At 38.1% G+C, this 65699-nt stretch overlaps 2 protein-coding genes across 2 annotated transcripts; both read right to left on the minus strand.

Annotated features, from left to right (window-relative positions):
* Window positions 1-982: 982 nt before the first annotated feature.
* LOC145691529 (uncharacterized) lies at window positions 983-33109 on the minus strand. The gene is made up of 3 exons (XM_081766940.1): window positions 32999-33109; window positions 6066-6107; window positions 983-1971 (listed from the first exon to the last, which is right to left on the minus strand). Exons 2-3 carry the CDS (start codon window positions 6105-6107, stop codon window positions 1432-1434), a joined length of 582 nt encoding a protein of 193 aa, XP_081623066.1. The 5' UTR covers window positions 32999-33109; the 3' UTR covers window positions 983-1431.
* An 8575-nt stretch (window positions 33110-41684) lies between these two features.
* LOC145691530 (uncharacterized) lies at window positions 41685-47748 on the minus strand. Its single transcript, XM_081766941.1, has 2 exons — window positions 47669-47748; window positions 41685-42785 (listed from the first exon to the last, which is right to left on the minus strand). The coding sequence occupies exons 1-2, from the start codon at window positions 47723-47725 to the stop codon at window positions 42474-42476; spliced, it is 369 nt and encodes a 122-aa protein (XP_081623067.1). The 5' UTR covers window positions 47726-47748; the 3' UTR covers window positions 41685-42473.
* Window positions 47749-65699: the final 17951 nt, after the last annotated feature.

A 65699-nucleotide genomic window follows, 5' to 3' on the forward strand; every position in this document is an offset into this window, starting at 1 on the left:
CATATCGCAGGCACGTAGCCAGGATTTCGTGAAGGGGAAGGGGTCCGTGACATGAAATACTGTGGTCACCACACGAGGGGCTCGACCATTCTAAACTATTTTACTGGAACATATATTGGCTCTTTTAGCCAGGATTTCGTAACGGGAGGGGGGGAGTGACATGAAATTCTGAAGGCCCAGGAGCTCGGATTATTCTAAATTACTTTATTATCAACATATATTGGTTTGTTAGGACAATAAAATGAGGATATGTTGGTAAGTATTTTAATAAACTATGAAGAAATCTCGAGTGAAAGAATAAAAAAACGTATTGAAAAAGATTTTACAATATTTAAGTTGTTCCTCTGTTCATTCAAATATAACAATTTTCCTTTCATTATGACCTCAACTATTATGAAAAGTACATACTCAATAATGTCTTGTAAAATATTTTACAATATCTGTGTTCCTTTTTCTCTCTCTCTTTTATTTATTTATTTATTTTTTTATTATTCCGTCAACTACTGTCTGTTCCAAATGACAGGTTAATAAAGGAGCAGTACTTTCTTTTTTTTAAATAACATGTTTAATACTGCAAGTATGTGATGACGAAAAATTATGATAAAAGATGTCCACGCTGTTATACAACGGCACTATAGTTTCGGACTCTTGAAATCTCCTTGACTAGCAGCAGAAATTCTGAGAATTGCGTAACTTTTCAAGAAATTTCAAATTCCCTGACTCTTCCAGGATATCTTGCCACGATGTATTTCAAATAATACAAATATCCTCATAAGAAAGAGTAACCAAAAGCTTCCTGTATTTTTTTTTTTTTTTATTTTTAACGCTGATTTTCCTTTTTCTCATTTCATTTTGTTTCATCCTTCCTTAATATTTTCATTTCTGGTCTCGAAGGGGGGTCCAGACCCCCCTTGGCTACGTGCCTGCATATCGGTACATAAATAATAATAATAAACACAATGTAATTTATATATATTAAGTACTAAATATACTTAGTGGTATAGCATGTATTTGAGTATTATTTTTCTTTTCGAAAAACGAGTTTAAAATATTAAAATCACTGTAATAAAATATAATAGGCTATTACTAGATGGCGCCAAAAAATCACTTTGCCCGGGTGAAAATTTTGCCTTGGTTCGCCCCTGACATTAGATAATTTTTCATGTAGATTTCATACAATAGGAATATTCATATACAGTACATTATTCAGTACAATAGCTTGCAAAATCAGATTATTTGGGGTAGCATGCATTACTGGGTAGATTAGATGCAATGTTCCTACAGCTATAACTAACCTTTCATGCTTAATCTTTAGTTTAAAGAATTCTTTGATGGAAATATAATCATGTTTAATCGGTTTCGAACAAAAATCAATACAAAAATGATGTTTTAATATCTTATAGCAATGATAACGATTTTTAATAATAATATTTACGGCATTGTATTGTTCTCGGGTGGTACATAACATTGAAAAATGGCCTCATCGTCTTCTCGCTGCAATTCGTTATCTTCATCCTCTTCACTGTCTTCTTCACGTCCTTCTCGACAAGAAAGCCATGGAAGCCACGACAACCATGAATACCCACAAAGGACAGACTGATCATTGTTGTTTTGAGAATTCTCCATGTCACCTTGACGAGACGCCACTGAATTATCATCAAATAACATCTCTGCGACTCTCTGCATAGCGGCTTTCTTCGCAAGTCTCTGTCCTTCCTTTGATTCCAGTAGATCTTGAAGCCGTGACATGTTCTTTGACTTCAGAGCAGAGTTTAGAAGTTCCCCTGAGAACCCGTTGCCATGGTAAGCTTTGAGAACTTGGTCCATTCTTACAGGCAGTTCTTCTTCGCTATAGTCATAAGAAGAGAGTCCCCGGAGAACTCTATGGAAGAATATTATCTCGTAGGATACATCTCCATCTAACAGATCTTTCAATTGTAATCGATGAACAGTGCAGGATATAAACGGGACCTGAAATTTTAGTAGTTATATTGTTAGTACATTTATTCATGTATTCCTTCTTGCCCAACAAACTAATATCCCTAATAAGCTGAACAATAGATTAAAGATTTCAGACAAAAGTAGATTTCAAATTTCATGTTTATGTATTAAGAGAATGAGGGTTTACTTTTTTAATGAAGTACACTGACTGCCCACTGAATTGCGACCATCCCGACTGGTAGTATTGCAGAGAAAGAACACACTCGAGGCCAGTGGCGTAGGGAAGGGGGGGGGCCGGAGGGGCCGGGCCCCCCCAAAGAGGTCCGACAATGTACTTTGGTGCTGTGATGTTTGTAATTTTTTGTATATTTTTATGTTTATATATTTTTTTGTTTGTAATTTTTCTATATGTACCTATAACAGCACTTGGCCCTCCCCCCAAACACACATCCTGGCTACGCTACTGCTCGAGGCTACATGTTCGCAGAGAGCACACTGTTTAATCGGAGGTGGACAGGATTTATCCACATTCCACTAGGGTACGATTGAGGGTACCCGAGCACTAGGTGCGTCAATAACCCAGACAGCGATATTCGTCGGATGCGCCCGTTCCTTTGAAGTAAAAGTGTACAAGGAGTGGGACGAAAGCGAGGTAACGGACTCCAAGAGACAGAACTGTAGAGGTATATGATGAGGTGAGCGTTGCGTCAAACAGCTCCTTACAGCCAAATGAACCATCAATGTCCGGGAATTACGTAATCAATACAATGGTAGATGCACAACGCCCGTATTCCACGTAAGTATACGACGTACACTGGCACGGATGAAGTTCCACAGCAGACGACCCACTCCTTACGACTCGTCGCGCTTGGGCATAGGGACACGCTAATTGGACCGTGAATGATTGGAAAAGGGTGTGCTATTGTGCTGCCCAAATGTCTTCAGCGTCAGCCGTGGCAAAAATGTGAACTAAAGCTCACACCCTCACACACCTACGCGTTGAACCAATAAGGGTTCAGCTGTTGCTAAGCGAGGGAAAGCGAGTCGAATTCCTCCAGCCGATAGCAGCGCTTGCAACGAAAGACTAGGGATCAAGTCAATGTGGCATATCTATAGTTCGATAAATCACGGTTTGTGCTACTCCTATCGAACGGACGTATGCATATGTGGCTCCAACAGCAGGAAGCTATGGATACCTCGTGCATGATGCGTATTGTACAGACAGCTGGGGGTGCTGTACGGTTTGGGGATACTTCTGTTGACATGGACTGGGACCGTTGGTATCCATGAACCACAATTAGGGGTGCGCACGAGACGAGTCGAGACAGGATTTTCCTGACAAAATTCGAGTCGAGACATCGCTTTTACAGCACATTTTTGAGACGAGACAGCCACAAATCTTGTCTCGTGCGCATCCCTAACCACTATGAGACATCCATTGTGTACCTGCAGGTGTTACAGAATCACGTATACCCTACAATGTAACACTTCTATCCACACGAAGACAGCATTTTCCAGGACGACAATGCACGGTGCCACCAAGCCAGGGCTGTACGTGCTTGGCTTAAGGAATATAGTATTCCACGGAACTTCAACCTATGAATTGACCCCGTAACTCACCGGGTCTTAATCCTATAGAACGTTTATGGGATGTTGTGGAACGAGCTCTTTGCACCAGATTCCTGCACCGACATCTCTGGGCTTATTGTGGAATGCCATCAGGGATATATGATTGAGATCCCCATAGAAATATATCAGCAACTACTAGAATCCACGCCACGCCGTGTCCAAGCCGTTCTCTGAGCAAAAGATAGACCAACAAAATATTAGGTAGGTGGTCACAATTCAGTGAACACTCAGTGTAAAAGAAATAACAATACATTGAAACCTCTCAATAATGGATATTGGTGGAATATTATTATTTGTCCGTAAATGAGAATGGTTATACAAATTTAGATCACTCAAAGCTCATCTACGGATAGTTCCCCTTAATTCGCATACTTACTTTATTAAAAGTAAAAGTAAGCCAATAAGAACAAAGATTGTTGTTGCTAAAAACTGAAAATATAGATATAACTAATCAATTTGAACAGTTGGAAGTTAATCTGTGATCAAAATTTGCTTATAATTGCTGAGGGTGAAGGAGTTAATTGGGGCGCTCACTGCACAAAGGATTCAAGTTTATTTTTTATTTTTTGGTCATTTTGAACAACATTCATATTTAACAGAGTGACTTGAACTCCTAATGGGGTTCATTTTAATGCGCCAGATCACTCGACTATACCATACCAACAATAGCAGACCAGAGAGGAGGGCATTGCTGACAAGGAGACAATAGAGAATGATCTGTGTCCATTGAATACCATTAAGGAAGTGCTAGTGGTGGGGAAATTGTAAATGAAGAAGGAAAATAAACTGTTCAGTGCTTGACAAGAAATTATATTCCAATGGACGTAAAAGAAGGCATGGTAGAAAGAAAAAGAGGAAGAGGGAATATTCCAATCCATAACGGACAACTGCTACATTAAAATGAACAGGTTAGCTTAAACTTTTCAATTAGGAGTTAGTGAGTTGCCAATAAATACTTAGTGATGCGCCTAAACAAAATTCACTTCAAGGTGAACGTACGCTGGAATAAATATTGTACTTCTGAACTGACATTTACCTTTAAAATTGCTCTAAGTTACTTTAAGAAAATCTAAACTTCCTGCAGTATGTAGGACGCTGGTCTTCCAAACGTTGTTATTAAAAGCAAATAAAATAATCATGCATCAGAGCAAGAATAATACGAGGGCTATCCACAAAGTAATGACCCTTTAATTGTAATAACGTTACAACCAAATATTAAGTGAAACAATTTAAACCTCTACTGAGATACACGTTAGTTTAATTCTCTACGTAATTGCTTCCTACATTTATCATATATGTCCACGAATTTTACAATCCCTATTATAGTCGGCTGCCACCTGTGCAACAAGACAGGCGTACAATCAGTCATTATGAAAACTTTGTCCCCCTTGGAATTCTTCGAGCTTAGCAAACAGATGAAAGTTGCAGGGGTAAGGTTCAGACTGTAGTGGAATGAGCAAGCACCTACTATTCAAATTGATATAGCAGGTCCCAGGTCGCAGCAGTTGTGTGCGGGCAGGCGTTATCGTGTGAATCAGGTCGAACAGATTTCCAAACCAAATTTTTAGATGGCAAGTATTCGTAGTGTTTCAATACTAATCTATGGCTTATGGGATGGAATCTAGCAAGAGAAGAAGCAGATGATTCCAAAAGACGGTCGCCATGTGTTTTGCCTTCAAAGCATCTGTTCAGTTTGCCAGGTCTTTAGTTGATAAATCATTTGCTATTTGAGCGATTGGCATGGGATACCACCAAAGCGCAAGTCGTTGAGTGTTATACGTCTGTCTTGAGTAAGTTCGTCGTTCGCTTCCTTCTTCAGGTCATCTGTAGTAAGTAAATGAGTGATTAAACGTTCCACTCCACTTTCTCACATTTCTTTGTTTACTATTATACAGGGGCGAATCCAGAAGAGAAGAGGAAACTTTCTTATTTTATATATAAAAATAAAACACATCCCAGAGTTTGGAGCTTTTAAAAGTAGCTTTAAGTAGCAGTATTACATCCCCCCCCCCAAGAAGTCCATCCTGGATCCGCCCCTGCTACTATATCACCATACGCGTTCTGCAGGTTTCACCTTCTGAGTGTTGAAGAATCGAACACAATCAAATGGTTCATTTTTGTATCACGTAGCAAATGCGTAATAGCAAGTGATACTACCACTACTTACAGAACACTGAGCAAATAGTTGTTGAGACCAGTGGCGTAGGGAAGGGGGGCCATAGGGGCCGCCCCCCAAAGAGGTCTGACAATGTACTTTGGTACTTTGATATTTGTAATTTTTTAATATATTTTTTATGTTTATATATTTTTTGTTTGTAATTTTTCTATATGTACCTATAACAGCACTTGCCCCCCCCCCCCGCAAACCAACATCCTGACTACGCTACTGGTTGAGACCAGTCGAACTTGATCTGCGTAAACAATTATTACTTTATGGATAGCCTCGTATAAAAGCAAGATATAATTACATGTAGTAATTGATATATTAGACTTACTTCCAAAATGAACACAACCACAAGGAACCAGGATGAAGTCATCTGCAGATAAAAATTAGAAAAAAAATATCTTAAAACTTTGAGTTTATAATTCGAAATATTTGCATATTATATAATTTTACACTTTAGATACATTGAGAGTTACATATGGATTGAGCAAAAGAGTGACTGACTTCGTGACTGAAAATATTTTTCAGAATAACTTCTGTCCATTGGCATGAGTTGATTGTCTTTTTTCTTTCAAATTTTAGAATTTAAAAAATCTATCTAGAAAACTAATAAGAAGAGATATACAGCTGAAGGATTTGGTGCAGTATTGTGCTGTTCCACATTTGTGAGAAAAGAAGTTAAAGGAATACTTTTTTTTAGAAAGATAGTTCAAGATTTGTTCCGTCTGCATTAAATATAGAAACATTTTACTCATACTACTCAGGGAAGTAAGTGAGGGGGAACGTCATTCCCCCACTTCGAGAAACTATATATGGCGTCCCGCATTTCTTAAAAACCTTACAATGGGCAAAGATAGGCACGAGGATGGCGTGACGTCATGTGTTCCCCTACCTTTTCAGATCACTTTTATCCCTCCTCCTCCTCGTACTATTATAATTTATATAATAATAATATTATAGTGTGTTTTAGAATATAAATTCATTACTGTATCAAGATTTATGAAAAGTGACTTAGCACTATATGAGCTGGTAGGCATACTGGTAGGAAGTTAAGATGACACAAATCATACCAGCTATAATAAATTAAATTCTAGTACGTATATTGAAGTAATACCCACGTGCACACTCGTTCATTTCTCATTTTTATTTCTTGCTCGTTTGACTCCAACTACTACTAAATTTATTTATTTATTATTTTTTCGTTTATGAAAACTTAATTTTCGACACGGTCACTAATGTTATGATCTTGTTAGAGGCACTTCTGCAAGAACATGTTATCACAGTGCAATACGAGGTGGTTATCAGAAAGTATTAATTAATGTTAATGAACTAATAGGGACAGAATATTGAGTTTTGTGTCTTTACTCAAGACTCCTTTATATAGTGTCCGTACAGAGTTAACCGCTTTTGATCTGTTAAAGCCCACCATTGTACAACCCTGCAGATTGCATGGAAAACTGTTCTTACACCTCCACTATGACGTCATATGTAGTGACAAAATGGTGACCTCGAAATTGACTCTTCACATGTGAAACCAGGAAGTAACGTTTGGTGCCAGATCAGGAGAATAGGGCGAGTGGGGCAATATCTCAAAGCTATATCTAGCAGCTTCCACTAACGCTGTTTGGATGCATAAGTGGATGCATTGTCTGCTGCAAGGAGACGGATCCCTTTGGTAAACATACCGCGTGTTTTTGCTTAACAGCATATATATATATATATATATATATATATGTGTGTGTGTGTGTGTGTGTAATTATCAGTATGGACTAGGGGCGGATTTCTGGAGGAACGATGGAGAGGCGGTGAAATATTCTGTTTTCTCCCTCACTGGTGCGTGCCTCTGATGTTGATGGGGGAGAGGCGAACGATTCTTTGCCTTCTGGATTCGGCAATGGTATGGATTTTGGCATACTAATCCTGAAATTACGTACAATAGTATTTGCAGAAATTTAAAGCAGTTGTTCTATTTACTGACTCGCGTCGTGATACGAAATAATAAATATTTCAATATTTTTTTGTGTATGATGGTTCCAGTATGAGCAAGGCTACCATACTTCACTGAAACTTTCCAACTCTAGGCCTATATAATGTTTTATAATAAGATAAGATAATATGTATTTGGGTTTCGTAATACCAATATTGAAATCTCTATCCACTTCAAGTGGGTGTACTGGGCAGTAAAGAAAACTTCACCACGAGACACAAAACAGATACTGCCGTGATCGCAAGACAGAAGACGACTCCACACAACTGAGGAATATACTATTATCACATTGCTTAAATGCCACCAGACTTACCGGATCTTTTTTCTTGCTCAACCATAGTCAGCAGTAGTAGGCTTATTCACAAAGCATCCCACAGCACTTGCTGTGAACATCTTGTTGTTTTGATATCTACTTTTATTTGAATTTCTTTGTTAGCAGCAGTGACGTATTTACGATTTTGTTTCCGGGAGAGGGCTTTTCTAACTTTACTCCTGGAAATGTGAAGATTCTGCAAGATATTTCATTAACTTTAAAATAGTAAATAAAATATGGGGGCCTAAGCCCAGAAACTCCTCTTAAATACGCCTCTGATCACTAGCCAGGGTAAAAGTGAGGGAAACGCTGGGGACGACGTCTCCCCACTTTCAAATAAACATGTATGGCATCCCTTCACTTCCTAAAAAATTACAATGGACAAAGATAGGCACAAGGATTGCCGTGACGTCATGCATCCCCCTACCTTTTCAGATAAACTTTTACCTCTGGCACCAGCACAGGCTAGTTATATTTTTCTTTTTAAATAATGATTTTGGATAAATATCCATATGCGATTATTTAAATTACACATATTAGCAACGAACACGTGTCTGTAACAAAAAAAAAAAAAAAACAAAAAAAACGTTAGTTTTGTAACAAAAAATAATAATGGCTGTGTAAAATAAAATAGGAATATTTTCGCGTCGACTTCAGTTGAAAACAAGTTGGAACAAGGACCAGAGGCAGAGAGAAAGGACAACCATAACTAAATCGGGAGTCTAGAAAATTTATCTATGAGCAACAGTGATTCAGTAGTAGGGTCTACAGAACAAAATTCCGAGGTGGAGAGCAGGGACGGCACTAAGGGTGGGCGGGGGTGGGCGACCGCCCACCCGATGAAAAGCCTTGCCCACCCCAACATAAGTAGAATAATGAAGGTGACACCCTCTACTTCAAAAGCAATAGGTACTGTGAAGACCTAGTGCGTACGTTATTTAAATTTTGATATGCAAATGTCATATCAAAATCTTTGCATATCAAAATGGAAATTATATGTAAATATGTAACCACATATATTTTATATCAATTCATTTAAATATTTAATCATGCATAATTAGATGTTAAAAGCCAACAAGATGTATATGCTTCGTAAAGAATTCATATCTTTTTCATAGGAAGAGATGGAAGAACTTCGAGTACAAAGTTTTTTTTTTTCTGGAAGAGCATTTCAAAATTTTCAAACTGAAGTTCAGCAAACTCATAGCCTTCAGCGGAACACACACGAACAGCAACTAAGATGGTACAACTGTTTCCAGCTTACTATGAGTTTCCAGACTAGATTTTGGACTATTCAGAAATAATAGTATGCTGGACTACAGCTATATGTCAAGGACTAGTGGATGAGAGATGGGTTGGCTACTCTCCAATATAGCGCCGTTCAGTCGTGTACATGGCTATTGTATACTAGTCACACAGCAGTGTTGTTTTTTGGGAACAATAAGGTGCGAGAAACTCTCTTGATGACGTATTTTGTCACCTTACCCGCCCTGCCCGCCACGGCTCTAGGCCGGTAAAAACGAAGCTATCGCCAGCTTCAACGCGGAGTAATATGTTTTTAAAATTGTGATTTGGTTTTCGAAAATTTGTTTTTATTCAAATTTAAAAGGTTCTTGGATGCACCCGTTTATAAATTATGATTATTTAACACGGTATGTCACATGTCCGACAGTATCACGTACTCTTTCAGTACGTTTTAACAGTACTATTTACAGGCAGTTGTTTGAACTCGTTGAGCGGTGTTCGTCTGCAAAGATGGAAGGGGCTTCCTGCCCACCAATGTATCCGGAAGACATATTATATTAATTAACCACCCCTAAGGTAATGACAGTCATGTATTATAATGTAGGTATATAGTAAATTGTATAATGTTATTAATCTAAGGTCTGATTTTGCAGCATATTTGTTCAATAAGCAGGGATGAGTGAAATTCAGTAAAAGTTTGTATTGAGATTACACCCCGCTGCAGACTGTGTTTGGGTATAGATGTCACTACCTGTCACGTGAGTTCTTGATGGAAGGGGGAACATGTATTTTTTCTAATATGTTTTGTTTTTCTAATTGTTTAAATAGTCTTCCGGTACATGACATGTGTTGTGTTATATATCAAAATATTCAGAGAAGATCAAGGAATCGTGTAAAGTATGTGAAACTCACCAGAGATTGTATATAAATGTAATATTAGGGCATAACAGTGGTGACCTATTTAGGAATTTCGGTTGTCACCAACAGAGAGAAAGAACGTTGACCATAAGAAAACCGGTAGACTGAAGGTGAGTCTAGGTTTTTCAAGTTCCAGCGAGCCTAATGACTAGGATCGCAGGAGAGGTCATGAGACACTTCGTTAGGAACATCGAGTGACTTCACGTCGCTCAGTGAGACACTTAGTTCTTAGTTTGAACACAGGACACATCGTTCAGTGACACTTCGAGTCTGTTCATAGGACACTTCACGTCGCTCAGTGAGACTTTACTTCGTTTGAGTTCTAAGTGCATAGAACACTTCATTTAGTGACATTAAATTACCATGTCTTTGCTAGTGTAATTAGCAACTACTATGACATGTATCACATAGTGCTTAGATAGCAAAAAGGGGAAATATCTTCTCTATATGACCCCATCGGGAGTGTTTTTTTTTTTTTTAAGTAACTTGCTATAGTTACATATGCGTATATATAGTTAGGGGTGTTTCGTTGTACACCAAGACCAACTATTATCTAAGAACATGTACGTATTATAAAGAGATTATTAACGAGTGTTGGTGGACTCACCGTGTGGCTCACATTTACAATGAGCACACTTCCAACCAGTTTGTTTTGTGTCTAATACACAAATATGTCAGACGATATGTCATCAGCAGAAACATTTATTTTTTTTTAACCTGTGCATAGCAAATTAGTGCACCACAAACATATTGTTTTTAACCTGTGAAAGTTAAATAGTGGGACTTTTTGCACCACAGAGCACCAAATACAGTAAGGCGTGACGAGCCTATGTCACCTTTACTGTAATAGTGATGACAGTAACTCTCAACTTGTAACAGAGAGATATCAATGCAGAGATCGACGAAGACAACGTGATCTTCAAGACTGATCATAAAAAACCGTAATATGTGGGATAAAATTACGTCACGCATATACGGAAGAATGCGTGCAGAGTGGAGGATCCAGACAACAGTGAAGACTGGACTCATGCAGGACATATCTGTGAAAACTACAAATTAAATCACGCGTGGACTAGAACTATTGGTATAAGTAATACATATTGGCCACTAAAACGAGTATCTGTTTTTTTTTTCTTTCTTTTCGTATACAAGTGTTGTTTGTGAAATCGAGTGTAAATAGTTCAAATTCAATTCCGCCGAGGATATATTAAATAGTTATGAAAATCTACTTATACGTCTGTTACATACTACAATTCCCGTACAAATCCTGAAGGTTTACTTGCTGCCTGGTGAGTACAAAAATATCTAAAATGTTTTGTGACTTCTGTTCTTTTCAGGTGGACTTCGTTCGGCGACTTCATTTAGCTTACTGCTAATAGTACTCCTTGTTAATGTATTCTGTTGGTAATCCTTAGACTCAAGCTCAATGTTACATGAGTCGCTACTATTTCTGTAGCCCATGAGTCGCTTCGAGAGCGTACAATCAGGGTAGGGAAACATGAACTATGAGACCTATGTAGATCTCAAAATCGGGATTTTCTGTTTAATTTTAAAAGTAGCATAGATCTACATAGGGGCAATTTTGATTATTCTATCAAAATTAAATTTTTGTTTTTTTAAAGAGTCTCAACATTTTTTTTAACTCAGTCTCTACCGCAACCAAACAGTTCATAGTTCATGGAACCCACGAGGACAGACAGTCTTCTCAGGTGTGACGTAAGACTGCTGTCAAATGTAGAGAGAGAGACACACCTCACTATCACTGGTACGCCTTCCTCTTCTCTCTACAGAGCCTCACGCAAATTTACATGCTGGACACTTCATGTCGTATGCAAATGTCAGCACACCTGTGCTTGGAAGGTAAATTCTTCATGTGTCACCGAGCCGGGGGCTCATCACACCTTATTCAATTGGCTCCCAAGCGTGGGGCTTGATGGACGTCTCCGTCCGTATACAATTGGCGCCCGAGCTTTAGGGGCTAAGCATACGCTAGCAGCGTAAGCCGAAAAAGGGTACCTACCTTGATACACCAACAGAAGTACAAGGGTAGAGAAGTAACTTTTCATTTTTATTTATTTATTATCTCTTATGCCGCGTGATAGGTTGAAACATAGTCCCCATGGTATCCAAGAACCTTGTTACAGTGTTAGTCCAGGAAATCTAGAGCAATTATACCCTTAACCTGGGCAAAATTGCAATAGAAGCTTTTAAAACAGTTTTTTATTCAGGAATCATTACTGAATAACATATTAAAAATCCGACAAAATCGGACCACGGGAACACTCCCAAAAACGGTTTTCAAAATGGCGGACCATGATTTAAAAACCTTGCGTCTATCTTGCAATTTTCTTCTGTATCTCGGTTTCCTGTAATCCGATTTTGACGATTGTTTTTTTAAATCAAAGGTCATTTTACGTACTATATTTTTTATTAGGAGCACTGATGTCCTATCTCGCACAGTTTCTTGTGAAAAACGACATTTAATTTTAAAATTCATAATTTCTTACATTTACACCTTAAATAATTGTCTGTACCTCGGGTATCTGCAATCGGATTTACATGATACATTTTTTAAATAAGAGCTACATATAAATGCTAAAGTTTTTAATAACGACACTTTTCTCCTATCTTACACCGTTTCGTGTAAAAAACTATTAATTTACAATCAACGTATTTTTTATTTATCTATTTAATCATTTGATAAAGCTCAATAAATTAAAATATTATTATTGGTTCTTCCATGTCAACTTTTTGGTGTATTTTAGTATCGCATGAGCTAACTGAGACTTGTCAGCTTTCCTCATCACACTCTGAGATTCAAATAACGTAGGAGGATAAGAACAAAGTTCATAACACATCACATCTTCAAGATTCATATCCCCACCAGCAGCAACAGTCAACATGCTCTGAAAGAGAAGTGCTGCATCTATTTGTATATCATCATTAATTCGACTCACAACAGCAGCATCAGATCCTAGAGTTTTCGCTTTGTCGGATCTTTTCCCAGAATATTTGAATACATCATTGCCCATCATTTTTTGAACGATGTCCGTACCAATGGAATGCAGTTCATCAACATTTACTCCAGGATCAGCTATTACACCTGCGACAATGTTAGAAAGATCTGGGCCAGAATTGAATGGGGATATTGATTCTAGTCGGTCAACAACTTTTTAAATATCGTTACTATCCCTAGTTTGTCTACTTTCCCTCATTTCTTTGTGTTGTTCACTGCTTTCCAACAAACTTTTAGTGTATTCCTAAATTGCTAAGTTATAAGTTGAAGACACAGGCATAGAAAGTAGCTATGTTTCTCTTTGAATCTCTGTAAATCCACTTCCTCGTGTCAGACCTCCTCTACTTTTCAGAGAACGCATTAATACTTGCTCTATCACTAGATCTGAACCTAATCCGGCCCATACCCTATCACTTCTTCTTATCACAAACTTGCCTTCCTGGAACATTTTGTGAACAACTGGATTTTCAGATTCCAAACTGAACATTTTCTGCAAATATAAATATAATGACTTGAGGTAATTGTGATGTCCAGCTGCTGCAACTATTGGGAGAATCTCCATCATAGATTGCAAATGTAAATCCCATGAGCCAGTCCTATCTGCTGTTATTAAGTTACGTGCAACGTTGATCTTTTGCATATACTTTAGCCAAAGTTTACTTGTTCTTGAGAAAGACTGAAGGTGAGTTTTCTTCTCCTCCAAAGCAGTACTGATTTGAGATAATGCCATAGACAGCTCCACGTCCTCAACATGTTGTTTGCCATTTATGACGTTATCAAGTAAGATACAAGCTTCTTTAACTAGATGATGAGGGGATCCATCTTCATTGCGAGGGAAAACATCTGAAACCAATAAGGTACAAAGAGCTACATCTACTATCATATGCCCTCGCATTGCTCGAGAAACAGCTTTTCCAGACATCATATGCAGCACAGCATTTGATCCATCGATTTCTTGAAGTACTTCAGATAATCCTGAACCATTCATCAAAGTGCCACTTGAACTCAAAAGGTTGATCAAAGTATGAAATGTTCCCATCATTAAAACAATATCTTGGAGATCATGGATAATTTGGGAAGCTTTCCAAAATAAAGGCTGATCAAAAGTAATGATACAAGGGATACGTTGTTTATGTGCTAACTTGTTCAAGTACTGCAATGTTGAGAGTATACATGTCATGTCACTAGCTGCCATATCAATGATAGGAAGAAATGTGATTGATGCCACACCAGGATGTGAAACATTTGTTCCAGAATGAATTGTTTGCATTTCTCCTGACCAACTTGGACCTGATCTTTCGGCTGCACATATTTGCCACAGAAGATTTAACCTACTTATAGAGGCAATGGCCAATATTGGAAGTTTGCTGAATGAAATCTCCCTGAGCATGCTTCTTGAATGTCTGTATTTCACAATATCAACTGCTGCAACATTCTTAATGTCACTTTCAGCAATCTTACAGCGTTGAATAATTGGATGGGTCTTGTTCTTTGAGATTGTAGCTGCAATCATACCCATTCCATGAAAGGTGTTCTTTACATCCAAAGTACAAACATTGTGGTCAACATTATCAGCTGCTAGAAGAACTGCAGTGTTGTTGGCAGTATTTAACGAGATATGGCTACCTGATACTGCAGCATTTCTTTCAAATCTAATTACTTCGGAATATGATGAACAATAACCAAGACTGTGAAGCAAATCAACAAGGTACCTTGATCTAAAGTTGTGATGCAGCCAATCTGCAATGGACACAGTAATATTCTAGGACATATACCTTGCATAATGCTCTGACCAATTGAGCCAATTTTTATAGAGGGATCCTTTCCCACAAATAGTTTTGACAACAGTAATTTCAAACTCTTAGGTACGTATTGCAAAGTACTTTCTTCAGTAAGGTCACTTGGAGATGGGTATACATCCACATTAGAAACGTTGAGGGATTTCACCTCACTTCTGATTATTTTGGCTGCTGCTTCTATTAAGTATATCTTCTGTAATTCAATATCACATTCTTTTGACTTTTGGTGATAATTTTAAAGAATTTTAGTGGCTGTATCAAGTAAAGTGACTACATCTGCCTTTCCACTTCCACCAGAAATAATAATTTTCTCTCCATAATACTCCAAAAGTTTCCTCTTCATATGTCTCCGATCATAGGCACAGGTTCGACTCCCTTCAAGATATTCTTCCATTTTTGAAATTAAATCTCCCATCAGCAGTTGTTCTTCATCATTATTTTCCAAGTACGAACAAGTCTGAAGGAATGCAAGGTACTGTTCTTCATTACTTGGCCGACCTTTCTTTATGTACTTATTGGAGGAAGAGTATTCACGGGGAATGTTCCTACCAGTTCGAAAATTGACACTACAAGTGTTATGATAGACGCAGTCCACAAATGTATCGCAAAACAAGCAATGAGTGGCACTACGAATTGGGTCTTCATTTAAACGTACACTTTTCTTGGTTTTGTTTCATCACTAGTCTGCCGTTTCTTGACACCAATATCCTTTGAATCTGTAAATCGTTTCCGACATGAAACATGGACACCAACAACATCAGTTCTGCGCCTGTGGCTTGCTTCATTTATGCCATCTGCTCCTTTCTGTTTAATTTTAACTATCTCTTGCTAACTGTCCAATTTTTCCTTACATATCACACAATATTCAAACATCTCCATTTTTAAATTAAACAGAAAAAAAGCAAATTATAAATAGTTGCTTTTTAAAATATTAAAGCCGTAAAAACAAAAATTAATAATAAAAACAAATTAAGAAAACAGGCAACTAACACACAAATTAGACATTATTTAGAAATACAGGGTGGCCCAAACGGAGGTATACACCCCTGCATTGATCAAGTATAACATTCTAGCTTATGGGTTTATTTGCTTCGGCTGTTCCGGGCTTAAGGTATAAGTAAAAATACATTAAGAACAAATAATAAAGAAGCTAGGTGATAACAATAAGAAATGGTATGAAATACAGGAGATAAGTACGGAACTGTGTACCTACTTTTGGGCCACCCTGTATATTAGAACATTTGGAATAAATTTATACTATTTTTGGGAGGGTTATAATTTTTTCCACTTATGATTTAGGAAACCTTATGTAGTTATATAATGTCTCCGATGGATGAGTGGTTACGCTCGTCACCTTGTGGTGAAGAGGTCCCGGGTTCGATTCCCGGTGGCGTCATTTGGTTCAGATCCCACGTTAAACTGTAGGAACCATCTTCAAACGTCATCATCAACAAACAGTGAAAATCGGATGAGATGAACCCGAGATACAGAAGAAAATTGCAAGATAGACGCAAGATTCTTTAACCATGGTCCGCCATTTTGAAAACCGTTTTTGGGGGTGTTCCCGTGATCCGATTTTGTCGGATTTTGAATGTTATTCAGTAATGATTCCTGAATCAAAAACTGTTTAAAAAGCTTCTATTGCAATTTTGCTCAGGTCCAACTGTAAATTGCCTGGACTATGTGTTATATTTGTTCTTGAAGAGTATGTATTATGAGTGAAAATTTTGTGTCATGTGTATTTGCATAAAATTAGGGGGGAAAGATTTTGTGTGTAATAACTATTAGGCAAATTAGAGTTTGTTTTGTTTTGATTAAATGCCGGTAACGAGAGCTCAGACGCGGAAGATGGAAGAGGAATTTAGATCTGACGTGTACGCTCAGCGTATTGAGCTGGATGTAGATATAGCTAGAAATAATGTGACCGTCAATAGCGTAGAGAATGTCAATGAACTAGAGAAAATGCATAGTGAAACAGGCGTAGGAAGAACCACTGAAGATGTAGTAGGTTCAGGAACCGGTGACAGTCACGTACGTTACGGTGACGTCACAGAGAGAGAAAACAGTGACCCAGCTGATGGACAGTGTGGCCAACCTGTCCCGGAACACACAGCTGAGGCAACACCCAGGGAAAGTGAGGTAGTACCTACCGGAAGTCAAGTCGTAGAGACCGGAAGTGGGCAGTCCGGAGCTCAATTCGTCACGACCGCTGACTTATCGAGGCTGCTGAACGGGTTATTAGATTCTATTTCTGCTAAGATTGAGCAATCTAGTGCGTTAGTTGCTGAACAACATAGAGCTAGTAACCAGTCTGCATGTGAAAAACTGGAGAAATCGTTTACGGCGAAAATAGACTCTTTTGTAATAGAGAATAATAAAAAATTTGAGCAATTGAACGAGTCAATTGCGTCAGTGACTAGGAGACTTGACACCTCCAACTTGGAGCTGCAGACACAGCTTGTGTGTACAAGTCAAAGGATACAGGCTTCATTAGAGCAAGTTAGCGACAGGGTACAGTCTAATGAAGTCTCAATTGCATCCTGTAGTAGTGAGATCCGAAAAGTTGAACAGTCAGTGAAAGATGCTCAAAGTTCACTGGCAGTTCAAATCAGCGATGTCGAGAATAGATCGAAGGACCTCAGTGATAGGTTAGGCGACCTCTCCACCAAACAAACAGACATCGATCATGCAGTTGAGAGCATGCACTTGCGAATGGAGAGAGTCGATCGAAGTATAGATAACATTGTAGGCAGTCAGGCCGAAATCAGAGCTGAACTTCAGACAGTGCAAAGTGAATTTGCACTGAGATCTGAATCCTCAGCACAGCTGGGAGACAAAATCAAGGATCTCCGAGATGAAATGTCTCGTGAGATACAGAAAGAAAAGCAAAGTTCACGACTAGAGATAGAGACACTACTAACTGCACGAGACGGGTTGTCGTCTCGTTCTAGCGAGAACGAGACACAACAAACAGAGGAGAGAGTAGTTGTCGACAGTGGTCCCAGCACGAGCTATTTGATTGCCCCGCCTGAACTGTTGTCGAGTAATAGTAGGGAACCTGTGCCATTAACATCGCGTGTGGGAGGACACGGAAGCGTTCACACAGTTCAAAGTAGTGGCGAAGCTGCCCAACTTGCCACTGCAATGAACTCGTTCTTGCACAGAGACCTGAAACTACCGACATACAATGGGAATGAGGACGAATCAGCTACCCATAATTATCTAGTAGATTTAGATAATTATTTCGAGCTAACTGGAGTAGCGCCAGAGCATAGACTGAGCTTCTTAACACGCTCGTTAAGAGGAATCAGTCTACAATGGTACAAAGTGATGCAACATAAGATCACCGACTATGCTAGTTTCATAGAGGAATTTAAGAAAAACTACTTAAGCTCCGATCGTTTAGCGTCCTTGCGTGCAACCCTGCTAATGAGTCATTATGACCCTAGAATTTTCAGACAGCCTAGTGAGTACCTTCTCACTCAGCTGCAGAGAAATGCTGTTTTGGACCCTCCCTTGTCCGAGCAAAATCTTTTAAAGTTACTACCGAGACAGCTTCCTCAGTGGATCTGTAGGTGTTTGATTAGTGCTAAACCACAAAGCATCTCAGAGCTTCTCGCGTTAGTGAATGAAGTACAGTTAACGCACAGGGAGAACGGTAATAACCAGCAGCGTAGAAACATAAACATGATTGAAGTGACAGAAAACAATCAATCAGCAGGGGGGAACTTCAAACGTAACACGAGACGTAACAGGGCACAGCAGGGGCCGTATACTAGAAATAGTAGGGGCAGGCTAGAACGATCTAATGAGAATAGTGAGCCTAGTAGTAATCCTCGAAATGAATCCCGACAGAATCGGTTCAGGGGGAATGGAACTAGTTCGTACCGAGGTACAAGAGGTAGCAACAGAGGTAATAGAAATAGGCCTAACCACCAGATGAGAAACAGTAGAGATGAACAGATACAAGTTCTTGAAGTGTACGATACACGAGACGAGACTCGGGCAAGTACTTCGAGACAAGTACAGTCCGACAACAATGGGCGTGGTCTGAATGTTTCTCGTAACTGAGGACATTCGGCACACATTTGGAATCCCATTAGCGTGGAATCTCAGGATAGCAATTACACCCCAATGAGGTCGGATAATGTAACTGAATGTGTGCTGGAAATTTCGAGTAGTGATATAGATGAAAATGAGACATTGGTCAAGGAAGTAAATACAAATGCTAGTGAGAATTGTAATCAGTGCCAGGAAATTATTGAGAAAAATCATTTTAAGGAAAATTTAGTAAATTTTGATACAAATAGTGAGAAATTAGAATTAAAATTGAGAAATGGTAACGTAATACTGTTGAATCGAACAGAATATGATCAAGCAAATGCTATTTTTGATAATTTATTAGACACTAGTGATGACCTAGTTGTTAGAAATAATGTGATAACTTTACCTGAAATTGAAGTTATCGTATTCGCTCAGCCGGTACTTGGTTTGTTGGACTCAGGTTCGAGTATCAACGCGATCAGTAGTGAATTGTGGCAAACAGTACAGAATAGTAACCCCAGACCTGCGTTCCTTAGAACGAATAATTTGAAAGTAACATCAGCATTCGGAGGTAATGTGGCTAAGATTCTTGGTCAAATTTTATTGCAAGTAACAATCAATGGAGAAGAGTTTGAAACTGTGTCATTAGTAGTGCAAGGGTTGAATAGAAAGTTGATTCTTGGTTCTCAGTTCTTTGCTGAGACTGACGCTGTGTTAGACTATGGGAGAGGGGTGTTCAGTTTGAAGAAGCCAGTAGAAGTAGATGTAAGTTTCAAAGACGTCGAAATATCAAATGAAGATCTAGTGCTAAGAAATATTGAGGAGATTTTTAGTTTTGATGATCTCGAAGGCGGAGATCCAAGTAACGGTTATTCACTTGTAAGAGGTAGACAAGTTGGCAATCATGAGATGGGTACGGAGATAGGGAAGAATAGGCTAATTGAGAGCAACCCACCCGTAAAGTCGCAGGTTAGAGGATACCCGACGCCCACAGAATTGGCCAGAACCGTATTTTCACCAGAAGAGTGGAAAAATTTTCAAACACGCGCGAGTGAGCGTGATATTAAAGAGCACGTAGATGGCTACACTGATCTCACTGATTCTCAGAGAGCAGAACTCACCTCCCTCCTCATAAGACATAAACAGCTGTTTGATGAGAGACCCGGTTGCATTAGAGGTTATGAACATGAGATACATCTAACCGACACAAAACCGATTCGTTCGAAAATGTTCCCGTTTGCACATTGTTATCAGAATCAGGTCAGGAATGAGATTAATCGTTTTCTAGCATGGGGAATAGTGAAAAAGGCTGCCACGCCTTATAGCAATTCACTAGTAGTAGTACCGAAGAAGAATGGGAAGTTACGCCTTTGTATCGACGGGCGCCCTCTTTCGCGGGTCACTTTGGCAGAAACAGACCAACCAATCCCCGCCATTGACGTTTTACAAGAGTTGAGCGACAAAAATATTTTTTCTGTTTTCGATGCAGTCGATTTTTTCTTTCAAGTACGTGTAAAAGAGGAATTTCAGAAGTATCTAGGATTTGTGCACGAAGGCATTTCATATTGCTTCGTCAGACTACCATTTGGAACAAAGACGTCTCTGTCTTCCTGTATAAGGGCACTTGATTTAGTACTAGGAGATGATGTAAAGAGCTTTTGTCAAACATACGTCGATGACCTAGCGGTAGGCTCATACAATTTTACACAGCATTTAGACCATCTAGACCAAGTTTTCACTAGGCTGGAAACTGGCGGAATAACGCTCAGATTAAAGAAATGTGTTTTTGCACGCACACATGTCAAACTTTTAGGTTTTGAGTTGTCTTCTGAAGGAATCAGAAAAGACAGGGAAAAGATGGAGAAAGTAGTAAATTTTAGACCTCCAAAGACGGTGAAAGAAGTTAGACAGTTGATAGGTTTCCTCCAACATTATCGTCCCTTCAGTAATCGTTATTCTGAGGTACTAATTCCACTTTTTGATCTTCTGAAGAAGAATACGAAATTTAAATGGGAAAAAGTGCATGATGATGCCTTGGTAAAAATAAAAGAGATTTTTCAAGAAGAAATCGTTTTAAAGAAACCACTTCCTGATAAAGAATTCATTTTAGAGGTGGATGCCAGTGATAGGAGTTGTAATAGTATCCTATATCAGATAGACGACAATGAAGAAGACAGGATCATTGGGATGTCTTCAAAAGTCTTCAATAGTGCGCAGAGGGCGTACTCGATTACTGAAAAGGAACTTTTGAGCTTAGTAGAGGGTGTCGCTAAATTCAAATATTATTTGATAGGAAGGAAATTTAGAGTTCGCAGCGATCACTTATCATTGAAGTTCATTTTACATTGTCGATTGACGAATCAACGTATCACACGTTGGGCCTTAGGGCTCGCGAATTTAGATTTTTCATTCGAATTTGTTCGATCAAGAGACAATAAAGCGGATTATCATTCACGCTACCCAGCGCAGTCTAGTAACGTGACAAATTTTGACAGTAAGCCTGTGTTACGCGAGACATTAATGTCATTGTTAGAGGAAGTTCCGTGTGAACTTCGGAAGTTAATTGCAGTGTTGCCAGAACTGCAATCGTCAGATGCCTTTTACGGTCCTCTGAAGAAGGCGACACAGAGTGCCGAAACGTCGAAGAAAATAAAAAGTCAGCATCACGAATATATATTGTTTAGTGGAAGATTATGTAAAAGAGATAAGGATGGTGTAAAGATTTGTATACCAGAAGTTTTGGTTCGACCACTTCTGCAGTACCACCACGATGAAAGTGGGCACCTATCCGCTTCGAAGCTGATACCACAGCTCGTCGAAACATACACTTGGCCAAAAATGAGAGAGCAGATAAGGAAATACTGCGGGTCATGTGTCATTTGTCAGAAGGCTACTGCCCCACACACCTACATGTGTGGGCCACTAAACTCTATTATTCCTGAGAAGCCTGGTGTGTTCATCGCCGCAGATTTCTGTGGACCACTAGTGCGAGGTATAGGTGGTGTCCAATACATACTTGTATTTGTTGACATTTTCTCCAAATTAATTGGTCTTTTCGCATGTCGTAGCGCAACCACACACACAGCCTTACAGAAATTGAAACAGTTTCTCAAACTGTGTCCGCGAGCTGAAATTCTATTGACGGACCACGGTTCTCAATTCTGTAGTAATCAGTGGAAGAGAGAGATTCAGGCGTTAGGACTGAAGCATTACATGTCTACTGCCTATTACCCGCAAGCGGAACCTGCAGAGACAGTAGTGAAGAGTACAACCAGGATGTTGAGAAAGTATTGCCATAACAATCAACGTTATTGGCCAAGACATTTAAGTAAAGTAGAAAGATGCTTGAATAGTGCTAAACATCTTAGTACAGGGTTTTCAGCTTATGAGCTACATCTGGGAGTTTCGTCCACTGCTGACGTTGCCAGAATATTTGAAATACCCGAAGTTGAACGGCCAGTAGATAAGGATTACTTCGTGGAAGTAGCACACAAGAACTTGAAGAAGAATGCAGCAGCCAGGAAGAAATATTTCGATGCTCATCATACTTTAGTACAATATGATGTAGGACAGTTAGTGCTAGCACGTGTATTCCCGAAATCTGATGCTTTGGCCGGAATTTCGAAGAAAATATTACTGATGTATTCTGGACCCTGGTTGATCCTCTCTAAAACTGACAAGAATGTGTATACTCTCGCTGACCCACAGACTAAAGTGGCAGTGATGAAAAGAAACGCTTACTTGCTTAAGCGGTATAGAGAAAGAGAACCTGAAAGTCAGAGAAAAATACCAGCAACTGAAGAAGAGATTGCTGAAACACCGAAGAAGAACTGAGCTCTTCGTGTTATATTCATGTAAATATTTTGTTTTACGTGTAACATTAATAGTTGAAACCTTTGTGTATGTATTATGCCATTAGATTATTATGGGAACAAGTTTTCTTTCATGTTTTTATTATGTATTAATCAGTATTGTTGTGTTAAGGTATTTTCTATTACGTCCGCACTTATTGTATATACTTGTGTGTAATGATGTATTTCGATAAGCTTTGATAGCTAAAGTATCTTTACTCTCAAAACATATCGAAAGGGGGGAATTTGTGAAGACCTAGTGCATACGTTATTTAAATTTTGATATGCAAATGTCATATCAAAATCTTTGCATATCAAAATGGAAATTATATGTAAATATGTAACCACATATATTTTATATCAATTCATTTAAATATTTAATCATGCATAATTAGATGTTAAAAGCCAACAAGATGTATATGCTTCGTAAAGAATTCATATCTTTTTCATAGGAAGAGATGGAAGAACTTCGAGTACAAAGTTTTTTTTTTTCTGGAAGAGCATTTCAAAATTTTCAAACTGAAGTTCAGCAAACTCATAGCCTCCAGCGGAACACACACGAACAGCAACTAAGATGGTACAACTGTTTCCAGCTTACTATGAGTTTCCAGACTAGATTTTGGACTATTCAGAAATAATAGTATGCTGGACTACAGCTATATGTCAAGGACTAGTGGATGAGAGATGGGTTGGCTACTCTCCAATATAGCGCCGTTCAGTCGTGTACATGGCTATTGTATACTAGTCACACAGCAGTGTTGTTTTTTGGGAACAATAAGGTGCGAGAAACTCTCTTGATGACGTATTTTGTCACCTTACCCGCCCTGCCCGCCACGGCTCTAGGCCGGTAAAAACGAAGCTATCGCCAGCTTCAACGCGGAGTAATATGTTTTTAAAATTGTGATTTGGTTTTCGAAAATTTGTTTTTATTCAAATTTAAAAGGTTCTTGGATGCACCCGTTTATAAATTATGATTATTTAACACGGTATGTCACATGTCCGACAGTATCACGTACTCTTTCAGTACGTTTTAACAGTACTATTTACAGGCAGTTGTTTGAACTCGTTGAGCGGTGTTCGTCTGCAAAGATGGAAGGGGCTTCCTGCCCACCAATGTATCCGGAAGACATATTATATTAATTAACCACCCCTAAGGTAATGACAGTCATGTATTATAATGTAGGTATATAGTAAATTGTATAATGTTATTAATCTAAGGTCTGATTTTGCAGCATATTTGTTCAATAAGCAGGGATGAGTGAAATTCAGTAAAAGTTTGTATTGAGATTACACCCCGCTGCAGACTGTGTTTGGGTATAGATGTCACTACCTGTCACGTGAGTTCTTGATGGAAGGGGGAACATGTATTTTTTCTAATATGTTTTGTTTTTCTAATTGTTTAAATAGTCTTCCGGTACATGACATGTGTTGTGTTATATATCAAAATATTCAGAGAAGATCAAGGAATCGTGTAAAGTATGTGAAACTCACCAGAGATTGTATATAAATGTAATATTAGGGCATAACAGTGGTGACCTATTTAGGAATTTCGGTTGTCACCAACAGAGAGAAAGAACGTTGACCATAAGAAAACCGGTAGACTGAAGGTGAGTCTAGGTTTTTCAAGTTCCAGCGAGCCTAATGACTAGGATCGCAGGAGAGGTCATGAGACACTTCGTTAGGAACATCGAGTGACTTCACGTCGCTCAGTGAGACACTTAGTTCTTAGTTTGAACACAGGACACATCGTTCAGTGACACTTCGAGTCTGTTCATAGGACACTTCACGTCGCTCAGTGAGACTTTACTTCGTTTGAGTTCTAAGTGCATAGAACACTTCATTTAGTGACATTAAATTACCATGTCTTTGCTAGTGTAATTAGCAACTACTATGACATGTATCACATAGTGCTTAGATAGCAAAAAGGGGAAATATCTTCTCTATATGACCCCATCGGGAGTGTTTTTTTTTTTAAGTAACTTGCTATAGTTACATATGCGTATATATAGTTAGGGGTGTTTCGTTGTACACCAAGACCAACTATTATCTAAGAACATGTACGTATTATAAAGAGATTATTAACGAGTGTTGGTGGACTCACCGTGTGGCTCACATTTACAATGAGCACACTTCCAACCAGTTTGTTTTGTGTCTAATACACAAATATGTCAGACGATATGTCATCAGCAGAAACATTTATTTTTTTTTTAACCTGTGCATAGCAAATTAGTGCACCACAAACATATTGTTTTTAACCTGTGAAAGTTAAATAGTGGGACTTTTTGCACCACAGAGCACCAAATACAGTAAGGCGTGACGAGCCTATGTCACCTTTACTGTAATAGTGATGACAGTAACTCTCAACTTGTAACAGAGAGATATCAATGCAGAGATCGACGAAGACAACGTGATCTTCAAGACTGATCATAAAAAACCGTAATATGTGGGATAAAATTACGTCACGCATATACGGAAGAATGCGTGCAGAGTGGAGGATCCAGACAACAGTGAAGACTGGACTCATGCAGGACATATCTGTGAAAACTACAAATTAAATCACGCGTGGACTAGAACTATTGGTATAAGTAATACATATTGGCCACTAAAACGAGTATCTGTTTTTTTTTCTTTCTTTTCGTATACAAGTGTTGTTTGTGAAATCGAGTGTAAATAGTTCAAATTCAATTCCGCCGAGGATATATTAAATAGTTATGAAAATCTACTTATACGTCTGTTACATACTACAATTCCCGTACAAATCCTGAAGGTTTACTTGCTGCCTGGTGAGTACAAAAATATCTAAAATGTTTTGTGACTTCTGTTCTTTTCAGGTGGACTTCGTTCGGCGACTTCATTTAGCTTACTGCTAATAGTACTCCTTGTTAATGTATTCTGTTGGTAATCCTTAGACTCAAGCTCAATGTTACATGAGTCGCTACTATTTCTGTAGCCCATGAGTCGCTTCGAGAGCGTACAATCAGGGTAGGGAAACATGAACTATGAGACCTATGTAGATCTCAAAATCGGGATTTTCTGTTTAATTTTAAAAGTAGCATAGATCTACATAGGGGCAATTTTGATTATTCTATCAAAATTAAATTTTTGTTTTTTTAAAGAGTCTCAACATTTTTTTTTTAACTCAGTCTCTACCGCAACCAAACAGTTCATAGTTCATGGAACCCACGAGGACAGACAGTCTTCTCAGGTGTGACGTAAGACTGCTGTCAAATGTAGAGAGAGAGACACACCTCACTATCACTGGTACGCCTTCCTCTTCTCTCTACAGAGCCTCACGCAAATTTACATGCTGGACACTTCATGTCGTATGCAAATGTCAGCACACCTGTGCTTGGAAGGTAAATTCTTCATGTGTCACCGAGCCGGGGGCTCATCACACCTTATTCAATTGGCTCCCAAGCGTGGGGCTTGATGGACGTCTCCGTCCTTATACAGTACTACTATTGATTGTAATGTAATAGGTTCTAGGACCCTGTTTAACTCTACAATGAACAATTATTTTATTTACAAACATAATTCCAGATACAGCTGAACGCCAATTTACACTGGAATAAGCAGTCTTCACCCTTAAAGTGAACATTTCCTCTCACTTGAGAAAATTGAACCTTTTGCACGTCATTATGGATGTGATGTCGATAGTGTAGAGGTGGAAATGAAACTTCTCCCGAAAGTTTTGAAACGTTATGAGGAGGAAAATCAATGCAAAATTACCTCAGTTTCTCAGTTTACTGAAGTGATGGATCGTTTCAAAATTGCTTTTCATTATATTCACAAATTAGGCCTAATTGCTGTCACCATTCCTGTATCTAGTTCACCATGTGAACGTTCTTTCTCATGTCTTAGACGGGTAAAAACATATCTAAGAAATCGAATGGCAAACTGTAGCCTAAGCGATCTTCAGGCCCGTATCCACGGGGGGGCTAGGGGGGCCGGGCCCCCCCTAAACTTTGGCTGGCCCCAATAAAAGTTTCACGGTAGGCCTGCAAATGAACTATAATATAGTGATGAAGTAATAATATGATTGGGTCGGGCCCCCCCTAACTTCGACCGGGCCCCCCCTAAATTTTTGGACTGGCTACGGGCCTGGCGATCTTTGTTTCCTTTCAGTAGAAAGAAAACTTTTAATGAATATTGCTGTAGAGAATGTGGTAAAATTATTCGATGTTGGACATAACAATCAACGCAATGTACTCCATTAAAGTGCAGGTATAAAAGTTTATTGTAAGCTTGTTCGAACCATGTGATCAGCCCTTCATAGTTTAAAATACATTATTGTTTCTGTGGATCATGATGAAGTTTTGTTAATTTCTATTTACTTCTTTATCCAATTTATAATTGTTTTATTTATTTATTTATTTGAACTTGAGTTTCAATTTCAAAGATTTCTGTGTAAGGTATGATCAAACAATATATGCTGCTATAAATTTCCCTATTCTTTTAGTAACATAGATCTTTGCTGTTGCATATAGAGATAACGTCAAAACATCCAATGTGCACAAATTAAGGACATACGAGAGAAAATATAAATGATTTATATTTTTTTGTCTCTTGCTTTTTTGTAATAAATGCTTCAAAGATAAAAATGTTTGCAATAGCCTATTTTATTCTTGTTTTACTTTACTTACTTACTTATTGTGTATTTTATGATATTAACGAAAGGTAGAGTATTATCTGCTAGTCTGCGTTGTTTGAACCTTCTTTTATTTCTATGCATTCATGTGCATTCTTGGAGGGAGAGAAAGTAAAGCTGTCTTGAACTTCATCGACTACACAGTACACAACGTTATTATTGTTAAAAAAAAAAAAATGGAAGTAGAGGTAGTGTGTCTGCTACGCGGAATTCGGTAGGTCGAGCATATAGCCACGAACTCCCGCAGCCCATCCTAAGTCCTGCATTTCTTCAGTCCCACCAGATGAATGCCGGAATTGTACCTTCTATAAGGCCAATACAGCTGTTTTCCACATCCTTGTCCCTCCCCTATTTCGGTCTGACACGGGAGGGTCCCACAAGTTGTCGCTAAAATCTGATTGCTACATAGCACATCTGATTGAGCATCATGGGAAATGAACATGAGCAAAATTTAAGGTGCTATGGACCAGAAAGACAGGAGCTACGGGGATTGAAAATTTGAATATCCAAAGAATTATATCATGGAATTATGTACGTTTAAAGTAAATATCTTGAAAACCGTTAAAGCAATCAAAACAAAAGTTGCACAATATAATGAGAACAAAATGCCCTATCGAAAACCATAAACAGTGCTTCCATAGTTGAAGCAATATTGCCAACTCAGCATAAAATATTTCATTATAAATAGTACGATACAAAAATTTGCACAGATTTAAAATGCACTATTATCACTAAACATAACAGTGAAGTGTAGTGGTACAGTGTTGCACACTATTGAAGCTACATATACTGAAAATGTGCAATGGAGAAGTCTGATATTTGGCAACAGATGGTAATAAAGGAATCTGGGTCTCATACTATGAATTTAGTTCAAATGCATAACACAGGAAGTATAGCATAGCAAAATGTCAGCAATGTCACAAAATATTGATGCATTTGAAAAACGAAATTGAGTGATGCCATTTTTTCGTCCTGTGTCAGCTTCGAAGCTATATAGGATGCAAAGTGGGATCCGAATCACTATGAAAGAGAAAGATAACAATGAAATGTAAGGTAAAAAGTACAACAAAAACATGTCTGAGGCGGGATTGGAAACCGCGATGCCTAAAATGTCGGTTATCTACCCTTCTAGACCACACTGCTATCCGGTCCGACTAAAAACGAAATGAAGTAGTTATAAAAATAATTATATTTCCAATGTGAATATGGTAATATTACAATGTACGAACATAATCATATGGTATGTGGGAGAGGAAGTAAAAGAATATGTCACTTAACACGAAAGACACAAACCAAGAAAGTACTCTTCCAAATATTGATAAGATAACCTGGAGAACCAGTTTACAGAATTAGAAAACACGTGTTTTTTTTTTCCTCGCGTGTATCATTTTGTTTTCGCTGCTTATTCATCGGGGCTACAGAAGTATATTGCAAAACTAACTTTTTCTAATGCATTCCTTTATTACTCTTTGTTCCCACATATCAGACTTCTCCATTGTACATTTTCAGCACATATAGCTACAATAGTGTGCAACACTATAGCACTACACTTCACTGTTATGTTAAGTGATAATAGTGCATTTTAAATCTGTGCAAATTTGTGTATCGTACTATTTATAATAAAATATTTTATGCTGAGTTGGCAACACTGCTTCAACTATGGAAGCACTGTTTATGGTTTTCGATAGGGCATTTTGTTCTCATTATATTGTGCAACTTTTGTTTTGATTGCTTTAACGGTTTTCAAGATATTTACTTTAAACGTACATAATTCCATGATATAATTCTTTGGATATTCAAATTTTCAATCCCCGTTGCTCCTGTCTTTCTGGTCCATAGCACCTTACATTTTGCTCATGTTCATTTCCCATGATGCTCAATCAGATGTGCTATGTAGCAATCAGATTTTAGCGACAACTTGTGGGATCCTCCCGTGTGAGCCTTAGCTAACTAAAGAGTTTTAAAATTGAAACTTAATTATTGTCCAAAGAAATGTCTAGATTGCCCAGTTCTTATTTTCATTGTCCGCCCACCCAGCAACTAGGTCCGCCTTTTCCCGCCCACCCCATCAAACTTTTCTGGCGCCGTCCCTGGTGGAGAGCAACTAATTCTATGTGACTCGTGATAAACAAACAATACGAGTGTAAATTTTGTCGCAATACTTTGATTTCCTCCTATAATTATCTTATTATTAAAACTGGGTAATGCTCAGTCAGTGACACCAGCCATATGATTCGAACTCGGTACCTTCTGATTACGGAACAAGAATGCTAACTACTAACCTACGCCCGATCGGTAGACCTAATAATAATAATAATAATAATAATAATAATATAATCATCATCATCTATCTTATAATATAAATAAAATATAGAGTTTGTGTGTGTCTTGCGTGTGGCCTGAGGACCAAACGAGTGGACCGAGAGTTACCGCAGTTTGGTCACGGGTACCTTGGTCCAGGCCCCAGACTAAGGCGAAGCGTTTTTTTCTTTTTTAATTCCAACCACGGGCGCCGTTTTCCGGGACATGTAAAAGTAATAGAAAATGACCGATATTTTTCCCCTTTCTTTTGTAGTTCAGTTTGTTTACATAGATATTTTATCTGACCCATGCGAAGAATGGGTATCTCAGCTAGTAATAATAATAATAATAATGAAGACCTGGCAGACGAAATCAAAAACATATGGGAATATTAGAAAATCACAGTCAGACAATCATATCTCAACCGAGGCCAGATTTAAGCCGATTGGACACACTTGCTTCCAGTCGGGTCCCGCGCCTAAGAGCCCCCGCGGTACAGTGAAATCTATTGTAGGCTTGTCAAATACACTCAAGAACATATAACAATGTACGAGTTTCTTGGCAATTCCGGTTACTGTAAAGCGAAAAAATCACTTTAGCCCTAATTCGTTAATCTATCTTTAGATCACCAAGTTATTACAATAAACATATCAACTAGTAACTACTAACCATTTTATTTATCCTTCGAAATCACCTAAATCGTATCCTGTTATCGTTGATTTATTCTTCTGTCTATACAAACATATTACATCTACAGCCATCCATTTCGTGTATATCATGTCAATAATGAAGTTTACCATGTTAACCGATTAATTACTTGTTTTCTCTTTTAACTATATAAGGTAAACGCACCGGATTTCGACATGTTAAGGACCTTTTTCAAAATCAATTGCTTATTGTGGCCATAATATTGGTCGGTGTTGGCCCATTTTTTTCCTTGAAATGTACAGTCTCTACTAATACTAAAAGTCACTTCAAGGCTCAAATGCTAATGTTAAAATTTTTTATGAAACTGGAACTCGCCAATGGAATCCGAATTCGACACACTTCACCTGGTTTCGACAGTTGCGGTACCTGAATTCGACACCTTCAATTATATCCATGTAAAACATTATGTTGGCATTATTAGTAGTAGTAATCTCTTCACAGCTTCAAATATTGTTTTATTATTGTGCAGAAATTATCAGACGGGCAAAAGAACACAACTTAAATTTTCTGAACTGAGTAGTTACTTCGATTATCCTCAATTCGACATGCTGGAACCTGATTTCGACATTTCATGTCCAACTGAGGTTACAACTATCGGAGAATTATGCAACAAATAGCTTTATGAAAGACTTTGAATATACTTGTACGTTTAGATATTCAGTTAAAATTATATTTGCACTACTGAGCATGAATTCGACAACCTTGTCGAAATCCGGTTCACGTTACAAATAAAGGCTCGTGTTTTCGACAACCCCCCGTTCATGTTACATCACAACCTTTGTCCTCACAGAAGAACACAAAACGCACTGATTGAAACTCCTTTACAACATTAAAGTACCACTATTTGCTTGGATCAAACCTAACTTTAATAAAAATCTTAGGAAAAATAACTTGCAGTCTTATGTTTTCCTTAAGATTATGTGTTTTTTCTCTAAGAGTGTATCACACACACAACAATGTCCTTCTTTTCTCCATGCGTATGACTCATCTACTGTAACCGCGCTTTTGACACGAGAAAAGACACTCCCATAATGTTGCCATTTCTATTCACGATCGCAGGGATGACATCTTACGCTTATTTCACAACATTTAAGCACAGGTATGTCGAATTCGGGTGCCTGTCGAATTCAGGCGGGTTTACCTTATATGTTTGGTTATTGCGCCTCTGATCATGTATTGACAAAATAGGTACAGATTGACAATATCATTAACAATATACCGTTGTAACTGTAGCATCTGGAGAAAGGAGTTTTTCCAAGTTGAAACTGATCAGAACTTAGTTGAGATAATCAATTCAGCGAGAACGTTTGAACAATTAGCAAGAGTTTCAACTTAGATAAAATTCTAAAAGACTGCAGAGGGGAAAAAAAGCTACAAAAATAACTTTCTCATAATAAAGAGAAATAATGATAGTATATATTTATAGTTTATGAGTGTTAAGTGATTTTTAGAAGTTCTAAATTTAGAATCTAGAAAAATTTAGTTTATTTCTAACAGTGCATTTACAGTTTCATATTTTTCTGAACAAAAATATATATTACAGGGCTCAGTGGTAGAGCGTTCACCTCCGGTGCTTGGGGTCCCTAGTTCGATCCCAGCTCGCGCCGTGTGGACTTTGTGGTGAACAAACACAGTGCTCGTGGATTTTCTCGGGGTTCTTCCGTTTCTTCCCACTTTCTTCATTCCACCATTTCACTTATCTCTCATCATCACCGTCTTCTTTAGCCTAACCGACATAACCGTGGAACGTAAAACTTAAAGATTTCATTTCATTCTATATATATATATGATTTTGGGTTTAACGCCAGTTTTAGCAGCGAGGCTATGTGAGACGTGGGCCTATACTCCCTACAGGTTAATGTGCAATCCGAACCACATGAGTTCCCGCCGGAAATCTAACCCGGGTTCTTCCACACCAAAAGTACGTGCGCTAACTGCTTAGCCACGAGGGAATTCGGGGACCCAGATTCATTTCCCAGCGGGGGCTCATGTAGTTCGAAAATATTTCACAGTCACTAAAACAAGTGATAGAGGGGCTATGTAATTTTCAGAAATGAGGCAATTTTATATTAAAATATAGATCACGTGTGGTTGGTGTACTAGCTCCCATGCATTTTTCAAGTGCACATTTTTCCATTCTATCACAGAGTTAATGTGTGGTGGAAGAGAAGTGCAAGTTCGCTGGGGGACCTGGGTGCCCCGCAATATTGTTCCCAATTGAGCCTCACGTTTCCAAAGTCCAGCCCTGTCTCAACTATAACTATTGTATCTAGAAACATGACATAATTGAAATAGATAATTCTCAAACATTTTCTAATAAAGCAAAAAATATTAAAAATAATTATGCTGGACATTTATCATATGGATATATATGGGCTGGAAACGATAGGCACATCAGTAAATTAAAAGCTGTTACTAATAAAGTTATTCCTACCTTGTGAAAAGCCCATAGTATTTTACATTTCTTCGTTGTTAGGGTCTGCTGCCTAGACGGACCAACACAACAAGCATTGTCACTCCTGTGAACTGAGTAGCTTTATCAATTGGGTAAACAGCAAACCAACAGACTTCTTGTTTTTTTTTTAAAGTTTGTTCTGCTAACGAAGTGAAAGTAGTCAACTCATAAGATATGATATGATGTAATTATATGAAAATGAAGTAAAAAGAGGTAGATAAGAATGTAAACTTTTCCAATATAAATTTTCTGAAATAGAATGTTTCAAGTTAAAACAAACAACAAATAAGAGTATTTTAATCTTGGTTCAAATTTATCAATATTCAACGTTTTCCATAATCATTAGTTGAACCTGCGATCTCTACACAGCACATCAGGCCCGTAGCCAGCCCAAAAATTTAGGGGGGGCAGGTAGAAGTTAGGGGGGGCCGGTAGAAGTTAGGGGGGCCCGACCCAATCATATTATACTTCATCACCATATTATAGTTCATTTGCAAGCCTACCGTGAAATTCTATGGGGGCCAGCCAAAATTTAGGGGAGGCCCGTCCCCCTCTTGCCCCCCCCCCGTGGATACGGGCCTGCAGCACATCATTCACATATGAGCATGAATCTCCTTGTCATTCCTCACAACATCTGTACAGTACATGTCCCTTTAATGACACAAGTCAAAAACGTCTTGATAAAAATTAAAAACCGGCAAGGGGTATCATAAAGGGGGGATTTTTCGATTATTTTTTTTCAATATCTCGCACCGTTTGAAAGATTAGAGCGTACTTCTGGTTCGACTTTCTAATCCATGTGTGATCAGTGTTTTCTTTCTTCTTGCATGCAGTATGTAATAAGCAAATACATTATACACACAATTAATTATAAGGTCAGCGATATATGGTGTTCATTGGGCAAAACACTCCAAACAATAAAGATTCATCTGAGACTGGAGAAATGGTTATCCTTCATTTTTCATTAGCATTTGACCATCAAACAAACGCCTGAGAGATGTACAACCCCTGTATACAATTATGTGATGTTGGAATGTATAACTCGTAGAATATGATGTTTTTGTAAAATTTCAACACTTCCAGTATACCCCTAAAAATGTAATTAAAAAATAACGGTCATGTTTTTTAAATATTCGATTAGAACTGGACAATCTACAGAAAATTTGCAATCGATCAGTAAAAGCGGGATCTTTCTAGAGCCTATGGTTCCCGAAAACTCACTGTCGAAATGATTGGCCACAAATATATAAACGTCCACAAACATAAACTTTTCTAGCATTTTAATGTATAGACTAGCTGAACCTGCACTGTATACTCAGCGCATCCTTCTGTTATGACCATAAATATACTTCCCACTGTGCATGTCTCCTTACACATACAAGTAAAGGATAGGAGAAAGTGAATTGCTATGTATAGATGTTGGATTGAGTTTGTAGCCAATTTGTACAGGTAATTCGATATCAAATGGAAATATTTTTTTCTAATAAATCCATATCCGTCCGAGTACGCCTCATTGCGTCACTTGAGGCCTTTGAAGTTGCCACCATGCAATGAAGTTTTGCCATTCAGATTTAAGTGAAGCGCCTGCAATGTCCGTCCACCCGCCATACGTAACTTCTCTACTGGTTGCCTAACACCGTAGTTTCGGCCTGCAACAATGTTAATCTTATGGGCTCAAAACGGCCCCTAAAATGTTGAATAGAACAATAACGACGCGGTTTTTGAAAATGTGAATGAGCACTGGACAATCTACACAAAATTTGGAATTGACCAGTCAAAATAACACGTTTCTAGCACTTGTGGTTTTCGAGATCTCATTGTCGAAATGGTTGCGGCCAAACATATAAACGTAGCATTTTAATATATAGGTATAACTCTGTAACACTAAAGACTATTCTCGGAAGTAGAGGTTGTGAGCAGAGGCGCCAACCCTGGGGTGCCCGGAACCCCAGAATTTTGTAGGAGTATTCAATATCCACACAAAAAGAAACAGAGAGAAAATGAAAAAAATAAAGGATGAAAAGAAGAAAGAATAAAAGCTAAAACTCAATCATGCATGTTCACAAGCTAAAAGCGAAAAATAAATTGATCCACAAAACTGTGGCTAAACATTTTCATCAAACGATCAACTGCTCGATGAAATAGTGTATGAGTAAGATGAGAATTTGAAATTCCGCAGACTTTAATTTTTGGATTAGAGACAAACCTTTTTGATTTCAATTTCTTTCAGTCTAACATTTTCATTGTACAACAATTTACGTTAAAATTTTGCCCTATTTACCTAGTTTCGTTCGCTTTCTTTCCTTCTGAAATCTGTAAATCAAAAGTTTAGCGTATGATGAGAACCAAGAAACGAGTTAGAACCTAGAACCTTTCTGATTACCCTGCCATACTCCCAGGATTTAGATTTCTGGGCTTTCGGTGTCTATCACCATGTTAACCCATCACCAGGGATGTAATTGGGGGTATACGAGAGTATACGGCGTATACCCAACTAAAATTTTTGTAGTCCAGCGTATACTCACCTTAAATTTACGAAAGAATGGGAGTATATTGAGGTGCGTATACGCCAAGTAGCCTTACGTATACGCTATAATTTTGAAAACGATCGAGCGTATACCTACCAAAAATTCTAGTATTACACCACTGCCCATCACATATGATTGATGACGTCTCTCGACGGCCACACTTCCGGGAAAAGGGAAGGAAGAAAGGATTGGGAAAGGAAGGAAGCGACCTAAGATCTGTATGGTAGGTACCATCGCGGCATTTGACTGTTACCGTACTCTTATTCAAGAATATTTTCCACTAGTAAAAAAAAAAATCTTCGATTTTATTCTAAAATACCTAAGACCACATTTTCAGGAATGTTAATTTCCAAAATTTCCAAAGAAGAATCCTTACTAAGCCCCGGATATTCCATACTCCAAACTCTGCGGTTTTCGACTGTGAATTAAAGCAACCTCACTGATTTTCAAAATATAGTGCTCCTGCTTACAAGATCAAGTACTTTAGCTTTGTAAAATCAGTGGTAGCAGATATCATTGATTAATGACTGCTAACACTTCTCAATAGCTGCTTCCTCCCAACCTAAGGCCTTACTAATTCTCAGAGTCCATGTTTCGAGCTGAAAAGTGTTATGACGCCACCCACTGGCAGTTGGAAGTGGATCAGTGGCGGATCTAGAATGTGAAATCTGGGGGGGGGGGGCAGCCACAACTCAGGCTATGACAGGTATATCATGAGTTTATTATGAACTTTCAAAAATATATATAAATTGTAATGTAGCTTAAAATATTTTTGTTACTCAAAAAACTGGGGGCCTAGGCCCCGGGTTAGATCCGCCAGCCATAATGATGACATTAAAGATAATTTAAGACTGTCTCAGAAACACTCATCCGTTTTCACAAAGCTCTATCTTTTACATGAATGAAGATGGAATTTCGTGGTAAATTTCAAAATACACAACGAAATTGAAGTTTCCCAGTGTCACCAGAAATTACCAGTTCACGTGATGTCAAAGCTCGCTTGCTCATTCATTACTCAGTTCCCTCAAATAGAAATAGAGACAACAAAGCAAGTGTTCTCCGTTTCAATAAATGAGATTATTATAACTGGGCAGGGAGGTCTTCGTCGACGCTATGGCACCGCATCTGTTACAGCTCAGAGGGTTGTACGATGGCACCAGCAGTTTCTAAATAGTTGTTTATGTATGGAAAGTTTGGGAACATTAGTGAAAGATAAATGAAAACTTTGTATTCCTAAGCGTATTTTAAAATTTATCCCTATGCATGTAAAAGATATATCCTTCCGATAGCAAATGATTCTTTTTGAAACAACTTGATATATGTCAAAACATTTTGGGTGATATTCAGAGAGAATTCGTTAATGAAGTGTTAGTCACGCGATTACTTTGTATCATATTAGCACTGTACTACGGAGGGTGTACTTTCTGGTAGTCAGAGTCAGCTTCGAGCTCAGTTAATGTACAAGTTGATTTGGGTATGATTAACTAATAAAACTCCAATACATCGGTGAGAAAAATAAATGTGGCAACTACGGAAATGTAAACGTGCGCATTCATAGTCTGTAAAAATGAGTTGATTTGTTGAGTTGATTTTAGTTTAGCGTCCCTTTCAGCAGCGAGGCTATATGAGACGTGGACCTATTGATTAACGTGGAATCCGAACCACATGAGCTCCCGCCGGGAATCGAACCCGAGTCTCCCACGCCAAAGGCGCGTACGCTAACCGCTTAGCCACTAGGGAGCTCTCTGTAAAAATGAAAATATACTCGTATATGAAATAGGAAATTCGAAATGTTTTCTTTGTGGTTTGGCATCACAACAACGTATAAATAAATATAAAATCGGATAATAATTAACTTATTGATTTCTGAAGGATGCATTTATGGCATGAATAAGTAGAAGTCAATTAATATTAGCGACAATGGAAGGATTATGTTGTAATTATAAGGGAAGATAATTTATCGATCAGTTGTATGTATCCCTTAGAAATTGGAAATTTTCTACTCATCTCTCACTGTTCACTTTAAGAAACAGTTCTGCTATTGTACAGGACAAGGATCTTATAAAATAGAGAATCTGTCCTTACAACAAAATCTTGAAGCCATACGTCACAGTTTCGCCACCCCTACTCTGCCCACTCCGCCCAATAGGATCACAATGTTTTGAGCCAACAATCATGGCGGAAACGAAAGTAGCCAATTAGACGATGGAGGAAACGAGAGTAGCCAATCAGACGTGCCGATGCTCGGTTGTTTTTTGGCTTCATCGATTTAGTAGGATGACGATACATATGGGCAGATCCTCTATTTATAACATCCTTGGTACAGGACTCGGCTAAAGAGTGCTTCATAGCCAGTTCACCCGATGAGGTGAAAGGAAAGAAAGAAAGAAAGGTAATTAATTGCTTTTGTATTTTCATAATGTAAATTGACTGTGGCTAAATTGTGACTAAACCAGGGTACAGTCTGCTCTAAATTAATTAGTCATATGTGGTTAACTTAGTCAACTATTACGGGCTAATCAGAGATTCTGAATACACTTCTGATAACCATACGTTAGTCAAATCCTTAGAATGGCGCTAAACATACGTCAAAACGACTCGGCATAAACCCCTTTGAATTTACCATCATTTTACGCACTTTTCTAGTGACACACTTACCTTTTGGTGAAATGAAGTTAAAGAAACAAAAATCATATCAAATAAATATGTAAAACATTAATATGCATCATTATGACAGATCGTCAATTTAAAACTTTCCTTTCCGAAGTTCAAGTATGGAGATGGAGAGTAGCAAAAAAACGAAGACTTCTAAATTTAAATAAGCAACTGAAGAAAATGGGTAATAGGTAAATAAATAGAAAGAAGACGAAAATGTAAGAATGAACAAAGAAAAGATTTTTCATTGACGGTAAGGAAATTGAAAAAGCAAACACGTTTCTCCTGCTGTATTTCAGAAAATATTTGTATAAATGTTCTGGAAAAGATTCGTGCCGGGTTCTAGTGGTCTTAAGAATGTTGGTTTGTGCAAACGAGAGTCCAATATCATTTGAAGATTCTTTAAGTGTTAGATAGATCCTTGATAAAGAGATAGAAAGAAAGATTATAATAATTATTCAAGAAAAAGAACATTAGAACATTAGAAGAAGGTAAACATTAGAAATAAATGAAAATAACAGAACACTGATTTTTTTTTGTCACAACCGTAGACTACGTTATTAAATGTACTTAATACATCCTTAATAAGCTGTAATATTTATCAATTAGAATTATTTGCTACAGATGTAGGCCTAGTTCCCACTGCACAAATACTGCATTTTGAGTTCGAGTGTATATATGACTAGTAGAGTAAATACAGTAAGTGCGCCGTCATAGCCATGGCAGTTGCAGGATGTGATGTATGACTTACACCAGGGCGCGAAATTTGCAGTCGCCAGGTAGCCATTGGTAACCAAATATTTTAGTTTGGCAATACAGCATTTGGCCATTACTTTCTTGCCAAATGCCAAATGGATATTGTCCGTTCACTGTAGCTTGGCGCTGTGTTTTGACACAAAACCTGGCCAGCGAATCTTAGCAGTCCTTCTCCTACTTTCCCCTTATAGCAGTTGTAACAGTGGAACTAACTCATCAATTTTAGCACTAGTAGGGTTTGGTATTTGCAAGTTGCGTAACTTTCGAAAGAGTTTACTTCTTCTCTAATCAGGACCGTAACTTGCGTGGGACAGGGGAGGGGCAACTTCCCCCCAGGGAGGTTCCCCGCTGTTCGAAGGGGCCCATTTGGAGACGAAATTTTCTTAATCCATATACAATATGAACATGAAATTATAAATGAAGCATTAAACAGTTTCACTACATTACATAAAGCAGCGCACAAAAGGTAAATAAAACAAAAGTGAGCCGTGTGCCCACTTCAGTAAGAAACGTCTATTATTAGGGGCCCTAGAAATAACATTTATTCGTATGGCTTTGAGATTTGTCAATGTTGTCCCCTTAATTAATTTGTCATGTATGGAATATGCCCAAGGGCGTAAGTAGCGGTCCCGCAGACCTTGCCGTGAAGGAGGGCCGACAGGCTCCGGGGGGCATAAATAGTAAGAAAAAGTTAGAAAGAGGGGGGGGGCAAGAAGAGAAAAACAACTTTTTCTAGGAGGCCCAATACACATATTAATGCTTGCCCCCCAGAAAAAAATATAAGTTACGGCGCTGTCTCTAATGTGAATTTATTGCTACACTTCGTCTAATAGTTAACTATATCAGGTTGGTCTCTTTAAACCGGTTGGGCCGTGGAGAGAAACAATATTACAGGAGGATAGTATTCATATTTTAAGAAGGTGGGGAAAGGAGAGCAAGGATGAGAAAGATGAGAAGAAAGAAAGAAAGAGAATGAAAGAAACACTTCTACATTTACTTCATAATGAATTTAAACACACATAAACGAAAAAAAGATGTCGGAACCCACCACCATAATATTTGTGGAAGTGTTGACAACATAATATTCTGAAGTAATATATTTCCCGCCAATTCTGGGGCCTCGGTGTTTGGCTTAATTCTGGCCTTGCAGCAGTGGCGGATCCAGGGGGGCGATCATGGCGATTGCCCCCAGGAAAGGAACCTTTCTCATTTTATATACTTAAATAAAACCCAATCCCAGAGTTTGGAGCTCTTAAAAATAGCTCTAAGTAGCAGTATTAAAACCCACCGCCCTCAAGAAGTCCGTCCTGGATCCGCCCCTGCCTTACAGAAGCTACTATCTAGTCATTCACCTCGTGGGACTGAGGAAAACCTTAATAAGGAATACCGGCCAGAGCCGCGTTCATGCCCACGCTCGATCTACCTATTTTAATACCTTTTTTCGTGTTGCACAGTGTCTGTTAAGGGCACCCAAACAGGGCAAATGTGTACAGCTTTAAAATGTTTAAATGTTAAAATTCGCTTTATATTGTACTTTGAACACTTAATTCAATGTGTATTATATTCTTCTTACAGCAGCATGGTTTATTTCCTAATACTTTAAGTCTATGATTGTTAGTATTTATAATTATTGCATCATACTAATCCTTCTCAAAGCTCGTTCAATTAGTATGAAATTCTACACTTAGCAGTTTGCAACATTGCAAACCTTCACCAACAGGCAATATGTGGGGAGAATATTTCCACCTATACTCGCATCGAAATTCCCAGCCCTTGTTTACAATCAGTACAATATGTTTCTGTCGCCTTATCATGAAAACAACGCTGTCCAGCGAACCTAACCGTCTTCGCTACCTCTGTTTATTGTTTACAACACAAACTGCCATCTTCCAATATTGCCAGGCGTACAAGGTTTTCGCACACTTTCGAACAAGAACACTTGTACAAAATTGAGTGTGCATTATATGTAAGATTGTATTACATAATAACTAACTCAATTTTTCATAACGTTAATATCTCAGTCATCTCAAAAGCAGCAATTTATGTAGTAATAGCACTTGGTCCATGACTGTGCAGAAGTAGGTACATTCGGTTCGGAGATTCATGTGCCTGGCAACCATGAATTAACCATGTAGGGGTGAGAAGCAAGGTTTTGACGCTCGCACTACAATTGTTGTTTGTAAACAATCTTCCATCCTAGAGTGAACAGACAATACCAAACACTGTGATCTAGTTACTGGATTCAGACCTGAAATTTTATACCATGTCTTACACAGTGAGCTGATTGATAATGGAGTAATATTATGTGACGTCACATGGAGCTCATTGTTGCCAGTCCTACATCGCCATTTTTTTCCTACACAACACGTATTAAGAAAACTAATATAGCAAAACCAATAGCATGTAAGATTCACTGGCAGGAGCGGATCCAGGACGGACTTCTGGTGGGGAGTTGTAATACTGCTACTTAGAGCTACTTTAAAGAGCTCCAAATTCTGGGATGGGTTTTATTTATATTTCGCCTCTCTGGATCCGCCCCTGCATACTGGTATGTTATTTTAAAGTTCTCCAACATATGAACGAAAGAAAATAAAGCGAAGGAATCAATGTAATTAATAATAAATTCGCAAATATCGATTCGCAAGTAATCACGAAGATAACCAATAGATAACTATTTGAAACCACCTTAAAGATAGTAACCACCACATACCTGTCAAATAATTTACTTTATTCTACATTCATAATGCTATACACTTTTCTTAGAATAGTGTAATATCTTAAAGACTGCATCAACACTTCTGAAAATTGAAAACATTACAACTATGGTATTCAATTACATATATTATGACATTTTGATAATCAATGTAGCAAGCAAAACGTTAACTTTTAGAAAAATTGGAACATTAATTAGATTCATATTATTCCATTCTAGTCACACATTGCCATTAACTACATTCCTTTATTCGCAATACCAATTGTTCAATAGTTAGAGTGTGCAGCCACAACAAAATGGAGAGGATGCAAGTAACAGCTAGTACAGTGGTGCCCACCCCCCTCATGTCCATGACGCACCCCCCCTCAATTGTCTATCCGTAAGTGGTCTTCCATGAAAAAAAAATCTTTTCGATTAATTTTTACACACCCTCAAACATATTTATATATATTTATAACCCCCCTAAATATTTCAATGACGCAGTTTGCGTAATAGCCCCCCCTTGTGGGTACCCCTGGCTAGTTGAAATAAACTAAATGACGTCATCAGTATTCCTAGGTGAAAACGAAGAGTTAGATCGAGAGAGTGTTTATGGAAGCTCCTCCATTTTCGGTAAGTGATGCGCTGGTGTGGCCAGAACAATAAGAAGATTATAATAATGAAATTTATGTTTTGTATGTTTTGGCATTCAGTCAAGTTGCAATAAATTAACGTGCACTGTCACTAACTACACTGTGTGCGTTGAATTGATATCACAGATACTGATTCCTTGAAAAAGAATAAATAAAACTTGGCATTACATTTATCTCCGATTAAAAATAAATCCTGGCACATAGTCCAACCCCATTTCCTCTAAGACATCCGACTCCTCCACCATCTGTCTCGCTTGCTTTATGGCCATCCTGACCAAAAAATTGACGTCCATCTCAGTTTCCGCTTTCTCCAAGAAGGAGTCGATCTGCTGGCGAATTGTGTCTCCTTTCAAATCCTTCAGCTTCACGCCTTGGATGTTGTCTCCAATCACTGACGTTAAGTATTGGCCAGCCATTTTGCGAACGTTCTTCATCGCTCTGTCCATCAAATCGCCCATCATGTCGTCTCCTTTTACCAGTTGCTGAAATAATAATAAATTTGTGAAATTGATATATATTCTCATGTTACTAAAACTTATCTCATTACTATAGGTATTGCGATTGTTGCGACTTTGAGAAATATTTCACTATCCAATAGCAACAGATAATGTTTCTCGGTAGCCTAACCCAGTCCATCCAATTTTTCTCTCTTTACAGTCAGTGTCAAATATAGAAATAAAAATAGAAAAGGTGACTAGTTTTCAATAATTGGATATTATTATTAGTGATCATATGAAGAATGAACGTGAAATAAAAGCAAGGATAGGAAGAGCGAAAGAAACCTTTGGGAAGAAAGAAGTCTGTTTTGTGGGATCTTAAATAAAGAGTTGACAAAAAGACTCATTAAATGCTTCGTGTGGAATATTGTACAGTATGGGACAGAAACACGGACATTATACAACAATGATGAAACACGACTGGAAACTTTCGAAGGGGGCGCGGTGGCTCAGTGGTAGAGCTTTCATCTCCAGTGCTTGGGGTCCCTGGTTCGATCCCAACTCGCGACGTGTGGACTTTGTGGTGGACAAACACCGTGCTCGTGGGTTTTCTCGGGGTTCTCCCGTTTCCTCTCACTTTCTTCATTCCAACATTTCATTCATTGCCCATCATCACCGTCTCCTTTTGCCTAACCGCCATAATCGTGAGACGTAAAACTTAGAGATTTCATTTTTCGTTTTTTTGAAGTTTTCGAAATGAGGGTGCAGAGAAGAATTGAGAAAATTTGCTGGTTCGAGTGGAAATGAATGAGAGGATGTTAGAAGTGGTGAGGAAGTGAAAAAAAACATTTTTAGATATTATTGAGAAGAGGACGAGAAACTTGTTAGGACATTGCATAAAATGAACTGTGTCATGAGGGACGTACTAGAGAGTATGGTGGCAGGAAAGAGAGGGAGAGGGCGAAGAAGGCTACAATTGATGGAGGATATGAAAATAGAAAGATCATTCGTGAAGACGAAGAAGTTAGTGGAAGACCGTGGAGCATGGAAGCTTCTCAGCTGCTGCAAGTGGCCTGCCAATGGTGACAGAATACTTATAACGAAGATGATGATAATATATTTTTTAACTCTTTAAATGGAGTTTTAGCGTGATTTTTTGAGCACGTAAGCTATATGTCCTATTGGGTGACACTTAAACTGAACCAGTACCTTTTTCTACTTTTAATCTGAAACAAGTTGTGCCCTTAGGAATCTAACCTGGGACCAAACGCACGAAAAGCATGAACGTTGCCAGACAGCAATTTAAACTTGCTGCAAGTTGCCACAAACTTGCTGTTGCAAGGTCAATTAGCTTGCCGCAAGCAATACTATGCAAGCCAATTAGCTTGCTGCAAGCTTGTGGCAAGCTAGTTAGTTACATCTGGGCAAGGCTTGCGGCAAGCTTGTATTCACAAGTTAAACACAAGTCAAATTATCTCTTATACACAAAAGCTTATTTCTGCTTAGCGCAAGTTGTAGTGCGGGCAACCCACGCTTCACTTGCGAGACGCTCGCGCGTTCGATTTTCAGTTGTTCTAAAAAACCACGTGACGCTGACCTCTTAACTTTCGGCGACAAGGTAGTGTTCGCGTTGTTAGCGTCTTGTTAGCATTCAGCTTGAATAAAGGACAAACTTAATTATTTTTTTAATTGTGCCGTCTAGTACTCTAGTACTCTAGTCCCACGTATCTATAATGTCGCTCTTTATTTCCTCATATTTCGGTAACTATGAGGCATAACGAATTGTAGTATTTATGTATAAAGCATAAATGTGAACATAGATGGCAGCAGATTTGAGCCTCGAAATAAAATCAAATAAAAGCGACAGGCAAGCTTGCGGCAAACAAACATGCTGTCTGGGTTAACTGCTCGTGTGTGATGAAGTACTTTCTTTAATTGTGTTGCAGAATGGACTTGAGTATGCAAGGTTTGAGCATTTTCTCATCTGTTGCTGTGTTCACTTCATAAGTATACTGTTATTATAAATAATTTGATGTTATTATGTCAATAATAATAATAATAATAATAATAATAATAATAATAATAATAATAATAATATGTTTTTATTTGTTTATTTATAACATTATTGCCAATCACCCATTTGAGCGAATTATTTTAATCATTATGTTTAGAAAATTTGGCAACAGTTTTATGAAAGTTCCTCTAGTTGTCAGTTTCTTCACAGAAGCAACTTCACTACTTGTAACCAGTGTTGCCAACGAGGCGAGAGACAATACATAGCTCTTCCAACAGAAACAAATATACTTTTCGAGACGAGAAATCACTTTTAAGGTGACTGCAGGTATATACGCCAGTGCAGCCAAATACGCCAAGTGTTCAGTACTGGGACGTTTCCGACGAAATCCGCTAGAATGGGCCTCAAATATGTGCCATGGTCTTGGACAAGTTGTCCGATTTGACGAATACTCTTGGAGACGACTCTGAGAGCACCACGCCGTGCAGTGTTGTTTGCTTCGGGAAGGCTCCGTGGAAGGACGTTATTATTTTTATAGAGGTAAGAATCCGTTATTATATATATAAAAAAAAAAATCCTGACCAGCGAACGAGTGCGGGTGGCCGGTTTTGGAACTAAAATGCAAGCAGCAGTGTTTCTAACCGGGTTACTTGTAATCAATCTATCACAGTTCTTTTTGTCCTGTTCGTACTAAACCACTTCACGCATATGCTCAAGTCAGAGGCAGATCCAGGGGGGGCGATCGGGGCGATTGCCCCCCCAGAATAGGATCTTTTTTTATTTTAAAAACAAAACCTAAGAATTTTCACCTTTGTATTATAAACGTAAAATAAAACCTAAAATAGGTAGGCCTTACTTTTTTTTTTTTTGTTTTACGTTGCAGAAGTCAAATAATAAATTGCAAGAAATTACTTACATTGGCGCTCTTGCTAAAAAAAAAAAAAAAAAAAAAAATCCACCTTCGACATTGCAGGTGGCCATTTCTCTTCTAGAAATTGCAGACAATAGCTACTTCTCCTTTTCTAAAGTTGTTTTACTTTTTTTTTTTTTTTTTTTTTTGCAATACCTCTTACCTTGATTTGACTCCGAACGACCACCCCCCCAAACATTCAGCCTGTATTCGCCCTTGGCTCAAGTTAAGACAGTTTCAAAAGTTATTGAAGTTATTTGCAGAACATCTTAAGTAACAAGCAAAAAACATCAACAACAAAAAATATAACTATATTAACTTGCGAACAAACTAACGGGAGCAGCTCCTGTTTTATAATGACATCGAATAAAACGTAATCAATTTTTATATAATCTTTTTAATACACGGTAGAAGCTCACTGAATTGTCAATTGTGCTATGCTGTTTTTAAATTAGTAGTTTCCATTCATATATCACTATTCACAATACATCTGCATTATTGCAGGAATGGTTCACTACAATCACATAACTTACGGCGTTCTTTATTAAGCGGAAAGAGATTAGGCTATGCATAACATTTAAACTGCAACTTTTAAAAACCGTTGGACACACTGCAGAGTGGAACTCTCCGCTCCCCTGTCTCACCGCGGTTGCCAAGAAACTGATGTAAACACAACAGCAGCGCCATCCTCCCAAAACCGCACTGCTATCCTGGTCACGTAATAGTACCGTGCTAACTCAGAACATTGCCGATTGTTTATAGCAATGTACCCTTATTTCGTGTCCGTCTAGGAACACTTTGTTTTGTAAGTGTAATGTCAGTATTTGTGATACCATGGCTACTAAATCAACAGCAAGCATCGTGCAGCGAAATACGCCAGGACTGACTGGAGAAGACAAAGATGTTTTGATTTGTCCCACTTGTTCCATGTAATATCCGTGTTTTTTAAGTCACGGTACAGTAACACTGTTTGTTTATCTTCTTATGGACTAAAACTTTTCAGTTTGGAACTTTATTTCAACTTCGGAGATTTATCGTTTTTACATTTTATCTCTTTATCTTCCTCTCGCACTTTGGTTACTCTATTTTTTGCTTCAGCCATGTTGTGTAGGAATATTTGAGTTCGTATAATACAGACGATGTAAGCAGTTGCAAGATGTATTACATGTTTCTAGTAGTATCCTAGACTTGGAGTAATTACCTGCACGTGTTGGTAAATACGCCACTTTGTAATATTTTTTTCTTTTGCCTTGGGTACGAAATACATTTTTTTTTCTATACGCGGAAAAGGCTACTCTGCAACACAAATGTGTTGTTCTTTGTGTTTCATGAAAATTAAGGCCGTAAAATATCCAAAACCCTTAACATGGCGTATTTACCTGGACCTACCTTACATTTCGAATCTCGACCAAAAAAAAAAAAAAAAAAAACACTACATTCTGTTTTAGAAAAATCAATTTCTAGTGTGCATAAACCATTTTAGACAGCATTTACTTTACCATTGCATTTAATATTGTGGTAATAGGACTTTACATTAATGACCTATGTATAAAGCTTTTTATTTATTTATTTATTTATTTATTTATTATTTGTTATAGTTTCAATGTCATTTTAAGGGCAAATTTGGTATTTATAGAAACAATTTTTGAAATAAAATTTTCTTATATTCTTGCCTATGTTCCTAATCTGAATAAAACAATTTCGTTTTCCTTTTTAAAAGTTGGATTTTCTGTACAAATACATATTTTTGTTTTGTGGAAGTTCAAGAACCATCATCAAATTTAACACGTGTGATTTGAATTCATCTCTACATTTTGCCCCTTACCCCCGCACATGTATAAGTGTTTTTTTATGTTTATATGTCAACATAGAAAATTGTCTAGTAAAATCTGGTCCTTTGCAATGAACTTTCGTAATTCAACTATATCATGCGTTGTCCATGGGGATCATACGTCAACTGGATATATAATCTTGAGGTATTTCTGAGATAAACATTGTACTTACTGTGTTGAAGAGGACAAGAAGCCATAAACAAACTTCGACTGATACGATTCTGGCCATGTTGGTTGAATGATCTATAAAAACTGAAAGAAATAAATTTATACATTAATTTTTAAATCATTTTATAATCTTAAATTTAACATTTACGTTAAAACAAAATCAAAATAGTATACATAGGATTACTTATTTTTAAAAATCCTTATTGTAAAGTCTAAGTAACTAGACGAAGAGAGAAACCGAACATAGTATATATTTTAGAAGGAAAATCCGTAGTTTCCGGCAACAGATGACTCCTGTCGCTAGTGCTGTCAAACGGGTCGGGTCGGGTCGGGTCAATCGGGTTATCGGATCGGGTTGTCGGGTCGGATCAGTCGGGTCAGTTCACTTTGGTCAACTGAGTTTAGGTTGAGCTCAAACTTGGCTGGAGTCGAAAGCTGCTGTTTTTCACTAGCTGCCTAATTAAAAATAGCAATTTTCAATTGATTTTATAGACCATAAATCTATTTTAAACATTTGCAGCTAGTGTTTTTATGGTAAATGCTTATTTTTGTACTTGTGTGTGCTTTAATTTGTAAATGTGGAAGATTGATTTTACCAATCGACTGTAACATTAATATCTACGCCAATATGGAGTCTGGATTTAGAACAAAACTAGTAGTTGTTTAAGCAAGGCCAAAAGAAAGATTGGATATGGACGACCAAGCCCAAGCAGGGCCGCGGTGGCTCAGTGGTAGAGAATTCAGCTCTGGTGCGTGGTGCCCATGGTTCGATTCCAGTTTGTGCTAAGTGGGCTTTGTGGTGAAGAAACGCCGTGTAGTGGGTTTTCTCGGAGTTCTCCTGTTTCCTCCCACTTTCTTCATTCCACCATTTCATTCATTTCTCATGGTCACCATCTCCCTTAGCCTCGGTGCGGAATCGAGGGACCTTAAATTGAATATTTCATTTCAGTTCACCAAGCCCAAGAACACCGATACAAGAACAAGATAAAGATTGGATATGCAAGACGAACTGCATAGTAATCTTGCTCTTAACCTTGTTTTCGTGATCACCAAGTAGCGATGAGCATATTTTCTTGCTTTCCTTATAGTACGGAAAGACCATAATGAAAATCACGTATAGCATGAAAGACCACCATAAATTTATAGAAAAGCATCACTTGCCATTCTCCGCCGAGGGTACTTTTAGCAAGACGACGCCCCTTCCCATTACAGTCAGATGGTTCGGGATTATCTGAACGACACGTTCGATATACGTCGGATTGGTAGAGGTGGTCCTTTCTCATGGCCAGCACGTTCCTACGACCTGACGCCATGTGATTTTTGGTTGTGGGGCACCGTGAAGGATTGTGTGTATGCCGGCAAACCTAGCAACTTGGACGACCTGAAGCACCGCATCACTCAGGTCATCGTTGCTATCTCTGCCCAAATGGCCCAGAGGTCCATACAATCAACAATGGACTGACTCCATAAGTGAATTGAGTGGGATGGGTGCCAAATTGAAACCCTGGAACCAAATCTGTGCCTTGTAATTTGACGTGAGTAAACCTTCATTTAATATTAACATCTTTTTGCCTCATCCTATAACTTAATTACACTCTTTACGAATGGGCTACATTTTACAGAGAAGAGGGATAACTTGTGGTTAGGAATAACGGATTTTATATGTACTGTTTTCCTGAAATAAAAAATTACACACAAAAAATGCTTTCAATTATAATTCTATAACTGTACATTTTATCAAATACTGAATTATTATCCACATATCTGATTAGTTTACTGTAGCACGTAATTGAGTTTAACAGTGGATGAGAGAAAGCTTTGAATGTCCCATTTTTTTTTTTCTTTCTTTCTCGAAACGAGTGGAGTAGCAACTGATAGCAACACAACCTGTTTGGCACGTGGAGTTCGTTCAAGAAGTCTTTAACTTCATGTTCATAATCTCCAGCCAGACATAGAAAACTTATATTGTATTTTGTTACTCAAAATCAAATATCAATAGTTTTTTATTCCTTCTTCCTGTAATATTATAGTATTTTTTATAGATGTCAGTTTAATTTTACAAAGATTTTCTGTTTCCTTCAGTATTAAGGATCTATAAATCAGGTGCGGATCCAGAACGGACTTTTGGGGGGTTGTAATACTGCTACTTAGAGCTACTTTTAAGAGCTCCAAACTTTGGGATGGGTTTCATTTATATATAAAAACTTAAAAAAAAAAAACTTCCTGTTCTGGGGGGGGGCAATTGCTCCCCTGGATCCGCCACTGCTATAAATAGATATACGTAGATATCCATCCTGAAGTAGGGGAAAATTAACCTACTGTATATACGATAGCACAATCTAGTGATCTCAAAGCACAAGATGTACGAGGGTGGATTGGAAAGTTGGTGGCCTGACCAGAAAGGGAACAATTATTTTATGCTTGTATACATTAGCTGCGTAGCTCTAATTGGTCCCTATGTAAAATTGGTGGCCCCGTTGGTGATTCCTGTGTAAAATTTTACTTCTCCATTGTTTCAGGTGAGGAGATTATAAGGCGCTAAGTCGGTGGAAGTGACAGAAATGTGTGACATGGAAAAAAATCGAGCTGTCATTAATGCGTAAAAAGTTCTTAACACCAGTTCATACAGACATGATAGAGATATTAGGAGGCTCCACGCCCTCGTATTCCATGGTGGAAAAGTGGGTAGCTGAATTTAAGCGTGGCAGAAACAGCATTGAAAATGACCCTTACAGTGGCAGGCCTTCAATGTTGACCACTACAGAAAATGTCAGAGTTTGTAAATTGAGTTTGAATGACCGCAGAAACAAAATCCGAGAGATAGCTGAGACTGTGGGTATTCCTTATGAGCGACCACAAAACATTATCGTAAACGAATTAGGGTTTTCTAAGGTATCCGCACGAAATGTACTCAAGTTGCTTTCAGTTGAACACAAACGCAATCTACTCATTGTTTCACGTGATTGTTTGGAACAGCTTATAAGAGATCCGGAGTTTTTTTTTTTTTTTTTTAAGATTTGTGAGTATGGACGAAACATGGGTACACCATCATACACGCGAATCAAAACAACAATCGAAGCAATTGAAACGACCTGGATCTCCTGTCCCAAAAAAAGCCAAACAAGTTTCGTTGGCAAACAAGGTTGTGGCATCAATTTTTGGGGATGTTAGGGCCATTATCCCGATTGATTTCGTGAAAAAGGGAAAGATTGTCAATTGTAAATACTACTGCACCCTTCTGCAACGTTTGCGTGAGGAAATCAGAATTAAAAGTCCAGGAATGCTGCGAAGAAAGGTGTTTACTCACCAGGACGATGCGCGCGTTCAGTATCCCTTGCATCCATGGCAGAAATTTATTTCTATGAGTTTGAACTGTTGCCGCACCTACCCTATTCGCCTGATCTGGCCCCATCGGACTTTCACTTGTTTAGAAACCTTTAAAAAAACTTGGGTGGGGGAGTCAGCGATTTTCTTCGGATGCAGAGGTGAAAAGTGATGTAGGATTCGAGGAATCATTCTTTAAAAATCGATAGAAATGTTATCGGAAATCTGGCGTAAAAGTATCTCGGTCGAGGGGAATTGTGTGGAAAAATAAAACATAGAGGAAAACAGAGGGTTCTGGAATCGTGGCTTATTGCCTCTGTTTGTGCTGTATTCTCGCGAAACTATGTTCTCGAAGGAGCTTAATGACGTGGCAGTATTTCACTAGTTGCTACTGGTGAATGACTTGCTGTAGTTTGTGTTTTTTAAATTTACGCCTCCGAAAAACTTTTCCAGTTAAGTTTTCGTTGCCATTTCGTAGAATGGTTTTCCAAATTAACCCTTAAGGGATCCGGGGCTTTTGGGGTATTTTTTAGACTTTCATTCAAGCAGCTCCTGCATCGTCACTATTTATCCTAGGATCATGGTTCATATCTCATTCTCTTCAGAATGAAGCTGGCTTTCAAATGGTACCACTTGCATGCCCATATCGTATACCAGAAGAGGGAAAATTGATGTCAAAGGGAAATTTTCGGAGGGAATATTTTTCACATTTTGGGCCCCCCTCTGGAGCGGCCCTGTGTGAACGTAGAGATCTCAAAAAATCTGATAAATAGTACTTAGAAGACTGAATGTGTGTGCCAAATTTCAAGTTTCTATCTTGAATACTAAGGGCGGGAGAAATTTTATCAAGAATCCCCACAATGCCCCAAATTACCGCAAAAGACCATGATCTCAGGTAAACAATTTCCTGAGACATCCCTAATTACCCTAGGGTCTTGCTTCGCCCATCAATCTCTTCAGAATAGAACTGCCTTTCAGACGGTATGACTCACGTGTCTCCATCATGTATCTAAGGCGGGAAAATCCCGAAGAAAGGGATTTTTTGGTCTAAATATCCCTTTTTTCAACTTTTGCCCCTCTGAACCCCCCTGTTTTAACGCAGAAATCTGAAAAATCTGGTAAATACTACTAGGTGGACTGAATGTTTGTGCAAAATTTCAATCTTCTACGTGCAAAAATAAGCCCGCCAAAAAATAATGAACATAGGCTTAATAAGAGAAAATATATATTTTAAAATTATGACGTCATCACCTCCTATGTCTGGACGCAGGAAGGTGTGAAACCATACGTAACGTGTTCTACAATGCCTCTGGACTTGAAAAACAAACAAACAAAAAAAAACGGACGAAAAAGCTCAAATAGAAGAGTTATAACGCAATGTACCATGAAACACCCGTATGGTACAAATTGTACCATCGGATCCCTTAAGGGTTAAATATCCAACTCTACAGTAGTGTGTGCCCCTTGTGTTGTGTTTTTAGGGAACAGAACGAAACGCCACATTATGTGCACGATATATTTTAGGTGTGACTGTTTTACAAAATGGCTATGGGAAGGGGTTATGAAATAATTCTATCGTTCAATATCCATAACCCCCTCCCAGCCGTGTGAAAACGATCAGCATAATAATAGACCTCCAGCGTAGGTTTGTGAGTCTAGTACGGTATTGTAAAGAAATTAAGATGATGAATAATCTGTTTCCGGACGATATTCGTGGAGACGTGTGGATGAAGTGTGTGATTTGCACAATGTGTGCTCATGAAGAGTGTTCTGGGTCCAATAAGGACATCTATATATGCGATTTCTGCAAATCACAACGTGAAGAGTACGCGAGTTGCGGAAACCTGGACAATGTATATGCACTTTTCCTAGAAAGGCATCAATTTCTAATGTACTTCCCTACTATTCCGTATACACCCTTCTATTCCATATCTCCCTACCTTTTTTCTACATTTAGTATTGTTTACTTTTATGTTCTTCCTATGTGTGTTAGGAACTTCTAATTGTCATATTATAGTCCTCATTAAATATCCTTTAAGCCTATATACTAACTATTTATTTAACATGTATCCTCGGACAGTTATTTTCACATATGTAAATAGTATTCCATAACCCCTGTTTTCCTCTAACTATCCAAATATTTTCCAGTTTTGTAGGTCAGGTCACGAACTTTTCAATCTGCCCTCGTATCATATCCCCACGTTTGAGTCTTCTCGCCTTGGACGTGATTATCATTATTTGTATATAAGAACAATCAAATATTGAACATAACTTATATTCTAGACACGTATTTCAATGTGAGATCTAATCGTCTCCTCATCCGATAGCAGTGGTTTCCAACCTTCTTTATCTGGCGACCCCCTCTGACAAGTCTGCATACCTCATTCTTCTTGCTGCTCGTTGGTCTGACCTCTTTTGCCATTTTAGATGGATCATTGAATTCTCAAATAATAATAATAATAATAATAATAATAATAATAATAATAATAACTAACTAACTAACTAACTCTATGGCCTATGGAACCCGGAGGTTCAGTGCCGCGTTCACAAAAGCTCTCCACTGACTTCTATCCTTAGCTAATTGCATCCAGTTTCTACTTTGTATTCCTATCTCTGCGAGATCCCTCTTAATATTGTCCTCCCATCTGCGCCTAGGTCTTCCTAATGGTCGTTTTCCTATGGGTCTACCAGTCAAGACTTTGAAAGCGTTTCTACTTTCTTCCATTCTAGCTACATGACCTGCCCACCTAAGCCTCCTAGACTTGACGACCCTAACAATGTTGGGTAAACCGTATAAACTATGTAGTTCCTCGTTATGAAGCTTCCGCCATTCCCCATTCTCGTTCCTCTTGGGTCCGAATATTCTTCTCAGGATCCTGTTCTCAAATACTTTCAGTCTATGTTCTTCCCTCAGAGTAAGCGACCATGTTTCACAACCATACAGAACAACAGGCATGATTATCGTTTTATATATTTTAAGCTTCAAATTCCTCGACAGAATTCGCGACGACAAGAGATTTTGAACCGAATAGTAACACGAATTCCCTGCTTTTAGTCGACATTTAATTTCTTCGTGAATATGATTTTCGTCTGTTAATATTGATCCTAAATATTTGAAACTATCCACTTTATCAAAAGCATTATTTAATATTTTAACGCCTCCACAATTTGCCGTATTACGGTCCCGACGCACTTCCATGTATTTAGTTTTCTCTGCATTTACTTCTAAACCCATGTCCCTGCAAGCGTTTAATAAGATCTCTGCATTTATTTCTACTGTTCTCCTATCATCCCCTATTAAATTTACATCATCAGCATATGCCATAACCTGGTGAATGCCGTTCAACTCTAGGCCCTGGTTGCTATCTTTGATTTTCCTTATGGCGTATTCCAGCACAAAGTTAAATAATAATGGCGACAACGCATCTCCTTGTTTCAGGCCATTTTCGACGTGGAAGCTCGTGGACAAAAATTTTCCTACCCGGACTTTACTTTGGGATTCACTTAAACATATCTTAATTAATCTAATTAGCTTTCTCGGTATTCCAAGTTCTGTAAGAACGTTGTATAATGTTTCTCTCCTAACCGAGTCGTAAGCCTTTCTAAAATCAATAAATAGTTGATGTACCGGGGTATTGTATTCCCACTTCTTTTCGAGTATTTGGCGAATGGTAAATATTTGGTCGATAGTTGATCGATTTCGTCTAAATCCGCACTGATAATCTCCAATAATTTCATCTGCGTATGGGGTCAATCTTGCTAACAGAATATTTGAAAGGATTTTATAGGATGTTGACAGAAGAGAAATGCCTCGATAATTATTACAGTCAGTTTTGTCGCCTTTCTTGTGAATTGGAACAATGATTGATTCTTTCCACTCTTGTGGCAATTCTTCCTTGTTCCAGATAAGGAGAATGAGTTTGTGTATCTTGTTCCACAATTTTTCGCCTCCAGCTAAAATTAACTCAGCCGGAATTTCATCTACACCCGGAGATTTGTGTTTCTTCAATTTCTTTATAGCGGCTTCCACTTCTATTCGATTGGGTTCTGGAATATACGGTTCTGCGGTGTGTATCTCCTTTTCTCCACGCACATTAGTTTTTGGTTGCGTGTTAAGCAAATCGTCAAAGAAATCCTTCCATCTATTTAAGAGGCTATCCGTATCGGTGAGAACTGTTCCGTCAGATTTCTTTAATATATAAGCACGAGGTTGATAGCCTTTCTTAAATTCGCTGATCCCCTTATACATGTCCCGAATATTTTTATTTTTACTATTATCTTCAAGTTCCTTAATTTTAGCTTTCAAAAACTCCCGTTTCTTTGTTCTAAAAGTTTTGGAAGTTTCCCGCCTGATATCTGCGAAATTTTGTGTAGTTGTTTCATTCGGATTTTGTAGCCACCGTAATTTTGCCTGTTTTCTCTTCTCTGCTAGTTTAATGCATTCTTTGTCGAACCATGGTTTGTTCCTACGTATTTCCGCGTGTCCCAATTTTTCTATTGCTGAGCTTTTAATGCTATCTCTAATTTCAATCCAAGTATCCTCAACACTAGTGCACTCCGAGTCTTCTAAAACCGCGAATCTATTCGAAACTTCAATCTGGTATTCCTCTCTTACCTGGCTCTCTTCTAATTTCTTTAAATTAAATCTCTCCGTTTTCGGACATTGAATATTACCTTTATTCAACGATAATCTCTCCCGTATTATCGCTACTACCAGGTAGTGATCAGTGTCACAATCAGCCCCTCTAAACGACCGGACGTCAATTATGCTAGATTGTCTTCTTCTATCTATTAAAACGTGATCAATTTGATTATGTGTTTTTCCGTCTGGTGATGTCCAAGTGTATTTATGAACGTCGCGATGTGGGAATTTTGTACTCTTCACGATTAGGTTTTTGGATGTTGCAAAGTTCACGAGTCTAACACCGTTGTCATTACTTTCCTTATGCAAACTTTCGTTCCCTATAATCGGTTTGAAAATATCCTCTCGTCCTACCTTCGCATTGAAATCCCCTAATAAAATCTTCATATGGTATCGCGGGAGTTGGTCAAATATCCGTTCCACTTCTTCGTAAAAACTATCTTTTATATCGTCACCCTTATCTTCAGTTGGAGCATGTACATTTAAAACAATAATATCACACCACCGTCCCTTAAGAGTAATAAAAGAAAGTCTGTCAGTAACAAATTCTAATAATAATAATAATAATAATAATAATAATAATAAAACAATGGAGAGAAAAATCACCACATGGCCGATTCCCAGAACTAGTGAATCAGGAACATGTAGATAGAGAAAACATAGGCGCCCATCGGGGGGGGGGGGCAAGGTGAGGCGCTCGCCCCCCTAGAGGAAATTGTACTTCAGAATATCGAAAATCCAATAGAATTTTTACATTAATTACAGCAAAATTTGAAACTATTTTTGAAACGTCGCTTATACTTGCCCTCCCTTGGAAACCCCAACATGGGCGCCCTTGTAGAGAAACGACATTTCAGTGCATGAAAATAGATTTGTACCCAGAAACGAAAGTCTTCATGCAGGGAATAAAAGACCAGGTAATAAATACAAAACACTACAAGAAAACATCTTGAAAAATATTGCAATACAAGACGGTAAATGCAGAAGATATCAAATATATAAAGAAATAATATAGCATATCCCAAGTGTATGCTCAATAATAGCACGAACCGAATACAGGGAAACATAGGACAAAGTGTCAAAAATCAAAAAATAGTAATGATACAGGGAATGATACCAAATGAAGTACCGGTACCGTATTACAAATACCAACCGGAACCCATACTAGAAACAGACAAATATAAAGTTTACTAGCACAGAATAACATTAACCGATAAAGATGTACTGTACATTATAACAGGTCAGACATCACAGTATTAAGCAAAGAGAAGGGAAAGGCATATCTAATCGACATCACAATAGCAAACACAACCAACCCGCAGAAAGCAGATAGAGAGCAAACAAAAAAAACTGCAAACAGCTACCCAAAACATGAAAGAAAAATGCAAGACCAAAAGTATGAGTATAATACCAGTAGTAATATCGAATACTGAAGTGATTCACAAGACGTTGAAAAAAGCACTTGAAACAATTGAAACTGTTGGCAAAGCAGGAAAGAAAATACAGAAGAGTGTACGTAATATTGGACACATGCAGGGTTGTAAGAATCTTCCTGCAAACCCCAGAGTAGCTGGGAAAACAGTTGAAAAGTAATACACTTGGGTGACCTGCTTAGATAAAAAATGAGCTATATATATATATATATATATATATATATATATATATATATATATATATATATATATATATATATATATATATATATATATATATATATATATATATATATATATATATATATATATATATTATTATTATTTCCAGCAAAACTTCTCATACCATTGTAGTCCAGTAGAGTATTATTATTTTTTAGTAGCTTTGTACTACATGGAGCTTTATCGTTACTCAATAGTTATTTTATAAATGGTATTTAATTTAATGCCTCTGTCACACCAATCGTAATATTTATAACTACAAATGTAGTTTATTTCCGTCAGTAACTTTGCGCCCCCTCCCACTCCTTCACTGTTCACGCCCCTCAGGTTATGAACCATTATCCAACCAACATAGGATAGAACCAAGAGAAGTACGACTAAGGATAATCAATGAAACACGAATGTATATTAAAACACTTAAATAACCTTCAAAAAATGGACTTACTTGTAGGAATTGGACACGGAAGAAACGAGAAGATATGCTCTTCACCAGGAAACTGTTCAACAACTTTAAGGTAAGACACGAAAATAACTTGAGGGACCTTTTCTATAATTTCACTTTGACCTTACTTTATCAATTCATCAGGTGTCCTTTGCAAAAAAAAAAAAAAAAAAAAAAGAAAAAAAAAGAAAAAATAGCTGTTCACCTAATAATCTCATTTCTTTTCCTTTCGTTAGAAAAGACTGAAAGAGTCGGACAATAGCAGGTTTCGTTATCTCTAAATGAAGCTCTTTAGTAGACTGGATGACTACCACGTAATTCATAAACAATTGCTGCTTTTTATTCAAAGGATTAACTATGATAGTTTATAATAATTACTCAAGTTCCGAGTTCGGATCTCTGTTGTTAAGAGGACGAAAGAAAGATACATTACTCTTCTCTATGTTTGACACTAGATGGCGCTTTGAGTGTGAGACGTGAAACTAAGGGCCTTAAACAGAGTCGTTCTGACGCTGATTAGTACCATACTAAAGAGTTCGACTAACATGTTTCCTGCAGTAGTCAGGCCTTTAGTATCACTCTAATCATATGTCAAAAAGACTCTGCATAAGACGGTAAAAGTTTAACATGGGCACAGGAGGGAATGGAGAAAGGAATCAAGTAGGGCCCGTTTAGTTTAGAACTCTCATCGCTGGCTTAGTGGCTAGCGTGCTTGCCCTTGCTGCACGAAATCCCGGGTTCGATTCTCGGTGGGAGAGTATCGCATGACCTACTGTTGTTCAGATTCCATTTTAAACTGTGGGTCTCGATAGCCTCGCATCTCCAAACGGACGTAAATAAACATCAACCAATCAAAAACTTATTTTAGATTCATTCCAAGATAGAGTGTAGGGGGCCGCGGTGGCTCAGTGGTAGAGCGTTGACCTCTGGTGTTTGGGCTCCCGGGTTCAAACCCTGCTGCCGCCAAGTGAACTTTGTGGTGGACAAACACCGTGTGCGTGGGTTTTCTCGGGGTTCTCCCGTTTCCCCCCACTTTCTTTATTCCACCATTTCATTCATCTCTCATCATCATCGTCTCCTTTAGCCTAACCGGCATAACCGTGGGACGTAAAACTCAAAAATTTCATTTCATTTTTCAAGATAGGGTGCAAATTGTCAGGGGGAATGAAAGGATTTCCTCCCTCAAACACATTCTGATCCTCTTCAAAAAGAAACTAACTCACTCCAAACCATGTTGTCACAAAAGGCTAGAAGTTAAATAAAGTGAAATCTAACAGTCTAATGTCCTAAGGCAAATGAATGATGATGACAAAAATTGTTGAAATGACATTCTGGAAGGAAACGGGAGTACCCCGAGAAAATGTAAGGACATGATGTCTACCATAAACTTACTTGGCCTGGGATCGAACCAGAGACCCACCCACCAGAGGTAAGCGCCCTACCACTGAGCCACCATGCCCCTCCCCCCCACAAAGAGTTAGAGTATATTGTCAAATTAAACAGGTTTTTGTCCTTTCATATGATTCTACTCTGCCAGCTGTATTTCGAAATGAAACATGAAGCTATTCAGTTATGGGTTTTTTCTAATTTTATGCTCATAGCTACCTCAATATACACATTTTAACTGTATATTCAAACATATTCGGAAAAGTTAAGTTGCGGATATTCCAGAAAAGATATAGTTAATTGAGTTTGGTATTTATTCAATTAGACCTAATATCTTGTTTTCCTGTTTTTATTACTGTTGTCAAATCGCATTTTTGTGCGTGTTAGGAAACGCCAATATCACATTTTGAATTATTGCACATTTAGACCTGTACGTCCTGTTGGTTTTCATTTTTCCTATAGCTTGATTCCCATAGACCTTGAACCATGCGATAATCCAAGATAATTATTTGATCACGCTATGCGACGAAAACCGAAATTTAGATCGATAATCGAAACAATATCAATTAAGTATTCTGATTCATTCAAATAATGTCATATTATGCAGGTACCCATGTTGCTAGCTGTATAATTAATTTACTTAAATGATATTATAGTGGAAATGAGCTGACACTCCTAAGTCTACAGGCTTTCAACTTACACTGCGATCCAGTTACTTAGACTGCGAAATGAAACAAATTTTTATATTAAAAAAAGAGAAGACAACTGATACTGGTAGAAGGTAAAAAAGGGAGATCGAAACGGAAGGCTTTGCGGATGGATGTTCTCAAGCCCAGTACTTTTCTATGCGTGATGATTGCTCTTGGTTCTGTTCGAGGATCAGACAGAGCACCGCTCTCGTGCCTCGATCTCCTATCATAGCGTCTCTCTTGATCAAGGGCGCCGATTTCTCTGTAACTTTTTTTTTTTTTTGGTGGGGGGCATTCAAATATGTGGTTGTAGACAGGGTCTAAGAAGGCATATATGAAGAGTCTAAGACAAATTGGATTCAAAGTATGCTAATGGGGGCGCGGTGGCGGTGTTGGGTAGAGCGTTCAGCTCCGCTGCTTGGGGTCCCTGGTTCGATCCCAGCTCGCGCCGTGTGGACTTTGTGGTGGACAAACACCGTGCTCGTGGGTTTTCTCGGGGTTCTCCCGTTACCTCCCACTTTCATCATTCCACCATTTTATTCATTCATCATCACCGTCTCCTTTAGCCTAACCGGCATAATCGTGTGACGTAAAATTCAAAGATTTCATTTCATTCCTTTCGAATTATGCGAAATAATGTACGTTCAATAAAAATACATATAACAATAAAAGATACATATAAAAATATATGAGGGCCCACATAAGCATTGGGGGCCACCCCCAAGGATCGACGCCCTTGCTCTTGATTATCCCTATCTGATTCCAAATTAATCATATCCGTGGGTTTTTACTGAGATCCGAAAATCCAATGAACTGCTGAGAATGCCACTAGGTCAGCGTGCAACAAGGCAAGGCACGCACTGCCACCTGTAGGATATTAGGTTAAAAAGAAAAGTCAATTGTTTTATTGAACTGTTACATAAGTGGTTACGTGATAAGTTGTCTGCATATTTCTGTTTGGCTGGCTGTCTGACTGACAAGGTTGTGAGTGAATCAAAAATAGTACAATGTTACGCTAGATTTTGGAAAAGACGAGACGAACTACTCCAAAGGGGAAAAAAATGAGTGTATTACTCGGGTACAAATAAAGAAAGCTGAGTCAAATTAAGATGTGGATTGTCAATAGCAATTACATCAGTAGTTGTTGCAGTGTTTCGTTTCACGGCAACTTTAATATAATTTTCATGCTCTGCTTAGTGTACTATATCAACAGTTTCGCGAGTTCAAAGTGAGAGTATACGCCCAGCAAACATTTCCAGTGCGCAGTTGGTGATATTTTCGTTTCTTTCTTTTTCTTTTTCTTTTCTTTTCTTTTCTTTTCTTTTTTTTTTTTTTTGTAATACGAGGGCTGTCCAGCAACTACAAAATGTTTTGAAATAATAATAATAATAAAACAGAATGAACAAACCAAATTGTATTATATAGTATTATATACATTTGAAAGGTACACTCGTAAGCTCTTTTCCCACATAATTGCCATGAAAATTAAGGCACTTATACCGTGGCACAAGTTTTTCAATAACGTCGTAGTAGAAATCCGCCGCCTGCAATTTCAACCACTGGCTTACACTGGCATGCAGTTCAGCGTCAGTATCAAGGCATTGTGTAGCGAGCCATGTCTTCATAGCAGGGAAGAGGTGGTAGTCGCTCGGCGCCAAATCCGCGCTGTATGATGGGTGATCGAACACCTCCCATCCAAAACCATCCAAGAGCTCTTGGGTACACTTGGCCGTGTGTGGACGTGGGTTGTCGTGAAAAAACATCTTCCCTGTTCGTACACTTCACACAGTTGGCGATGGATTTCAATTGGTTTCTGTTTTTTTTTTTTTTTTTTTTTTTCAACAGGAACCTAATCAGAGAACGCAACCTACAGGAGGCGAGATTTTCTATTGCAGCGCACAATGTAACACGTCACAGAAAACACAGTAAGAGCGTCACAGTCCTCAGGCTAGCACAGCTGGATGCGTACTGATGGGTGTGGCAACGTTCTGACACCAAGATGGCGACTCCAGCCTCGCCCACTGCTGTGATAAGCCAAAACGTCTGGGACATTCTGGAAAGCCCTCGTATATAAAATAAGCATTATTTCAGTCACAAACAAGTAATGTAAAACACTGGCGTCTCTGGCATGTAAAATTTGGGGTGAAGGACATCAAAGAAAGTGATTTATGTGGTACTGCCTAGCCCAACCTGTTTATCTTCGATTCCATTTGTTACCTTTCTGCTTACCTTCACGGATCCCCTGAGGTGTATCAAGAACTTTGTTATAGTCGTTTCACAGCTTGAATATTATATTCCAAATAAATATAATTATTATTATGTATATGTTATTCTGTCGTTAATAAATAAATTAAATTAGAATAAAATATTCAATATTTTGTACTTCAAAGTATTAGGGAACGCGTCCCCCATATCCCTCCCTCCAGAGACGCCTGTGATGTAAAATCCTTCTACGCTGGGCAGTAGACCCTACAGCTAGCGTGTGTCCCTGGTTTGTTTCCAGTTGGAAGAGCATCAAAATCTAACTTCACAATCATTCGCTTTCATTAATCATCGGTCTCCTTTACTCTTGTGACGTTAAAGAAAAAAAAATCCATTTCTTTTGTCTAACTTATGTAAAAGTTATTGATTATAACATATATAATTACATCATTGAATAGCCATATTTTGAATTTGATTTGATTTCGAGTTTAGCGCCATTTCAGCAGCGAGGCTATATGAGACGTAGACTTAACAGTTTAACGTGGGATTCGAACCGCATGAGCCCTCGCTGGGAATCGAACCTGGATCTCCCACTCCAGAAGTGCGTACCCTAAGCGCTTAATCACGAACAAGTTCAAAATATTTTGCATTTGAAACTCAGAATTGTGCACTTCGAGAACCTGTGCTGTGAGTTATGAGATTTTTTTTATTTATTTCTGTGAAACACACAGCTATTTTTATTTCATACTTTGATTTTTCCTTTTTAATTCTGAATTAAGAAATAAACCTACGTTTTCTGTAATGCTGGACTAAATGTTTGGTTTGCCGGTTTTTGCGTTGTTTATAGCTGAATATATATGGGTATTTGGACAGAATAAGGGTAACCTACACATATTGCATTACTTTAGGTATTTATTAACTCGTTATATCTGACAATAAGTAGAAATTCTGAAGAGGAAATTGCAACTGAAGAAATAAACATTTACTCCCTAAATTTACTTTATCAACACGCTATTTGCGATAGTAGCTTCAGGCAAAACTGATTACCTGTAGCGAAATTACATAATTCTAAAGCCCAGTCTGTTTTCATAGATAACGAGGTATTAACTTCTATTTATCAGCTGCAATTTATCAAGCAACTGTCCTTGTACGATTTATGTCAGTGTATTATGAAACAGACAGCGAAAGTTCATGTTTTGAACCGTAAGTAAGAATATTGAAGTTGTTATGGTAGTTTCTTGTCTGTGCATTGTTTATATAAGTAAAAGTTTAATCAAATTCATTGATACGTTCATCGTTATTTTTTAACGGGAATACTTGCAAGAAAGAAAAAAAAAACTTTGAACGTTTTTGAATGGCATTATGGATTACAGTAGACTTCCGAGTATCCGGCCTAATGGCGCGGAAGGGCAGGCCGGATAACAAAAAATCCGGATAGGCCGAAGTTCATTGTAATACCCTTAAAAAGACATTAACCATATCCCAAGAACAATTTACGAATACAGTACTATACGTAGACGTACTGTACAGTTATAATCAGGAACAGCGGCAAGTGTACTGTATTGAGGTCCGTTACACACTGACGAAACAATGAACGAGGAGAACGGTGCTCTTTTCCTATCACAACTTGTGTTTTGCACATGACACGTAGCAGACCCCTGCTTCTAATGTCTTACCTTCCTCATTTATTTACGATAAAAGAAAAGTAGACCGGATATTTGGAAGTCTACTGTATTTCCTTTTATTACTTATCATACTAAGAGTGCTATTAAAAGGAACTAGCTGAAACCCCCTTCTTCGAACGTGGGAAACAGGTTTATGTAACTTAATGTATTTCAATTCTTTCCTCTCTTAGGATAAGCATTACAATCATACTGTAGTATAATGATAAAAGTTCGTAATGTCATCTCCTTTACACCCCAACTCTCACTCCCATGTCGGGAGTGCCTTCATTCATCTCAGCAGCTCTGAAAACTATGGATTGCACACTATTATCGGTCGTTTTCCACACTGGCGAAGCGTAATCCCACAAATAGGGTAGACCCGATAAACTAATAACATAAATAGCATTTAATGTATCATAAAATGTTTAAAACTATAGTCAGAATGTATTAATGGAATATACCCATTTAGCTCCAGTACAAATATTTTGAAATGCAGTTCGTATTTTCTTCTGTCTGGGATTTGCAGGGGGGGATGAGGGGAATTTCTTCCTCACTTGCTGTTTTCATTTCCTGTATATTTGAAAATGGAGGGAGAGAAAAAGAAAGTGTAGTCTTATAGTTAGCTGTCAAATTTCTTGGATAAGCGTTTGTTACTTGCATCTCCCACTTTAAGTACAATATTGCATTTAATTAATACATCACTTGATAATGACTTCTCTAAAAATATTAATGCTCAGAAGGAACTTCATTTGAATCAACGCAAGATATTTAATATTGTATTATATGCAGTGGCATATTTAAGGAGGTGGCTTCCGGGCTTAAGCATTCACCGAAATTTTATCACAACATTTCATTGTTTTATATACTATATTTTTTGCAGAATCATCACATTTCCAGGAATAATTTTACAAAACCCTACCGAAAGAAGCAAAGCCCCGTCCGAAACAAAATCGTAAATACCCCGCTGATTTTATGAAATGGAAAACTCAATTACACACAAATATTATTGTTTTATCCTCTACGGTAGCGTTTGGTAAATTTATACATATGTTTAATGTATCAGACATATTCTACAAACTATTATGGACCAAGTCCCATGTAGGAAAAACAACAGCTACTCTGAATAACTCCTGAGAGTATATACCTAAATTAAACAAGTTATCACTAATAGAAATACATATTTCTATACAGATACTTCTTACTCTGTGTTAATAATTTTATAACATATTAGCATTGAAAGATGCCTTCAAACGCTAAAACTGAACTCCCAAAGGCGAGCCTTAGCACCTTACCAACAATGCGTGCAATCGCCAGCGATAATAACTTCGCTCCCTAAGCAGCATATCCCATAAGCCTGTCTAGCGAGCTGGTGAGGCTCAGACGGAAGGGTCTCCAAATGTTTCCAACCTACTATTTTGTGACCGAAAAAAACCGAAATGTTGAAGTATTGACTTTATTTTATAAGAAACCAAAGATAAAGAAAATATAGGTAGAAAACAGGATAGGCCCGGCCTCAGAGCCTCATAGTACGCTTCGCCACTGGTTTTCCATTATTTTTACAAGTCAGCACCAGGGGTACAAGTGGATCTGAAAAGGTAGAGGAAACGCCTTCCCCCGTGCCTATCTTTGTCCATTGTAATTTTTTGGAAGCGGAGGTATGCCGTGAGGCGGGGGACAACGTCCTCCACGTTCCCCTGGTCAGTATTACATTTTTTTGCCTAAAGTATGATCCCCTCGCTCCCCTTTAGGATATGAATTTTAATACATTTAATATCATATGATCCTTGGAAGCCCTAAGGTTGACAATCATGGCAAGTAGGAGCTATCATTTTCATGCTTCAATAGTTATTCCGTGATACTATCAGACAGAAAGCCATATATTCATTTTTATACATGTATAATAAAAATGAAAATGAAATCTTTTAGTTTAACTTCCCACGTTTGTCCTTTAGGCTAAGGGAGACAATGATTAAGGGAAGTGAATGATGATGGAGAAGTTGGTGGAATGCGAATGTGGGAGGAAACGGGAGT

Source organism: Thermobia domestica, chromosome 8 (genome assembly GCF_964235325.1).
Source record: "Thermobia domestica chromosome 8, izTheDome1.hap1.1, whole genome shotgun sequence".
In the NCBI taxonomy this organism is placed as follows: domain Eukaryota; kingdom Metazoa; phylum Arthropoda; class Insecta; order Zygentoma; family Lepismatidae; genus Thermobia; species Thermobia domestica.

Excerpts from the sequence above, each read along its gene's own strand:
- LOC145691529 (XM_081766940.1), bottom strand. The coding sequence starts at position 6,107 with ATGACTTCATCCTGGTTCCTTGTGGTTGTGTTCATTTTGGAA. Across the intron at positions 1,972-6,065 it reads TGGTTGTGTTCATTTTGGAA|GTCCCGTTTATATCCTGCAC; the intron begins GTAAGTCTAATA and ends CTAAAATTTCAG.
- LOC145691530 (XM_081766941.1), bottom strand. The coding sequence starts at position 47,725 with ATGGCCAGAATCGTATCAGTCGAAGTTTGTTTATGGCTTCTTGTCCTC. Across the intron at positions 42,786-47,668 it reads TTCTTGTCCTCTTCAACACA|CAACTGGTAAAAGGAGACGA; the intron begins GTAAGTACAATG and ends TTATTATTTCAG.